Raw genomic sequence first — 63478 nt, forward strand, 5'->3', positions numbered from 1 at the left:
TTTTTGAGTAAACGACCTCAGAATCGGGATTAGAAGGTTCCAACAGGTTCGTATGATAATTTAGACTTAGACATATGTCCGGATAGGGTTTTGGATGACCCGGGAGCGTTTCAGCGCCTATTGTGAAAAGTTGGCATTTTGGAAGAATTTCATAGTTTTGGGTTGAAGTGCATTTCAATGTTATTGATGTCCGTTTGGGATTCCGAGTCTGGGAATAGCGTCGTTGGTATTGGGAGCGCGTCCGGAGGTAGATTTGGAGGTCCGTAGGTCATTTCTGAGTCATTTGGCGAAAGTCAGAAATTTAAAGTTTTTTGAGAAGTTTAACTGGGAGTGGGCTTTTTGATATCGAGGTCGGATTCCAATTTCAGAAGTTGAAGTAGGTCCGTAATGTCGAATGTAACTTGTATGCAAATTTTGAGGTCAATCGGACGTGATTTGATAGGTTTCGGCATCGAATATAAAAGTTTGAAGTTCTAAAGTTTATTAAGCTTGAATTGGGGTGTGATTCATGGTTTTTACATGGTTTGAGGTGATTTGAGGTCTCGAGCAGGTGTGTGTTATGTTATGGGACTGGTTTGTGTAATTGGACGGGGCCTCGGGTGTATTTCGGGGTGGTTTTGGACCAAATTGGAATGATTTGCTAATGTTGTTGCTGCTATCTAGTTTCCTTCTTCGTAAATGCGATGGGATTCATGCGTTCGCGAAGGAGACTTTTGGGGGCTGCTGGATTTGCCCATCGCGAACACGATGGGAGATATGCGAACGTAAAGCTGAGGTTGTGGAAGCCTATGTGAACGCGGGTAGGCGCACGCGAAGAGGAAATGAGTTGGGGGCATGCCAGGCATTAAGCCTTCGCGAACGCGGCTTGAGGCCCACGAACGCAAAGGGTAGGGAGTCACCAGGTTCGCGAACGCGGCCATTGGGCTGCGAACGCGTAGAGGAAAATGTGGAGGTAGTGTGTTTAGCCTTTGCGATCGCGACGGCATTCCCACGATCGTGAAGGCATTCCCGCGATCGCGAAGGCATTCCTGCGATCGCAAAGAAGGGCAAGCCTGGGCAAATTGATTTTAATGCGGGGTTTGGCTCATCCCCTCTCATTTTTCACTTGGGTGGGCGATTTTTGGAGCTTTTGAAGAGGAGACTTTCATCATTTATGTCAAGATAAGTGATTCCCACCTATTGCAAGTTAAATACTTGGATTATATATATAGATTTTTAAAGGGAAATTCATGGAAATTAGTGGAAAATTGGGATTTTGGTAGAAAATCTAGAAATTTATATTTTTGGATTTTGACCACGAATTTGGGCATGGAATTGAGAATAAATCATATAATTGAGTTCATGATGTTATGGGTAATGTTTATCTTCAAAAAATTTTGGAATCCGGGCACGTGAGCCCGGAGGTGAATTTTAGGAATTTGTCAATTTGGATTGGAAAATCACTTTAATAGTTAGGATGTGAACTCTTGAGCATGTATTGACTATATTATATAACATTTGACTAGCTTCGGATCGTTTGGCACCGAGTTGAGGATTTAAAGCACAATTTTGGACCGAAAAAGTAAGCTTTGAGACGAGTTAAGTCTCCTGTCTAACTCTGTGAGGGGGAAACTACCCTAGGTGATGTATTTAATATGTGCAACTTGATGCGGGGGCTACGTACGTACGAGGTGACGAGGGTCCGTACATAGCTAGATTCATGTTATTGTCCGGGTAGACTTAGGTTCACACCATGCTATACTTGCACTATAGAGATTATATTTGCTCGTTTAATTCTTTTATTTCGCATTATGACTTGAGACTAGACATGCGCAGAGTGATAGACTTTTTATTGTAGAGACTTCACGAGTTTCATGATTAGTCACGAAACAATTGGATTCCTCTTATGAAATTATCTCCGCGATATATATGTATGTTTCATTGAAAGGTTTTTTGTTAAAGAAATTATAACTCACATGTTTATTCGTGAGTGGGGTCAAGGACCCATTAAAGATTCTTATTCTAATGGGATCGGGCCGTTCGCCTTGGCAGGATTTAAGTACCACACTCTCATGGGAGCGGGCAGTTCTCCTCGGCAGGTTAATAGATGCAGCTATGGTTCGTGCCGTTCGACCCTCGGCAGTGCACAGATTATAATGGGATCGGGCCGTATGCCTTAAAATTTCTATAAAATATCCTCATGAAATCGTGCGTAACATTTGGCAAGAAGCCGGTGTATCTATGAGTTCTTCCTGATTTGAAGTATAACGACCCATTTTGGTGAGGTCCATTATATAATATATATATATATATATATATATATATATATATATATATATATATGCTCCGGTTGAGGAGGAAGTTTGCTAATTGAGAGCTTGAGCCTATTGTAAAAAGAAGAATTGTGCCATGTATTTATACTTGTTTATTTTATTTACTTACTCTGCCTCATATTTGTTCACCTCTTTACTGTACCTGATATTATTGGACCACTAGTGAGTGTCGATATTCGATCCCTCGTCACTACTCCTCCGGGGTTAGTCTAGATACTTAGTGGGTACACGTTGATTTACGTACTTATACTATACTTGCTGTACATTTTTGTGAAGGTACTTTTATGTCTAGTGGTCTTTTGGCGCGGAGGCGCGGATGATGCGGGGACTTACCACGAGCTGCATTTCATGTTACGATCCGCAGCCAACAGAGTCTCCTTCAGAGTTATTTATATTTTTCCTGTCTAATTTGTATTCCGGACATATGCTGTATTTTATTTTACTTTCTAGTTGATGCTCATGCACTTGTGACACCGGGTTTTGGGGGTACTTATGGGTTATTCATTAATGTAGTTGCGAAAAATATTTCCATTCACTGTGTAAATCCCAGTTTGTATTATGTAATTAAAGAAAATTATGATTTCAAATACTAATATGAGTAATTAGGATAATCATTTATTGTTGGCTTGCCTGACTGCGGTTTTAGGCGCCATCACGACCTTTAATGGATTTTAGTTCGTGACACTTATCTAATATCGTGGTTATACATTATCTCTCTCATTGTTGATTTATTTGGTGTTGAATTTGTGAAAGTCGTTAATATGTTGAGGCGAAATTATTTATTGTTGTAACGACCCAGCCGGTCGTTTTGAGTATTGTAGCCTCGTTCCCCCATTTATTGCTTATTCTATGTTCGTTTCTTGTTATGTGACTTACCAGGATGGTTAGTTTGGTTCCGGGGATATTTCAAAATGAATTGGGACACTTAGTCCCAAGGTTGGAAGTCTAGGTTGAAAGAGTTGACCGGATGTTGACTTATGTGTAAGTGACTCCGGAATAGAGTTTTGATGGTTCCGATAGCTCCGTATGATAATTTTAGACTTAGGCGTGTATCCAGATATTGATTTGGAGGTCCGTAGGTCGATTTGGCTTGAATTGGCAAAAGTTGGAAAATTTAAAGTTTAGAGAGTTGAGAAGTTTGACCGATAGTTGACTTTATTATTATCGGACTCGAATTTTGGTTCCGAAAGTTGGAATAGGTCTGTTGTATCATTTATGACTTGTTTGCAAAATTTTAGGTCAATCGGAGTTGGTTTGATAAGTTTCGGTATCTATTGTAGAAGTTGGAAATCCATTAGTTTCATTAGATTTGAATTGGGGTGCGATTCGTATTTTTGATGTTGTTTGGTGTGATTTGAGGCTTTGATTAAGTTTGTATCGTGTTTTAGGACTTGTTGGTAGGTTTGGATAGGGTCACGGGGGCCTCGGGTGAGATTCGGATTGAAAATGGAGCAGCTAATGTCTGGTGTCATCGCACCTGTGGAGGGAGTGCCCGCTGGAGCCGGTGAGACGTCGCAGGAGCGAGTTTTGGGGAGGAAGCCTGGGAGCGTAGGTGTGAGAAAGGTTCTGCACCTGCGAGGTCGCAGATGCGACGCTTTGGTCGCAGAAGCAGATTGGAGTGAAGGCGGGGAAGCTCGCAGAAGCGGGTGTATTTCCGCAGAAGCGATGGCGCTTCTGCGATGTGGAGATCCCAGGTGCGGAGTTTGGGATTTTGGTCTGGGCACGCAGATGCGGAAGCGAGACCTCATGCGCGATCTCGCAGGTGCGAGCTCTTAGCCGTAGAAGCGGTAGGTCGGGGGGTCTAGCGTTTTTCCGCAGGTGCAGACTTTTCACCACAAAAGCAGAACCACTAGCAAATTCATAAAGTCGAGGGTTAGAGTAATTTCTTAATTTTTGGACTTTTGGAGCTCGGATTGAGGCGATTTTTGAAAGGGTTTTCACTAGATTTCAAGAGGTAAGCAACTTTTGGTCAGTTCTATCTATTAATATTGAATACCCATTGAATTTTCCCCATAGATTTGGTGTTTTTGAAGTAAGATTTGGGCATTTTTGACCCATGTATTGGAGAGTAAGATTTGGGGATTTGAATAGTGATTTGAGGTCGGAATTGGGTGATTTTGATATTGTTGGACTCGTTATTAAATAGATGTTCGAATTTTGTAAATTTTGTTGGATTCCGAGATGTGGGCCCAGAGTTAACATTTTGGGTCGACTTTTTGACTTTTGTTAAAAAAACCTAGCTTTATCGTATGGAATTGATTCCTATAGCTTGTATTGATCGTATTAAGTTGTTTGTGGCTAGATTCGAGTCGTTCATAGGCCGATTCGCGAGGCAAAGGCTTGTTGGAGTAGGGATTTGCGCTATTTGAGGTAAGTAACACTTCTAAACTTGGTTCTAAGGGTATGAATCCCTGAAATACATGTTATGTGGCTCGTATTGAGGTGACGCACATGCTAGGTGACGGGCGTGTGGGCATGCACCGTGGTAACTGTGACTCGATTGTTTCCATGGTACCGTGTAGTTGTCAAACCTTATTGTTATTCATGTAGTCCCTACGTGTTAGAGTAATTGAGCTGCAATCCATGTTAGAAATCATGTTTAGGCTACATGCTTATTCTGTTGGGACCCATTGAGGTCATTTCTGCTGTTGAATTATTTGCTTAAACTATAATGTTATACTCAGTCACATTAATCATTTGCATATCATATCTCAGTCTAGGTTGTCATTTATTATTACATCATATTATCATTGTTTGGGCTGATTGGCATGAGATTTGTGAGCCCGAGAGACTGGAGAGATTGATGGTTGAGTTGGGGCCTGAGGGCCGGATTGTGAGTGATATTGATGGGATCGAGCTGCGTTCCGCGGTAGATTTTTATTGATTCATGATGGGATCGGGCTGCATGGCGTAATAGGTATTATTGATTCATGATAGGATCGGGTTGCACACCGCAACATATTTTTATTAGCGCTTGGGCAGGATCCGCTTCTCCGGAGTCTGACATGCCTGCAGTGAGCGCAAGTACCGTATAATGCTGAGTGATTGAGTGTGATGGGTGAGAGTTGAGACAGTTAATTGAGTACTCTGAGAGCGTGAGCACATGTGAGTATCATTGTGATGCATTGCATTTGACCTGTATATTTATTTATGTAGACATAGAGATATAACATCCCTCATGCTAGCTATACTTGGAACATCTTACTGGTATTGAGCTTAATTGTTTAATTTGAGAGCATGTCTATATTTTCGTATTGTGTATAAACTGATTATGAGATTTCTCTGAGTATTACTGTCATTTTCCTGTTATACATATACTTATTATCTGGATTTGGACTGTACCTTTCTGAGCTCGTCATTGCTTTCAGCCCAAAGTTAGTTTTGTTACTTAATGAGTACATTGGGTCAGTTATACTCATACTACACTCTGCACTTCGTGCGCAGATCCAGCTACATATGGACCCCGTAGTTGCTAGACTTGGAGCATTACCTGCCTGGAGACTTTTGAGGTAGCTGCTTTGGCGTTCGCAGACCTCGACTCTCCTTCTTTTCAGTTATTTAGTACTCTTCTATCTCTCCAGACAGTTGTATTAGAAGTTTTGACTGTGTTGACATTTAGTAGCTCATGTACTCAGTGACACCCAGATTTGGGAATTCTGTATTTGAGTTGTAGTAATTCTTATCGGTTTTTTATGAGATTTTCACTGTTAAACTTATTTCATTATGTTTCAGCTTAAAATGCGTAGTTATTTGTGGTTATCGACTTGCCTAATATTGTGATAGACACCATCACGACATGTTGAGTTTTGGGTCGTGACAATTGTAGAGACATCTTTCTTGTTGAGTATTTTACATTCATTTTTGTTGTTGATATTCTTGTACATGTTGTGGTGGAGCCATGGGCTATTGTTGTGGAAACATTAATATGGTTGATTGTTGGCTAGCTAAAATATGGGCGCTTGTGGTGCGAGTTGATATTGTGATGTGTTATTGACGCGCATGCGGCGGTATAAGGCTTGGGGTTAATGTGCATGCGGTGGTATAAGGTGGGACTTATATGCGTGTTTCTTGTAGGGGAACTACATGAAGCCATGCGGCGTCATAAGGTGGGTTAAAGTTCATGTAGCTATTTCGGAAAAACTGTTTTCAAAACCTATTTCAAATGTAAGGCTCACGCGGCGGTATAAAGAAATATTGTGATTGAAATTCTAAAATGCAAATACGAGGCGGTACCTCGGTTGTGATTTTCATTGTATATCCCATGTTGAAACAACTTGTTGATTTGAACGGTCATTATTCTTCCTTCAATCATTCATCCGTATTTTTGATTGTGTTTGGTTATTCATTGTTATCTTGGTATTGGAGTGATTGTGGTTTCTTGTATGAGTCATGCATTCTACGTGATTTATTGTGTTGCTTTAACATGACATTATGTGCCTCCATTATAACTTGGTGAATTTATTGTCAATATGAATTTAATTGCGTGGAGTCACTATATTATATTCTGTTGAGTTGTTGGTAACATAATGGTTTACATAAAAGAATTATTAACATGCTTTATTCTATGTGCCTATTAAGATAGAACTCGTTATCTCACTCGGTGCCTTATTATTCTAAATGGTTATCATACTTTCACTATAATTAGGTTCTCAAATTATACTCATCACCCTGTTATATGTTTATCTTACTTAAAATTGTTATTATATTTTTCCTTAACAAATTCTATATTTAATTCGTTAATTTAACTTATGTTTTGCCTTGTTTAAAAATGATACTTTTACTCAATTTATTGATTTCTAAACTAAACCCATATTATACTCTGTGTCATACTAATTGTATATTATTTTACTTTACTTGATTTCTAAAATAAACTCATTATTTCATTTGACACCTTACTTTATTCAAGATTGTTATTATATTTTATGGTGTTTAAATATATCTTTCATTCATCTAAATTAATATTTATCACGGTTGCAGAGTACATGGTAGCACGTGGGCTTTGCCGTGCGAAAGTGATTGTTATTGTGGACACGAGGTGCCATATGTGTAAGATTTGGAAATTGTTTTCCATGACTTGTGGTTTATGAGGTGTGGTGCCTCAGTGTAATTCTTGTGGTAAGTCCATGCGTTGGGAGCGATTTGATTATTTGAGTTGTCATCCGTTTTTCCTTATTTGAGTTCATTTACATCTCATCGGTGTTCTGGTAATGTTGTTTCTTTATTACTCGTTTACTACTTGGTTCCATTTATGTTTCTATTACTTCATTGTTGGTTGTAAATCAATAATTTTTCCGCCATTGGTCTTACATTGATGTTCTTTCCATTATTAGCTTATGTATATCTTGAACAAGTTTCTATGTCTAGTAGGTGTCTTGACCTGGCCTCGTCACTACTCTACCAAGGTTAGGCTTGATACTTACTGGGTATTGTTGTGGTGTACTCATGCTATGCTTCTGCACATTTTTGTGCAGATCCAGGTATTCTGATTGTGTTGTTGAGAGTTGCGTCTGCGCAGCGGGAGACTTCAAGGTATACATGCTTGACGTTCGCAGGCCTCAGAGTCACCATCTTACTTTATTATGATACTGTTAAATTGTAATTCAAAACAATATTGTGTTTAGAAACTCTAGTGTGTTTTAGTAGTGCTTATGACTCCGTACTACCAATTTTGGGAAATGTATAACTATTGGTCTCTTGCGACTATGTATGTCATTTAATGGTTTATGATAAATGATTAAATAGTCCAATTCTGTTATTAAATTAGTATGTGTTAGGCTTACCTAGTCTTAGAGACTAGGTGCCGTCACGACATCCTAAGGTGGGAAATTGGGGTCGTGACAAGTTGGTATCAGAGCTCTAGGTTCATAGGTGCAACGAGTCAAAAAAAAATTTAGTAGAGTCTTGCGGATCAGTACAGAGACGTTTGTACTTATCCTCAAGAGGCTACTGAACTATTAGGAAACAATCATTTTATTCCTTATCGTGCGATATTGATTCAACTTAAAGCATATATCTTATATTTCCACTCATATATAATGTTGCGCACTCGGTATCAGCTATGCTTCGACGGTTTGTAATGTTTCGAATGGGCTACGAGGGGCCCATAGATGCTCGATCATTGTCTCGAGGTATTGTCCAGACTAAGGACACGGAAGTGTTGGTAGATCTTCAGTTGTTCAAGTGTGGGATGCAACTGATTCATGTATTTGATTGGTGTTGTACGAGCTTATGAAGGTTGGTAATGTGGATCATCAGATGTTGTGCCCTATGACTCCGAGCCAAGTGGGGGAGTCACCTATCGATGATCAGATTGCATGAGCAATATCAACCACCTCGTCAAACCTAGCACTTGATTCATTCTCTCGAGTTATAACAAAACACAATCCATAGCTGAAGACATCAATGAACCTCCTAATCCTCTCCCTCTCTGTGGGAACCAACCAGATCGCGTGATGAGCCAACTCTAAAAATCTCATCTCGTACTGGGTCACGGACATACCCTCCTAGCATAACTGCTCAAACTGCCTACGCAACTCCTCCCCGCGGGTCGGTGGCACAAACTTCTCCAAGAAGAGAATAGAGAACTCGTGCCATGAAAGTGGTGCAGCACCGGCTGGCCTGCTCCGCTCATAGGCCTCCCACCATCTGAAGGCTGGCCCCATCAACTGAAAAGTAGTAAATGAGACCCCACTAGTCTCCAAAATACCCGTCGTGCGAAGAATCTACTGGCACCTATCCAAGAAGTCCTGAGCATCCTCTAAATGATGGAGGCTTGAGCCTCCCAAACCTCTCTAGTCTCTTTTACTCCTCATCACTCACAAGGGGACCCACCTGGCCTGAGCAACTGCAACCGGTTGGGCTGGTAGTACCCCTGGTATCTGAAGTCCCTACACCACCTGCTCTAAAGTACGGGTGGCGGGAGTCTAAGAACCTTTCCTGGCCTGAGAAGTGGCTGGAACTGAAATCGCCTGAGCAAGGCTAGTGCAAACAGTCAATATCTAGGCCAAAGCCTCCTGAAAGCCTGGAATCATAATGGGCACAACTGGTACCTGAGCTGGTCCCATCGGCTCAACCACATCTGGAATATGCTCCTGAGCTTGAGCAATTAGTGGGTCTATAAGTGCTGCTCTAGTGGGTCTCCAACAGATAAAGATCCAAAGCTAGCAGTCTCCGTACCCGGAAGTACCTGGATCTGCAAACGAAGTGTAGAGTGTAGTATGAGTACGACCGACCCAATGTACTCAATAAGTAACAAGCCTAACCTTGGGCTGAAAGCAGTGACGAGCTCAACAGGTACAGTCCAAATACAAAATTTAATAGTACAGAAATGTAGACATGCTCTCAAGTTTAACAGTTTAAGTTCAATACGGATAAAATATACCAAGTGTGACTGATATGAGGAATGATACATCACTCTATCTACATGTCAATTATGCATGCCAACTGTAATGCAACATAGTGATAAAGTCATAAGCATACTCTTGGAGTGTTAATTCACTCAGTTCTCACAGTCACTCAGTCCTCACAATCACTCAGTCCTCCCAGTCGCTCGGCACTCGCACTCGGCACTCGTACTCAGTAGGTACCTGCACTCACTACTGGCATGTCAGACTCCAGAGGGGCGGATCTTGCCCAAGCGCTAAAATAAGCCAACCATGACATGAATCAATAAAGCTTATTGCGGCATGCAGCCCGATCCCATAAACATCACTCACAATCAGGCCCTATCCCTCAGTCATCAATCTCTCGAGTCTCTCGGGCTCACAAATATCATGACCATCAGCCCAAACAATGATGATATGATATATCAATAAATGGCAACAGAGACTGAGATATGATATGCAAATGATAGATGTGACTGAGTACATAGTTGCAAATTAAGCAAGTAATTCAACAGCAATACGACCTTTGTGGATCCCAACAGTACAAGAATATAGCCTAAGCATGATTTCTAACATGAATCACAGCTCAATTTCTCTAACGCATGGAGAATACGTGGAAAATAACAAGATTATATGACTACACAGTTCCACGGAATCGACCGAGTCACAATTTATACGGTGCATGCCTGTCACCTAGCATGTGTGTCACCTCAACACCAACCACATAACACGTAATTCAGGGATTCATACCCTCAGAACCAAGTTTAGAAGTGTTACTTACTTCAAACCGTGCAAATCTCTACTCCAACAAGCCCTTGCCTCGCGAATCGGCCTCCGAACGACTCGAATCTAGCCACAAACAACTCAATACAATCAATACAAGCTTCCATATGATAAAGTTGAGTTCTTAAATAAAAGTAAAAAAGTCAACTTAAAAAGTCAATCTCGGGCCTACGCCTCGGAATCCAACAAAAGTTATAATATTCGAACACACATTCAACCACGAGTCCAACCATACCAAAATTACCAAATTCCGACACCAAATCATCACTCAAATCCCCAAATCTTACTCTACAATCCCTAGACCAAAAATCCCAAAATTCCACCTTAAAAACACATAAACTAGGTGGAAAACTCAATGGGTATTCAATATTAATGAATAAAAATGATCAAAAGTGACTTACCTCTTGAAATCTAGTGAAATCCCCTTCAACAATCGCTTTAACCCGAGCTCCCAAAATACAAAAATGAATAAAATCTCAGAACCCTTCAAATATACTGCCCAGGCATTTCGCACTTGCGAAGCCAGAGGTTGCACCTGCGATCCCACTTTTGCGGAGAAAACGTCGTTTCTGCAAAGCCCACTAAACACCGGACCTCGCACACCTGCGGTCCCCCTTTCGCACCTGCGGGACCGTATCTGCGGACAACCTATCGCTTCTGCGATCCAAGCCACACTGCCCAGCTCCGCTTCTGCGGGACACTTTGCGCAGGAGTGCGTTCGCTTATGTGGATATTCGTCCGCACCTGCGCTTCCCAGCAGCCTTCTCCCTTTTCGCACCGACGCACTCCTAGCCGCTTCTGCGGCTCTGCACCTGCGGCCAATCCCTCTGCAGGTGCCGATGATACCAGACCTGAAGCACTTCAGCATATCACCTAAGCCAAATTCGATCCGTTAACCATCCGAAATCCACATGAGCCCCCCGGAACCTCAATCAAACATACTAACAAGTCCTAAAACATGATACAAACTTAGGCGAGGCCTCAAATCACATCAAACAACATCAAAAACGCAAATCGCACCCCAATTCAAGCCTATTGAAACTAATGAATTTTTAACTTCTACAATCGATGTCGAAACTTATCAAATTAACTTTGATTGACCTCAAATTTTGCACACAAGTCATAAATGACACAACAGACCTATTCCAACTTCCAAAACCAAAACCCGAGCTCAGTAACCACAAAGTCAACTCTCGGTCAAACTTCTCAACTCTCCAAACTTCTATTTTTCCAACTTTTGCCAATTCAAGCCAAAATCATCTACGGACCTCCAAATCAACATCCAGACACACTCTTAAGTCCAAAATCAGCATACGGAGCTATTGGAACCATCAAAACTCTATTCGAGCATCATTTACACATAAGTCAACATCCGGTCAACTCTTTCGACTTAGGCTTCCAACCTTGGAACTAAGTATCCCAATTCATTCCGAAATCGAACTAACTACCCCGGTAAGTCACACAACAACAAATGAGCATGGAATAAGAAAAAAAGGGGGAACATGGCTATAATAATTATAACGACCTGTCGGGTTGTTACATAGGTGCCATATGTGTAAGATTTGGAAATTATGGTCCATGACTTATGGTCTATGAGGTGTGGTTCCTCAGGCTAATTTTTATTGTAAGTCCATGAGTTGGGAGCGATTTAATTATTTTGAGTTGTCATCCGTTTTTCCTTATTTGCGTTCATTTACATCTAATTGATATTCTGATTATGTTGTTTCTTTATTACTCTTTTACTATTTGCTGCCATTTATGTTTCTATTACTTCATTGTTTGGTTGTAAATCAATAATATTTTCGCCATTGGTCTTACATTGATGTTCTTTCCATTGTTAGCTTATGTATATCTTGAACAGGTTTTATGTCTAGTAGGTGTCTTGACCTGGCCTCGTCACTACTTTACTGAGGTTAGGCTTGATACTTACTAGGTATCGTAGTGGTGTACTATTGCTATGCTTCTGCACATTTTTGTGCAGATCCAGGTATTCTGATTGTGTTGTTAAGAGTTGCATCTGCGCGGCGGGAGACTTCAAGGTATACATGCTTGACGTTCGCAGGCCTCAGAGTCACCATCTTACTTCATTATGCTACTGTTAAATTGTAATTCAAAACAGTATTGTGTTTAAAAACTCTAGTGTGTTTTAGTAGTGTTTATGACTCCATAGTATCGATTTTGGGAAATGTATAACTATTGGCCGCTTGCGGCTATGTATGTCATTTAATGGTTTATGATAAATAATTAAATAGTTCAATTCTGTTATTAAATCAGCATGTGTTAGGCTTACCTAGTCTTAGAGACTAGGTGCCATCACGACATCCTAAAGTGGGAAATTGGGGTCGTGACAGGATAACTAATGGGTTTAACTTTTACATTTATGAAGACTCAAATTGGAGGCTTCTCAAGTTTGAAAGACTAGGAATTCTCCCAAAAGTGATCGCATTCAAGAAGACATGGATAATATGGATATTCATATTATCCGCTGGTTAACTCATTTTCTATCCGTGTTGGGATAGATAATTTATTCATTTTTGCATTATCCATTTTTGACCGCCCAGATCCGACCCGACTCGCCTATTTATCACCCATAATTAACAAATAGTGGCTAATCCCTTTGTTCTAAAAGATTTTTAAAGTGCCCCAACTTTTTATTTCTTTTAATTATTTTGGTGAATCTAGTGGATAAGCTACAGGTTTATTTGAGCAGTGCGTTTAGTTTAGACCCTACAAAAATTATTAAATAAGTATAATTTATTAAAAATTTTAGCTCAAAGTAATAGTATAAAATAAGAAAATAGACAAGAATGTAGAGAGCAAGAGATGAGAGATTCTTATTTCTTCCATGTATTCAAGTGTGCACAATATGATACCCAAACCCTCTATGTATAGGATGACATTAAGGTAATACAAAGAGATGTCATGAACATGGTATTAACTATTGAGATCATGGGAAAGATCATGGAAGTGGTTATGGAGACGTGGGAGTTACAACCATAATGATAAGAAGTAGTGGGAGGTTAATAGAGAAGAGTAGTGGGAGTAACTTCTTTAGGAGTTATAGATATCCATTATATAATATAATATAATATTTCATAACACTCCCCCGTGAATGTCTATAGATACTGTGCCTCGTTAAAACCTTACTAAGAAAAAACCATGTGGAAAAAAAACTTAGTGAAGGAAAAAGAGTATACATATCTTGTAATACGCATTGTTATGATGCCTCATTAAAAACCTTGCCTGAAAAACTCAGTGGGATAAAACCTTAGCTAAGGAAAAAAGAGTACAACGCGTATCTTACTCCCCCTAATGAAAATATCACTTTACTTTTCGGAAATGATATAGCCCAATCCCGTATACTAGCATCTCAAATGTTGATGTTGGTAATGCTTCATTGAACAGATCCACCAAATTATCAATCAAATAAATTTGTTGAATATCTATATCACCAATTTGTCGAAGAACATGTCTGAAAAGAACTTTGATAAAATGTGCTTTATTTTGTCGCCTTCAATATATCCTTCTTCCAATTGAGATAAGTAAGCAACATTGTCTTCAATATTATTGAAATCTTCTTTTTCAAAGAAAAATCACACATTTATTGTATATTGAGTCACTTGCTTTATAAGTTGCTAATATCTTGTTATGACTTAAATCAATAATTGACAGCCTTCGTAGAATATCATAATATAATAATACCCTCACATGCAAATAGACTGCTTGAAGAACGAACTCCTGCATTTGCATAATCAACAAAACCTTGGCAATATTTATTAGAATAAATAAATCTATATCAAGGATTCCTTTTGCAATATAAAATTAATCGTATTCCAATATCTCCACATAGCAGTAAAACTATATCTCGCTAGCATATTGTTATACTCATGGTTCCGGCAAGATATATTAGTGCACAAATTGCACTAGACACAAAAATAAATCATGCACGCCATGATTTCTCTAATCCACATAAGGATTTGCTGGAGCTTTATTTAGTAAATTTCTTGGGAACCTTAATCCTTCAATGATTTTTATATACACGCATATCAAGTTTTTCAGGTATTGCCAGACTAAAATCTGAAAGCAACTGCATCCACCACAAGAGAATATGTTTTCATATATTTATAAATCTTCTTGTGCCACAAGTCATCTTTATGTTTATCGACTTGATTTTATTTAACTTTTCGCACAAAAACACATTTATACCTCCACTGAATTTATACTTTCAGGTGTTGGGACTATCCGTCCAACTTCATATTTTTCAGGTAAAGTTAATTTTTATTGCGTATTTTTTATTTGGCAAATTATTTATTTATCCAAATTTCATGACAGATTTGAGCTCAACATCCTCGTCAATATTAATAATATTGAGCGCTACATTATATCAATAATATCATCGACGATCATTTTATATATGTTTCATCGTTACCCAATAAAGACATAACTTATTGAGATCTTTTTATCTCATTATTTTCAGGTACTTGTGCCTCTCCCATGAAGTCTTATAATGTGTTATGTCGTGATACTATTCTAGAGCACTTGCCTCCTTATTATGACTATCTTGAATATTTGCTCACCTTCTTCTTCAAGGAGTTTTATCTTTGGAATCGATTAGTCTATTATGCTTCATGCGTGCCATAGACTCTATCCATCATGAACGTTATTCTATTTGGAGCATAGCAGCTGAAATATAACATTTAGCTTTGGGTCAGCACATGCCCCTGGCAATATTTTATAAATGAATTATCACTTGAACTTCAAGTTCACATTTTCTTGTACGAGGATCTAGATGTACTCATAATAATTCACTCTACGTATCACTTTTTTAGCTGTCCATTTTCTCCCTCTAATGTTGGGATCACCAACACATATCCCAACCTTCTTTGGGAATCCATCGTTGTGCATTGTGGAGGGATAATTAAATCATATAGCACATCAATATTTTTAGATGAAAATTATTTGGTTCCTAACCCTAAACCAATTGTGATAGAGAGAATATATCATAACTTGGCTAGATGTGTACAACTGCTGCTGTATATTAAATAATATATCTCATACCAAATTTTGTTTTGGGGGTTTTTGTTCTCATAACCAATAGTTTAGCTATAATTGGAGGCATATAAATTTTGCTAAATCAACTTGGATTTAAACCAGCATTATCAAGATAAATCATCATAATTTGCATTCTGGAACTATTCTCTAATAATTTGAGCAAGCAACCTTGCAAAAGCAAAACTGCAAGTTGATAACAAACGCACATGTGACCATACAATAGATGCATCTATTAAAATCATATAATAGTAAACGATCCACATGGCAGGTGACTGGGCCCATATATATCACCTTTTATTCGTTTCAGAAATCAAGAGATTCAATCCCAACCTTAACTGGTATATCATGAGAATAAGCGGCATAAGAGAATTCTTGAAGAATCTTCTATTTCTTCAATATATGCCAATGTAAATTCAAAATTAATTCTTCGCATCATACTTGAACCGGAATGGCCATCTAGTCATGTCAACTAGTACTTGTTTTAGTAAACCTCTAGTTTACTTGTAGCATGTGATTCCATCATCATACTTATACTTGTGTGGTACAAATAGAAGAAAAGTCAGGTAATATTTTATATTTACCCGGTATGATTATAGTAACATGAAGATATTAAATATTCCTTTCATTTATAGTCTCAATATGCCAATCACTTTCGCTAATATATTTGAAACTCAAAAGGTTTTTTTAGACTTACTACAATATCAATATCATGCACAATTTCATTCATCCGGGTAGTAACAAATTAATTCTTCGGAAGCTCTTAATTGATTTTGTAATACAAGATTTTTTGTCATACCATTCATATGGTGAATGTCTCCTTCACGGAGAAAATCATATCATAATAATTATCACGGTCAAATTCCTCATAAGCAAAATCATTTTTTGCTTTAATTTTGTCTTTAATAACTTTTTATAAGGCATGACAAAATATTTTTGGCGTACCACTTGTACGTGACCAATGACATATTCATGTAACCACACAATAATGTTCATTATTTTTCTTTCTCTCAAACCTCACATAGAGGTGAGTTGTAATATTTATTCAATCATGCATAAGCACATTCTTATGCATAATTTATATCATACATATATTTTCACATTCACTTTTAGGAATGAGTCTGAATTTATAATGCTTATCACAAGTCACATTTTCAAGGAATGGACTATAATCATGTGAACGTGTCACGTATTAACAGACCACATTTATACATATTTTCTTCACCTTTTAAGGATTATTTTGAGAACACTTATTGTTCTCCTTTTTACGATCACCATAATGATGACTATTATTATGTCACTTGTATTCATTTAGATTTATTATGCACCGCTACCACATTCTTTTCATAGAATGGAGCAAATCAAGTGGGATGAGTTTCATGATTCTTTCATCAAAAGCATATTATTTTGCATCAGTCATCATTATATTATCAATATGGTGCATTGAGACTTGAACTCAATGCCTTATCCATACAAAAGCACGTTAGGGTTAATGTGTTGGGACTTGAACCCAATATCATGACCTTATCATCATGGTGCACCAAGGCTCAAATCCGATGTCTTATCCTCAACCAATGCCATAATAGGCTAAAACTTGCTGAGGCTCACCCTCGAGCATTTAAAAATATTAATGATCACACCATTGTTCATATATTTATTATAATTCAGTAAGCAATATTTGCTTATGAGATGTACATGTACCAGATATATTCAAAGCATAATAGTGTATCAAGGTAAGACTATTTGGTGATTTTGATAAAAATTTCATTTCTGAATACAGGGAGTTATACATAGTACCTACTAAACATTATTGCTATACCTTTTAAAATAACAACTAACAGTTAGGTGAAAGTCTCTAGATGTGAATCTATACCTCTGAATCCCATTCAAATTCATCAAATTTGAGACTAGAAAAGAATTACTTCCCAAAAGAATTATATGCAACAATGGTCACTTTTGCACGGAGTACGTGAAACTTAAAAATTAATTAAGTTATTCCATTAAGAGGGAATAACTCCTCATAGGCTTTATAAAACAAAATTATCTTGGATATACAAAGGCTATTAAGAAGGAATATATAATCAGCCTTTTAATTCTCAAATTTTGACTTACGTGCAGAATAACTTGCGTACCAATAATGTCTAACTTTAGATTACACTACTTTAGAAACTAAAAAGAGTACGTATGAACTGATTTTGTATATGCGAATCAAAATAGTTTAGTTTGAAAATTGGTTGAAACTTATTTTCAAATCATAAATAAATCCCAGCAGAAGCATACCTAATTATATACCTTTTTTTCTTGGTTCCATCAGTTATTTTTTTTTCGATTCTCGTAATGAGGTGAATTTAAAACATGCGCTGAAGAAGAATCAAACTCAGTTTGAAATCACCGCACCAAACTAATATAACTCCTCGGATTGCACTATGAATTCACAATGTTACTTATTTTTGTGGCTAGATAAAGAAAGACCATACGAATATTCTGGTGCAGCGTTTCTAACTTGTATGCCGAATTTTGTAGCTTACTTTGAAGTTGATGAAAGACCAAAACATTATTGGAAAATATAACGTGACTAAAATTGACAACATAAGCAAACCGATCAACATGGCATATGAAATGCCAAAAGTATATAATGGCTCAACAATCAGCCTATATCAATAATTTTGGATAGTCCATTTTTCGTAGTTCCACCGTAAACTTAGTTATCTCTACTCCTTTAGGTGATGATATAAATAAAAAATTAGAGATTCGCGTTGATAACCTGTTAAGAAACTTAGCTCAAAGTAATAACATAAAACAAGAAAATAGAAAAGATTCTTGTTTCTTTATGTATTCAAGGGTGTACAATGTGATGCCCAAACCCTCTATTTATAGGATGACATTAAGGTAATACAAACGGATGTCATGAAAATCGTATTAACTATTGAGATCATGGGGGAAGATCATGGAGGAGGTTATGGAGTTGTGGGAGTTACAACCATAATTATAAAGAATAGTGGGGAGGTTACTTACATAAGAGTAGCGGGAGTAACTTTTTTAGAAGCGATAGACATCCACTATATAAAATAATATTTCATAACATAATTAAGTAATCGGCGCCTATGATAATTTTTCATAGCACTAGATGAAGATTGCCCGTGCTCAAGCCCAAGCTTTATATATCAATTGCCTCAACTGCATCTGGAATTCGCACTTATCGTTATTTAGTCTAGTTCTTACTCAGATACTAATACTTTTCCTTGTACCCGAAAAAATAATGAACTACTGTGAAAAAGTATGAGAACATGACCTTTCAAGCAGGGAGTATAAGATCAAGTAGGTCTAGGCTGGTCCCTGCATCTGCCTAAGAATATTGACCACACCATATTGGAAACGATAAAAAATCAACATAGTTAAGAAAATTAAGTTGATCAATGTTTTATTTTCATCTTGCACCTGCATTTACCCTGTCCTACACCCTTGTTATGGTAGTCTTAATAATTCCTTATCAGTACATAGACAGCCAAAAGAAGAGTATAGCTTACTTCCTCTGAAAATACCACATGCTCCAATAGTCTCATCATGTTCCAATCTGCAAATACAAAATAAGCACCAATTATAATTGTAGAACTATCAAAGTACACAGCCCAAACAGGAAAAATTAAGACTACCATAACAAGGGTGTAGGACAGGGTAAATGCAGGTGCAAGATGAAAATAAAACATTGATCAACTTAATTTTCTTAAATACCTCCACATGCATACAAAAATGGTTCAATGACATATACCATAATCATGACAAGAGATAAGCTAAAGTGGCCACAATAACTCATATTCACGAACCGCATAATGACTATGATAACACAATGGTTTGAAGGAGAAATTGTAGGAGGAAGTGTTAAATTTATGACTATATAGCTATTGCATACTCACGTAGCTTTATTGGTACTTGATAAATATCACTTTCTTTAGAGATTTCTCCAGCAAGAGAAATCATCAAGATTAAGAGACCATCCACATTATATATTTCAATTACTCTTTTCAAATTCAATTTAAAGTGTTGCAGAAAAACTCATATGCACAATGTGCAATATCATTAATAAATAATAATAGGAATCTAACGCAAAAGTACATAAAAAGCAGGAATAACCAACAAAATAACCACAAAGTTCTACATTTGAAACGTCTAATCACTATATGACTCACCATACATCAGCTGACTTCTTAAAACTCTACATTGTTCTAGTAAAATCGAACATCAATAAATAGTTCAAGTTAGCCACCCATGCATTAGTTGATTCCCAATCTTATATCATGGAATTGATTTTCAATCTCAGATCATAAAATAGAACCTCACTCATTAAACTATCATCTCTCTCATTGCACCAAAATTATTTATCTTTCTATACATCAACACTCAATCAAACTCTTCCTCCTCCCTCAATAACTTCATAAGAAGTAGGTTAGACCAGCCAAATGGTCAATGGGAGTCAAATGTTAATGTCTACTTTTCTATCTAGGTTTTAGAGGTACCGAGGATAATAACTCATGTCTTTGAGAATATGATGATAACTGAGTAAGAATATTTTGTACAGTTATCACCCAACCTATCTCCACATAACAAAGAAAAGATCAGTGCTCTCGACACCTTGAAGAACACTAAGAAATTTATCGTGATCAAGACAGTGAACGTAATCAAGAATTCTACGAAAATACCCAACTTATGAAGTGTAAAACATGCAAGCTCTATGATAAGTTTATTTTACATTCGAGATTTAACAAAAAAAAATGTCTATACAATTACTAAAAAGATTGAATCTTTCTCGAACAGAAAGAGAGGGAAAGAGAGAGCACAAAATAACCCGTAAGTTTATAGTGATTCGTTAATACAGAATATTGACAATTGAGCCAACCAAATACCAAAGTCTCGTGAAAGGCGACGACTGTTTTCTATGCAAGGAAAATAATCCATTAATAGATAATGAACATTTATGATTATTAAGAAAGCAAGAGCAAGAAGAATAAACAAGAATTTGAATAGAAGAGGATTTGCATTATGCAATAGATGCTTACTATGTTTCGCAAAAACTAAAAATGGAGTTAATTTCTCAAAAGATCACTCAACTAATTGAAATTGTGTAACACAGGTATTTTTTTTTAATCCCCAAAATGTCACTTATCTATAGCATTTATTCACTTATTTTTCAAATAATTGAGTAACCTTTTGGGAGATGAAATAAAAAAAAATGTGACTACTTGAGTGACCATTTGAGGAATCAACTCCTAGAGTGTAAACTACCTACTTTTGCATTTTTCGGTAATATGAGTGCGTGCAATATGTTCTTGTGCCTTATTTGGAGTGATTTGGTGATACTCTATAGTCTCAAAGAAGCTTTTGACGCCGGGAGAAGGCGAAGAAGTGATAAATCCATCAGAAATATATGGCTAATGATACTTGCCAGTATTATTTGGACTAATAGGATTGCTTTGATGGATCTCAACTCCAAACCTCATTTTGAGAGCCAAATGTTATACTAACCTTTTTGCTTGGTGTAACTGAAGACAAAATAATTCTAATATTTTTTGAATATTCTAAGCTCTTGAAGTTTTTTCTAGGAGAAATGTGATCTTATACGGGAGCTAAGTCCTTTCTTGTAATTATTTTTGTATTTTATGGTTGCCACATGTCTTTACATGATTAAAATAAACCAAGAAAATGCAAACTCAATGATAAAATGAGCTAAAAATAACTGTAAAAATGAAGAACTTCAAACTGAATAAATGAGATAGGGTAATTTTAACTTCAAGGATGAAAAATGCTAACTCAATAAGAATTACTTATCACCATAACAAAGCTTACTTATTTAATAATCTAAACAAGAAGATAAAAAGGTAAAAGCACAATAGAGTTTAATTAACAAATTGTCTCACCTTTACTACAAATTAAATGGGACATCTAAGACCTATAGAAAGATATACTTAGAAGTGAATGAATAAGTTTTCATTGACTATATATGGTATCAATCCCTAAAAATGAAATTGTAGTAGTGACAATTAATCTTGGAGACGGAAAATTTATACTTTCAGCATAAACATTAATAGATAAAAGCATCACAGAACTTGGAACTTCTCACCGGAAAAAATGTCAATAAGATAATTTAGGCAGCAAACACTCCTTAAAACAGAATCATCTATCTTACTATTAGATAATTAGGCCAAAAAACAGCCTTATCTATTTTACTACTGGCTCTGTCATCCGAATCAAAACCGTAAATGAAGATTTGAACTTAGAAAGACTCACTGATCAGAAGCAATAAAATAACCTAAATCCCCAAGCAAGAGTGGCGGCAAAGAATCTGCAAGAACACCAAGTACCAAGAGAAACTATATTGCCATAGGGAGAGAAGCATGTTTCTACATAAAGGACAATATAAAATAACATGAAATGTGGAAAAAAACACTTGAATATTTGAATCTCATATATATAAAGGACAATATAAAATAGCATGAAAGCTGAAAAAAAATACTTAAATATTTGAATCTTCATACCTTCCAGAGAACACCACTCAATGACCCACAATAGGTGACTTAGGTTTGCAATACAATAAGGAGAATAAAAAGATGGCGGAGAAAGAGAGAGATCCAACTAAAACCCAGACAAGGTCGAAGATCGAGAAAGTTGTAGACGATATTAGAGCAGAGTTCAGAACCTAAATGTGGTCTTTTTACACTCAAATTACCGAAATGAGTGAAAAGAATAATGTGACCAAACTATTTATAGCACCCTTTATCCTTGATTAGACTGGCAAGTATAGCGCCTTTATATACGACGCTATATATATTTTGTGGGCCCACCAATAACTCTTATGCGCTTAACTGACATAACAACAATTCAAATGGGTATAGCGCCCTTTAAAAGGGCATTATACCTCAAAAAATTCGACCTCCCGGATTGGGTATTGCCTTATTTAAAGGCGTTAAGGATTTTGCAAAAATTCATTCAGAAATATTCTAAACTCCTGTTTAATTTTTCTTCTTGTTAAATTCTCAAGCATTTTGTCATAATGTCTGAAAAGCGAAAAGTAAGGGTTTTATTATATTGGGTATTTCCTTATCTTGGATAGAGTTCTCTTCAAGTAAGGAGTCCTGCTCCTTATCAAATATGCAACACTTTCGTTCACGGATTATCAGAAATAACCATTTATACTTATCCTTTTGTGTAACAAAATGAGTGTGAGCAAATATTCGGTGAACCTTAAAGTAACCGGAAGATATTCGTATTATGTCACTCCGCAAGGGGTTGCTTGTTACACTGAGTTTAACATCGAGGATGATGAAACTTTGAGTGATTTTTTGAGGACTCCGTATGAATACCGGAAATTTCTTTTGATAAAAATATTAAAAATGTACGTGAAGGTTGAAGACGTTCGCAATAGTGAGGTGGCGCAAAGCAGGGATAACCCTCAGTCATCGGGTGGTTATTCTAGAGCAGTTTTTGCCGAACAAGTTCCGGCTGAAAGAGTTTGTCCTGATTTAAACTTATCTCCACGGGTGAATGAGGAGCAAGGAAATAATTTCTCTCCTACTTTACATAATCCACAAGACGAGTGGTAAACTTCAATTTATCTTTGTGTTACGATATTTATTTTTGTTGTATTGAATTTGTATTAACACTCATATATTTCATAGGGGGTACCGGCCTGATATGAATTTTACAAGTTACGAACCCATGCCCAGTTGGAATATGCGTAGTTCTGGTGTGTTGGATCATGGTGGTCCATCCGGGAATCATCACCAATAGGATAATGTCCATCATGGGATGTCAATACATTACGACTTGTAAATGAAGTGATATAGCTATATGAAAAGTGTTTGACAATTTGAGTAGCTCATTATTTTGTTGTTTGTGCAGTGAAAACGAGCAAGTTGAACCTCCTGTCCTGACTCAATTGCCCAAAGATGACATATTTAATCGGGATCTGGCAGATGCACAGAGTCAAGAAGAGAACAGTGATTATGACAACAATGTCGACGAGTCCTGAGATGACACACCCTTCCCTGATGAGGGTGGTGATGAGGAGGAAGAGAATGCTGGACTTGATTTGGCAAGGGAGCATGCTCCATCCCCGTTAGACCAAGAGTGTACGAGTCCCAAGTGTCGTTTCATTCAAGGGAGATTCCCTACCTTGATCATTTGCCAAGTATGACGGATGTGGATGCCCTCACAAGGGATACTGACAAAATTCGGACAGCAATGTGGGATGAGTCTAGACCAACGGTGCTGGCAAAGGGCATGCTTTTTCCTGATAAAACGCGCCTAAGCAGGGCGGCAAAAATGTGCAGCGTAAAAGAGTGTTGTGAGATGACGGTATGGGAGTCAACTCTGGATATATATACGGTTGTTTGTCGTATATGGTTTACGGATTGTCATTGGATGTTGTGTGCGAGCAAGAAGAAAACATGTATGTGTAAAGTGGGTAAATACATTGGCACCCACACCTGTGAGTCACATTCAGTGGGAATTACTTCAACTTGGATGATGACTTGATTTTTCTTGTCTTGATTCCACACATTGAATCGTCCATAAGGTACAAGATCAAATAGTGCATTACATCAGTCCACTAGGAATATGGCTATACCATTACCAAAAGAAAGGCATTTCTCGGGCGCAAACGTGCGTTTGAAGTTATTTATGGTAACTGGGATAAGTCATTTGCAGCTCTACCCAAGTACATGGCCGCATTGCAACACTTTAACCCTGGGACCATTATTGAATGGAAACTTAAGCGGAGTCCGGGAATACCAAAATATATATTCAAATACGTATTCCGGGCATTTAAACTAGCAATTGATGGTTTTTTGCATTGCCGGTCGGTAATATCCATATACGGTACTCATGTCTATGGAAAGTATGATATTCATCTGTTGATCGTCGTTGCAGTAGATGCTAATGGAAGTATATTTCCTTTAACTTTTTCAATTTGTGCCAATGAAAGCCAAGAGACATGGACACTGTTTTTGAACCACTTGAAAGATCACATCGTCAAATAGTGTTCAGGTATTTGTCTAATATCTGATCGGTATGGTGGTATTATAAGTTCTATAGAGAATTTGCCTGCATGGCAAGAACTGTATGCCTACCACCGTTATTGTGTGATGCACCTAAAGGCCAATTTCTAGAAGGCGCATCCCAACAAGGATTTGCATGATTTAATGTGGATGGCTGCAACAGATCACCAAGAGCATAAATTCTGGAGGCACATGGAATCTATCAGGCAGGAAGACGAGGCAGCATATCGTTGGTTGATGCGACATAAGCCTGAAAAGTGGACTTTGCATGTGGATGGTGCAGAAAATGGGGAATTCTGACTACAAATATGCCAGAGTCTTTCAACGGGTTATTGAAGTCTGCACAAGGATTGCCTATCACTGCCATAGTGCGAATGTCATTCAAGCATATGGCGGAGAGGTTTGTTGAAAGGGCTGCAACATTATTGATGGAAAGGGGTGTTGAATTTATGCCACAACCAATGAAAAGATTTGAGAAATACAGGCGGCGAGCACATTGGCATTCATTTTTACAGTATGATCACGGCCGAAATATTTTTGAAGTTCGCACCATTATCCATCAAAATCGGGGGAATAGTGTACACACCATAAATGAATCTAGAAGGTTATGCTCTTGTGGAAAATGGTCCATCTACCACATTCCGTGCTCATATGCCATCAAGTGCTTTCAACATATATGTTTAGGGCCAACCAACTACGTTGATAAATAATTTAGTGTTGCTGCATACTTAAAAACCTATAGTGGGCAGTTCCAGCCAGTGGGTGCTGAGCATTATTGGCCGCCGGAACCATTTAAAATGGTGTGTAACAAGGAGTTTTTGCGTCAGCGACGAGTGCAAAAAAGAATGCGTATACGGAACCAAATGAATGTTAGTGATACCGTTTATGCGCACAAATGTGGCATATGCTAGCAAACAGGATACAACCGTCGTAAATGTCCTTCAGCTGGTTTGGGTGGCGGTGGTAATCCAACTCCTGGTGGAAGTTCATCTAATGTGCCCAACTATCAAGGATACACGTAGTGTTTTGTTTCCGTAATGTGGTTGTAATAAGTGTATGTACTTGTTTATGTTGCAAAATGTATCAAATAAAATTATGTTTCCATTGTTGTTAAATCTTATTGATATTTAACATTATCAGTGGAGTAAATTAATGAATTTCTCCCTCCCGTTCATGTTATCAAAAATAGTATTGGATTAAAAAACCAAACTTATTACGTTGACTTTCGAATTTCAATCTAAAATTATTAGAAAACTACACTGTCGGAGGAGATTATGTGAATATATATATATAAAACTAGTCCTAGTCCCGTATGTAATAGGATAGCGCGGTTAAATACTACGTTATGTGTGTTGTCTTGTCGACCTGAAAAGTTGCCCGCCTGCAAAAGCTATATTGTACCCAAAAGAATCTCTAACACACGAAGCATAGCGCGGTTAAATACTACGTTATGTGTGTTGTCTTGTCAACCTGAAAAGCTGCCCGCCTGCAAAAGCTGTACTGTACCCGAAAGAATCTTTAACACGCGAAGCATAGCGCGGTTAAATACTATGTTATGTGTGTTGCCTTGCCTATAAATAACTAGCAGATTTTTGTTATTATCTGCGCTTAACCAAAACAAATAGCAAAACTTTCCATAAAAGCAAGGTTTTTTTTTGCATTAACAAATGTCTGGACGCAATTATGTACCAATGTGCTATTGTGGCAAACGATGTATGGTGAAGGATTGTTGGTCCGATGGTCATGTTGGACGCAGATACTAGATGTGTATAAACAGGTTTGGAGGCAATGACGGAAATTATTGCAATTTTGAGGTATAGCTTGATGAACCCATTAAGCAGGAATGCTACAAACAATCTTTGTAGTATATTTGGGATATGAACTGTGAATACCAACACCGTGAGTCTGAAATGAAACGAGGAATTGCGGCATTACAGGAGAAACTAAAAGAGGCAAAAGAAGAAAAAATAGATTGGAAGATAAATTAAAGTGGTTGGGGCAGAGAATACTAGGCGGTAGTGACTAAACAATGACATGTATGTGTTGAGTGTAGTATTTTATCTTTATGCTTTTCGTGTCATGTATTTTTATTAGTTGTACTGAATTTAAATTATATTAAGTTGCTATGTTTGTGTTTGTGTTGTAGTATTAAAATAACGAAAAACCGGGAAAATAAAAATATAATGCGCATATAATGTAAACAATAAAAATTGTTGCTATTATTTACATAAAATACAAAAAAAAAATCAATGTGTCCCACAGCCTGTGTGCTTCAATGCAGTCGCTGCCCTGAGGCGCATCCTATCCCGCCCGGCTACGCTATCAGGATCATCCTCATCACGTCGCCTCTTTATCGCAGGATGCGCTGCAGCATGATCGTCAGTAGTGCTGGCAGGCTCGGTAGAAGGGGTCGTCGGTCCAGCAGTAACCTACAGAAGAATAAGCTAGCTTAGTATATAAAAATATATATTAGTAATGTACGTGTTAAGTCATAAAAATTTAAATTGTCTTACCATGGTCTCGTCGGGCTCCTGAATATAATCATCCGTCGCAGCCAGGTCAGCATCGCACAAAGTGGCCTCCGTGACGGGCGAGGATGAAGCCTTAATAAGAAAAACATAAAGATATTTATGGCTAATCAATGAGATAAAAACAAATTTAAATTTAATACCAATACAAACATACTTGCGCCTATGAAAGATCCCCCCGCACCCCTCGATGAGGAGCCATAACTCAGCTGGAACCCACTATCCACATCTTGGGTTGACTGATCATCAGCAGCGGTCGATGGGCATAGAAAGTACTGATCCCAATCCTCTCGTGTAATGCCCGTGCCCGTGATCAACAATGGATCTGACGGGGTCACCTGCGAAGATCCTGGAGTGAGCTGAAGCTGAAGGATGTATGACGGCATGCTGCTATGATAGTAGTCTGGCTCATGGAGGTCACCCGGCTAATCAGCTCCAACATCCTCAACAGGTGCCTTAACGCCCCCTTGCTGGGGACCACCTTCTCGCCGCCCCCCACGACCCCATGGGACAGCCCTACCTCGATGGTACTGCTCTGGCGCCACATAAGCAGGGTCGTGTCCTAAGCGCTCATCCTCTCGGGCTCGCCGCAGTGTCCAAGAAGCCAGCTCTGTAACCTGCCGGCCATACTCGTGCAAAGTGGACGCTCTCTCGCCGGCATGCTGCTGCATCTGCAGTCCCAACTGGTGGAACAAATATAGGACAATAGCCTGCACAACATGTAAAATATAAATGATGAAACGATAGGTTACAGTTATAAGTAAGAATACCAACTAACATACCAGTGCCTCGTGCCTCCCGGCGTATGGAACGTACCGACCGCCAGTGCGATGAATGGGATTCCTGACGAAAAGTCAGGTAACGCCGCAGTACCAGCCCATATAATCATGCTCAGTATCCGTCCGGCGCGGTGAAGGGGGGCGGAATCAGGTCAAGTCGCCGGTCCCAAGTATCGATTTGCGCCTCTAGCCATGCCACATATGCCTGGTCCACCCTACAACGATCATCCCGCTGGAAATGTGTGGTCTGCCAGGTGGGCGGTGGCGGTACAAGCTGCGGACGGCAAAACTGGCGAAGTACTCGCTCGGTGGCATGATGCTCCACAATATCAAGGCACATCAACGGGATGGAAGAGCTCCAAATAAGTCGGTCGGCCGAGCAATAATCGGGCAAGCCAGCTATCAGCGCGTTGCTGTATGGCGTCCAGATGAACTATTAAGTAACAACAGAAAACGTGAGTATACACAACACATGTGAAGCCAGGCCAAGTAAACTTAGGTATACATTTACATGTGCGCTGTCACGACCCAAAATCCAATTAAAGACCGTAATGGCGCTGGACACCACTGTCAGACAAGCCAACCATAATCAATTAACCTAATTACCCATTTAGTATTTTTGAGATAAAAATAACTTCAATGAAATTGTAAAGATAAAACTCATATAGTAAATGATAAATATTTTTAGCAACTAAATTTCTAAACAATTCACAACCGTTCGCAAAATCCGGTGTCACAAGTGCATGAGCATTTACTAGGGAATTAAAAATAAACTACAGCATATGTCCAGAATATAAATTAGACAGGAAAATATAATAACTCTGAAGGAGACTCTGTTAGCTGCGGATCGTAATATAGAATGTAGTTCACCTATGTCCCCACAATTATTAACCACACCTCTGCGCCCACAAGGCCGCTATACATATATGTACCTGCACAATAAAATGTGCAGCAAGTGCAGTATGAGTACGAAAATAACGTGTACCCAGTAAGTATCAAGCCTAATCTCGATATGGTAGAGACGATATAGCCGACTTTGACACTCACTATGGGTCAATAATAATAATTGGAATAAATTATAATTATTCAAATCAGCATGGTTCACAGAGTTAACAATAATTTTATTCATTTAGCATAAATAATAACAATCCTTCAAATGCAACAATTTTTTCCAATTTATTTATTTTAAATCATGCAATTTCAATAAAACTTTCAATTTATCAAATAGCTTTACAAGCTGCAATTCAATTTCAATAAATTTTCAACTTATCAATTAAATCTCATTTACAAGAATAATAATTAATTCCTTACCAAGCAAGAATAATAATTCATTAAATTCTAAGGATTTTTTAATTTATCAATTAGCTTCGCAAGCTGAAATACATTATTAAAGTGTTGTGTAATTATTATTATTAAGCACGATTTCTGCCGAGGACGTACGGCTCGATCCAGAGTATTATGTACACTGCAGAGGGACGTGCGGCGCTATCCATAGATGCATCTATCCTGCCGAGGCATTCGGCCCACTCTACAAGAAAGGAGGACATTTTTTATGTACCTCTGGAAGGAGAGTATATTTATTACGAGATAAATTCGGGAGGAAGAATAATTTTTTTTAACAATTAATTAATTTAAACAGAAAATCAAACATATAAATTTTCCATCCTTTCATATTTTTTCCTAACAATTCACAATTTATATATATATATATATATATATATATATATATATATATATATATATATATATATATATATATCAAATAATATTAATTAAACAAGGAATATAATTTTCACAAGTAATTCATGCTTTGAGTCCTAAACTACCTGGACTTTAGGATTAATAGTAGCTACGCACGGACTCTCGTCACCTCGTGCGTATGTAGCACCCGCAATTATCAATAATTATTCAATTTAATCCCTATGGGGTAATTTTTCCCTCACAAGATTAGACAAGAGACTTACCTAGTCTCAAAGTCCACTTTTCGATTATCACTTCCCGATTACTACGTCGCGTTGAATTCTCGATTCGACACTGAAAAATCCGAAACTATCCAAATATTATACAAAATAATTAATATATGCTAAATGATTCGAAATTTATCCATTAAATAAATTATCTTATACAAAATGGTAAAATTCCTAAAATTCTCCCCGGGCCCACGTGCTCGGATTCTGGAAATTTTTAGATGAAAACGTTACCCATAATCTTAAGAACTTGAATATATAATTTCTACCCGATTCCATAACTATTTTCGTGGTCAAAATCTCATTTTTATAAAAATCTAGGTTTTTCATCTAACTCTTTGATTTCTAAGATTTACTAGTTATAATCTACTTATAATCTATGTATTTAACTCAAAGGGTGTAGAATTAACTTACCTCCAAGTTGATAGTTGAAACTCCTCACAAAGAGCTCTGAAATCGCCCAACAATGGATGAAAAATAGAAAGAAATAGACTAAGTTTTCGTCCGTTTTAAGGTTCTACCCAGACAGGTTTTTCGCACCTGCGGAAGGAGTATCGCACATGCGGCTTTCGCACCTGCGGAAATTCCTCGCAGGTGCGCATTTTTCTTCTTTTCCTGGTTCCGCACCTGCGGAATAAATGCTCGCTTCTGCGCAAGCGCAGGTGCACCCATCCCTTCGCACCTGCGCATTATTCCGCTTTTGCGTACAAGGCCATCGCACATGCGCGTTCGCAAGTGTGCCAAATGCTTCGCATTTGCGATGGCTAGGCAGGTTTCTCTCGTTCTCACATGCGATTAGTGGCTCGCACCTGCGGCTGTCCAATGCGCAGGTGCGATTATGACAGTAGCTGGGAGCTTAAGTCCTTGCTCAATTTCCCAAAATTGGTCCGAGCCTCGTCCGGTTAACACTTGGGACCCCCGGGGCCCCGTTCGAACATACCAGCAGGTTTGAAATCATAAAACGGACTCGCTCGAACTCTCGAAATGCATAAAACAATATCAAATCTAAGAATCATACCCAAAACCAAATTGATTCAAACTTAGGAATTTCAAGTTCTTCAGTTTACTTCCAATGCAAATATACTTAAACTTCTCGGAATGACACGAAAATTTACGTGCAAGTCTTAAATCACTATACGGAACTATTCCCAAACTCGAAATTCCAAACGGACTTCAATTACTCAAAAACCTACTCCAAACCAATTTTTAAAGAACTTTAAACCTTCAAATAGTTGATTTTCACTATTAAGCGCCAAAATGCTCCCGGATTATCCAAAACCCGATTCGAACATACGCCCAAGTCCGAAATTATCATACGAACCTACTGGAACCGTCAAATCCTGATTTCGAGGTCATTTTCTCAAAATGTTAACCGAAGTCAAACTTGTCCTTTTAAGGTTAACTTAAGGAACCAAGTGTTCCGATTTCAACCCAAACACATCCAAATCCCGAACCAACTATCCCCGCAAGTCATAAATCACACATTCAGAGGATTTTATTTAAGGGAACGGGGTTCTTAAAGTCGAAACGACCGGTTGGGTCATTACATTCTCTCCCACTTAAATATGCGTTCGTCCTCGAACGTGCTAAGGAGTGTTCCGGAGTTATCCAAAATTACTATTTAACACCTCGTGCACCTACCTGTGCTACCACACCCAGTTGAGCACATTAACTTGAGCCAATATGAAAATTCTCCCCTTTATTTAGGCAAATAAGCCTTAGAGCCCAATTCTAACATCCAGAATTCTCTACCATTCATGTTTCCAACCTATGAATGTCGTATCAAGCACTACACGATGCACCAATACAGGGTTGCATACAGGTTTTTCGCACCTGCAGAAGGAGTACCGCACATGCGGCTTTCGCACCTACGTAAATTCCTCGCAGGTGCGCATTTTTCTTCTTTTCCTGGTTACGCACATGCAGAAGAAATGCTCGCTTCTGCGCAAGCGCAGGTATGCCCATCCCTTCGCACCTGCGCATTATTCTGCTTCTACGTACAAGGCCATCGCACCTGCGCGTTCGCAGGTGCGACAAATGCTTCGCATTTGCGATGGCTAGGCAGGTTTCTCTCGTTCTCACCTGCGATTGGTGGCTCGCACCTGCGGTTGTCCAATGCGCATGTGCGATTATGACAGTAGCTGGGAGCTTCAGTCCTTGCTCAATTTCCCAAAATTGGTCCGAGCCTCGTCCGGTTAACACTCGGGACCCCCGGGGCCCCGTCCGAACATACCAACAGGTTTGAAATCATAAAACGGACTCGCTCAAACTCTCGGAACGCATAAAACAACATCAAATCTAAGAATCATACCCTAAACCAAATTGATTAAAACTTAGGAATTTCAAGTTCTTCAGTTTACTTCCAATGCGCCGAAATATACTTAAACTGCTCGAAATGACATGAAAATTTGTATGCAAGTCTTAAATCACTATACGAAACTATTCCCAAACTCGAAATTCCAAACGGACTTCAATTACTCAAAAACCTACTCCAAACCAATTTTTAAAGAACTTTAAACCTTCAAATAGTTGATTTTTACTATTAAGCGCCAAAACGCTCCCGGATTATCCAAAACCCGATTCGAACATACACCCAAGTCCGAAATCATCATACGAACCTACTGGAACCATCAAATCCCGATTCTGAGGTCATTTTCTCAAAATGTTAACCGAAGTCAAACTTGACCTTTTAAGGTTAACTTAAGGAACCAAGTGTTCCGATTTCAATCCAAACACATCTAAATCCGAACCAACCATCCCCGCAAGTCATAAATCATTAAAAACACATTCGGGGAGTTTTGTTTAAGGGAACAGGGTTCTTAAAGTCGAAACGACCAGTTGGGTCGTTACATTCTCTCCCACTTAAATATGCGTTCGTCCTCGAATGTGCTAAGGAGTGTTCCAGAGTTATCCAAAATTACTATTTAACACCTCGTGCACCTACCTGTGCTACCACACCTAGTTGAGTACATTAACTCGAGCCAATATGAAAATTCTCCCTTTTATTTAGGCAAATAAGCCTTAGAGCCCAATTCTAACATCCAGAATTCTCCACCATGCATGTTTTTCAACCTATGAATGTCGTATCAATCACTACACGATGCACCAATACAGGGTTGCATATAGGTTTTTTGCACCTGCGGAAGGAGTATCGCACATGCGACTTTCGTACCTACGTAAATTCCTCGCAGGTGCGCATTTTCCTTCTTTTCCTGGTTCCGCACCTGCGGAAGAAATGCTCGCTTCTGCACAAGCGCAGGTATGCCCATCCCTTCGCACCTGCGCATTATTCCGCTTCTGCGTACAAGGCCATCGTGCCTGCGCGTTCGCAGGTGCGCCAAATGCTTCGCATTTGCGATGGCTGGGCAGGTTTCTCTCGTTTTCACCTGCGATTGGTGGCTCGCACCTGCGGCTGTCCAATGCACATGTGCGATTATGACAGTATCTGGGAGCTTCAGTCCTTGCTCAATTTCCCAAAATTGGTCCGAGCCTCGTCCGGTTAACACTCGGGACCCCCGGGGCCCCGTCCAAACATACCAATAGGTTTGAAATCATAAAACGGACTCGCTCGAACTCTTGGAACGCATAAAACAACATCAAATCTAAGAATCATACCCTAAACGAAATTGATTAAAACTTAGGAATTTCAAGTTCTTCAGTTTACTTCCAATGCGCCGAAATATACTTAAACTGCTCGAAATGACACGAAAATTTGTGTGCAAGTATTAAATCACTATACGGAACTATTCCCAAACTCGGAATTCCAAACAGACTTCAATTACTCAAAAACCTACTCCAAACCAATTTTTAAAGAACTTTAAACCTTCAAATAGTTGATTTTTACTATTAAGCGCCAAAATGCTCCCGGGTTATTCAAAATTCGATTCGAACATACACCCAAGTCCAAAATCATCATACGAACCTACTGAAATCGTCAAATCCCGATTCCGAGGTCGTTTTCTTAAAATATTAACCGAAGTCAAACTTGACCTTTTAAGGTTAACTTAAGGAACCAAGTGTTCCGATTTCAACCCAAACACATCCAAATTCCGAACCAACCATCCCCGCAAGTCATAAATTATTAAAAACACATTCGGGGAGTTTTATTTAAGGGAATGGGGTTCTGAAAGTCGAAACGACCGGTTGGGTCATTACATGCGCCCTCCAGCAAATCCAACAAATCCCTGCACAAGGGGAGATTATGTCGAGCCTCGTACTCTCGTCCATATCCCCGCCGGAGAACCCACATCCTAGCTAGAGGGAGAAATGGAGGTGGTACACCCGGAGTTAAATGGTGATAGAGTTGGTTGCAACTTCATAAACAGCTCCCAGGCCCAAACCTAACATACAAAGTGGACGTAAAATTTAAAATATATTTTTACTGGTTATGTTATAATGAATAGAGCATTCGAATATGCTTTCACATGTAGCAGCAGCAAAAATCCAGCAACGTTACACTGGGTGCCCATGGTCGCCCGACAGATCTTCCTGTACAAGTAGGCGAGAACAACATCACCCCACCTGTATTAGGGTAAATGATCTAGCCGCTCAAGATGATGAAGAAATCTCAAGCTTACTAGGTTCCCCGAAGTGTTCGTGAACAAGACCCCTCCAAACATAAGGAGCAACAACAACCTCGTGTACCGGTGAATATGCAACTCCGGTGTATCGCCTGTGATGTCAGGGTGCAATACCTTAAAATGGTCTCGGATAGTCGTCAGCTGCAGACGACTGGCCCCAGCCAGTGCAGTATCCTCCTGTGGCCGGAAACAGTGAGCTGCTGCAGCATGTCCAGGTACTACCCACCTGTTAGCTCTCTCATGGCCTACGGCAGAGCAACAGGGTGTCCATCAACGGGCAGCCCATATATAACCTCCACGTCCTGCAGTGTGATGGTGGCCTCGTCAATGGGCAAGTGGAATGTGTGCGTCTCCGGTCGCCACCGCTCTATTAGGGCCGTGATCAAAGACCAATCGAGCTGCAGCCGCCCAATCTCCAAAATCCTATAGAAGCCTATATCCTACAGGCGTCTGACTACACGGGGATGGAGAACTTTGTCCTTCAAAAAGTCCCACATGCCGTCCACTCTCCTGACGCGGAGAGTCTGGGCCAGTAACTCTCCCTCCCATATGTGGGAGGACCTATAATCGCCCTGTAACGACAGTAGCTCATCGCTAGAAGGTCCGGATGCATAGGTGAAACCTCTATGTCGTCTACTGTAAATTAAACAACATTAATTACATGTTAGTTTTATAATTTTATATGTTTGTTTGTAAATTAAATAATTAAGTTTTATAATTATACAAGATTTAATTATTAAGTATTCACATATGGGTTCCAGGCTCGATATTTGAGGCCCAGTAGCACCAATATATCCTGCATTCTTGTATGTGTTAGTTTTATTATTTTACATATTAGTTTTATAATTTTATATGTTTGTTTGTAAATTAAATAATTAATTTTTATAATTATACAAGATTTAATTATTAAGTATTCACATATGGGTTCCATGCTCGATATTTGAGGCCCAGTAGCACCAAGATATCATGAATTCTTGTATGTATTAGTTTTATTATTTTACATATTAGTTTTATAATTTTATATATTTGTTTGTAAATTAAATAATTAATTTTTATAATTATACAAGATTTAATTATTAATTATTCACATATGGGTTCCAGGCTCGATATTTGAGGCCCAGTAGCACCAAGATATCCTGAATTTTTGTATGTGTTAGTTTTATTATTTTACATATTAATTTTATAATTTTATATGTTTGTTTGTAAATTAAATAATTAATTTTTATAATTATACAAGATTTAATTATTAAGTATTAACATATGGGTTTCATGCTCGATATTTGAGGCCCAGTAGCACCAAGATATCCGAAAAATATTGTTGTTTTCTCATTTATTTTCTTACGATTGTTGACTAGAATTGGACAGAGTTTGTGTTTGATCTATCAGCTATTTTGACGTATTTTTGGGTATAAGATATACTTAAATGATTAATTTCAATAACTACATGGATACTACGCTAAAAGGCACTACATTTTACTACGCTAGAAGGGCACTATATTACTAGTCTTTAAGCAAATAAATAATCTAAATCAGATAAAAATGACAAATATATTTAATCACAAAACATTCATGAAAATACATATACAACAGTAAAAAGTAACTTATTAACGTTTTTTTTGAACAAATAATAATGATATCTCAATTTTTACATATTTTTTTTGCACACTAATATCTTAGTCCGGATAAAAATAACATACCAGTTTAATCGCATAAAAAATACAAAATAACATAGAACACATTTAAAACAACTAATATGTATTTTTTTATACGAGTTTCGATAAAAATTAAATGGGAATACCTCGATTTATATTTTTTTGGAAAGTTAAAGATTTGAAACCGAAACGAGCAACTCACAACGAGAGAAGGCTTAGCTAGGAGGTGAGACCAATAATCTTTACTTTCCAAAAAAATATAAATCGAGGTATTCCCATTTAATTTTTATCGAAACTCGTATAATTGTTTTGATTCTGTAACGGGGGAAAGGGAAGGGACGGATATTTGAAGGGGTATAACGCAGTTTATTAAGGCGCTATACATATAGCGCCTTAATAAACTGCGCTATACATATAACGCCTTAATAAACTGCGCTATACCTGCTAGTCTAGTCAAGGATATGTATAACGCTCTTTAAAAGGGCGCTATACCTTAACGTCCAAAACAAACGTTAAGGTATAACGCCCACACTATATATAGTTTGATCACATTATTTTTTTCCCACTCATTTCAATCATTTGAATCTAAAAAGACCACATTTAAATTCCGAATTCTATTAGAAGAGGGCTACATGTCAATTCCTTTTAAGTTTAAAAGAGATATTTATAAAATGTATGGAATTTCTAATATGCCCTTGGTCGACCATGTTCTCATATCTATATTTGATGATGATGACGACGAGGAGAAGAAAAAAGAAAATATATCATCAAGACTCAAGTAATATAGGAACACATACTCTTGCAATAGAAAATAACAAAAAAAAGGAAATGAAAGAAAAAAGAGAAAAGAACTAATGGTTAGAAGTGTAGCAACCCGGTAGGAAAACGGAGAAGGGTAGTGACCCGGCAAAGAAACAACGGTTAGTTGGTGTTTGGGGTAGACGGCAACCATAAATCAGGAAAATTGATTTCCCCAAAATTTCCCTTCCCGTTTCTTCATTTTCCTTGGAAAATCAAATTGTGGAGGAACAGAAAAAAATGACATCAGGTAAGCTATGAATTGCTCCAAAACGTTACCTTTTTCTCAGTTTCATAATTATTCTCCTCTATTGTGTTCTAGAATTGGTGCTCATCATCTGGGTATTTGTAAATTCAAATTATTTGGTTGGATTTTTCTATGTTTTTGGTTATGTAAAGGGCTGTGTGTGTAATTGGGAAACTCAGTTGTATGTTAGTAAAGTTCAAAATATTTTGTTGGAGTTTTCTGGGGTTTCAAGTTATTCAAAAAGGGTGTTAATTGCTGGGAAGAGGAATTTTTTTAAAGTATTTCTATTAATATTTGTTTTTCCTACGTGGGTGTTGCTTGTTTTCATATTCGTTTTCAGCTTCTATTGTATTGTGTCATATGGGATTATGTTGTGTTTAGTGGAGCTGAAATAGACCATGGAGTGCAGGGGTCAAATTCCCCAAAACACTAGGTGATTAGTAGGTACCTGGTGGATTAGTTGAGGTACAAACTGATACGAACTGAGCTAAACAACAGAAAACAAAAAGAGAAAATGGAAAAGAAGCAATAATTAAACAGTAAAAGCAGGAAAGAAAAAGGACTGAAAGATAACTAGGGCAACAAAAATAAAGGTTCTGTATATTGATAATGATGAAAGAGATAGCTAATACAATATATAGAAATGCAAAGCTAGATTCCTTAGCTGGCAGCGTACAAATCTGACATATTCTAACAAACTGATCTGGACCTATTGTGTATAAGATAAAGGAAATCGTGGGGTTAATGTGTAATTACTACTAATTATAACTTAAAAGTAAAAGGGACTAAACTACTATCTTGAAAACTTATTTTTAGCCTTGTCCCCAACTAACTTAACAACCAAGTACACCTGCGCAAGCACCAGGTACCAATACTGTAGCTCTTTCCATTTAAGATTCGTATCCGATCCCCCTTGTCAAAATCTTCCTTGCCCTCAAGGAAAGAATGAAGGAAACCTGATTTTGAGGGATTAATCCTCCCACGTGGATTGATCTGGAGTTGTTTTATCCCATTGAACTAGCGCCTGTGTGATGGCCTTGTTTCCCTTTTGTATCATTCTTCTGTCTAGAATTTTCTGGGGTTGAGGACAATAGGGACCGGATATATCAATTACTGGAGGGTGGGAAGTTATGTCGGGTAGTTAATAGGAAGGTTTCAGCGGGGATACATGGAATGTATGGTGTAGCAGAAGCTGAGGAGACAGTGACAACTTATAGGCTACATTACCAACCTTTTGCAAAATCTGATAGGGTCCATAGTATTTTGCTGAAAGTTTGGAGAAGTGAGCTCCAGACATTGTCACATGTCTGTAAGGCTGTATCTTGAGGTAGACCCAATCCCCCTCTTTAAATTGTCTATCAATTCTATGTTTGTTGGCTTGATCAGTCATTCTCTGTTGTGCTCTTTGCAAGTGATACTGCAATAGCCGGTATTTGAATTCTCTTGTCAACAAGCTCCTGTCAACTTTCCATAGCTGAATCACCTACCATGTAAGGTAAGTGAAGTGGTGGAGGCTGACCATAAAGAGCCTCATAGGGGGTGGTTTGAATTGAGGAATGAAATGTGGTGTTATACCACCATTCAGCTGCTGCCAAGTAAGAGTACCAATCTTTCTGAGAATCAGAACAGAAACACCTAAGGTAGGTCTCCAAACATCTGTTAACAACCTCTGTCTGTCCATCAGACTGGGGATGGTAGGCTGTCGAAGTGCTAAGTGCGACACCACTCATAGAGAACAGCTCTCGCCAGAGTTTGCTAGTGAATATAAGATCCCTGTCACTCACTATGTCCTCTGGCATGCCATGTAACTTGAACACATGCTCCATAAACAACATGGCAATGTCATTAGCGGAATAAGGGTGAGCTACTCCTATGAAATGGGCATACTTAGTTAGTCTGTCCACCACTACCCATATTACTGTCTTCCCCTTAGCTTTTGGCAGCCCTGAAATCCATGCTTATACTGCTCCAAGCTAGTGATGGTAGCTTAAGTGGTTGCAGCAATCCTGGGTAGGGTACATTGTACAACAAGAACAACAACCCAGTAAAATCCACAGGTGAGGGGTCTGGGGAGGGTAGTGTGAACGCAGACCTTACCCCTACCCGATGGAGTAGAAAGGCTGTTTCCGATAGACTCTCGGGCCTCGGCTCAAGAAGACAAATTCCTGGGTAGGGTACTGTTTCATATTTATGTCTCTGACAAATGTCGCACTCTTTGACATGTGTTTGGACACCTTCCTTCATCCCCTTCCAGTAGAAGAGAGCAACCAACCTTCTATAGGTGTGAGCTATTCCAGAATGTCCTCCAATTGGTGAGTCATGGCACAACTGCATAATATCTTTCCTCAATTGCTCATCTGGTCCTACCACTAACCTCCCATTTTTTCTTAACTGGTTATGCGCCAAAGAGTACCCATTAGATTCTACTCCTTCCTTCTTAAGATCTTCAATGAGGGCAGTAAGTTCAGCATCCAACTCCGACTCCCAGCTCTTCATAATTTGGCTTAACAGGTCAGTCTTGATGGTGGAGAGTGTTAAAGCTTCCAACTCTACTAATGGCAATCTAGACAAGGCATCTGCCACCTTATTTTCCTTCCTTCTTGTATTCAATGATAAAGTCATACTGCATAAGCTTGGTTATCCACTTCAACTGAGACCTTGTGTGCAGTTTTTGCTCAAGAAGGAATTTCAATGCCTTTTGGTCTGTTTTCACTGTGAATGGTCTCCCAGCCAAGTATTGTGACCACTTGTTTACTGCCATTACCAATGCTAGCAATTCCTTGTCATAGGCTGACAGTGTTTGGTGCTGTGGAGATAAGTCCTTGCTCAGGTAAGCTATTGGTTGACCCCTCTGCATCAATACAACCCCTATTCCCACACTGCAAGCATCTGTTTCCACCACAAAGGGTATGGAGAAGTCAGGTAGGACCAAAACGGGTGCAGAAGTTAAAGCCTCCTTCAATTTGTTAAAGGCTTCAGTGGCCTTAGAGGACCACTTAAAGTTATCCTTCCTCAACAAGTCAGTAAGAGGCTTGCTAAGAATCTCATACCCCCTGATGAACTTCCTGTAGTACCCTGCTAGCCCTAGGAACCCTCTTAGCTGTTTGAGGTTAGCTGGTTCTGGCCATAACTGGATAGCTTCTATCTTCTTAGGGTCTGTAGCCACTCCCTCTGCAGAGATATAATGCACCAGGTACTCAATCCTGGTGGCTGCAAATACACACTTGCTTTCTTTAGCAAAGAGCTGGTGTTGAATCAACAGTTCAAAAGTGACCCTGAGGTGTTGAACATGCTCCTGCAGATCTTTGCTAAACACCAAGATGTCATAAAAAAATACCAGGATGAACTTCCTGAGGTGTGCTTGAAATATGTGATTCATCAGACCTTGAAAACTGGAGGGTGCATTGGTAAGGCCAAAGGGCATTACCAAATACTCATAGTGCCCTGAATGAGTCTTGAAAGCTGTCTTTTGAATATCTGAGGGTGCCGTCCTGATTTGGTGGTAGCCAACTCTCAGGTCTATTTTGGAATAGATTTTTGAACCCCCTAGTTCATCTAGCAGTTCTTCAATAATAGGTATGGGAAACTTGTTCTTCACAGTTAGCTTGTTTAGGGTGCTATAGTCCACACATAGCCTCCAATAACCATCCTTCTTCCCTACCAGAACCATAGGAGAAGCATATGAGCTAGCACTGTGCTGAATTATCCCTTGCTTCAGCATTTCTGACACTATTTTTTCTATCACATCTTTCTGAAGGGGAGAGTATCTATAGGGTCTTGAGTTCACAGGGAGGCTATCCTCCTTCTGTGGGATATGGTGATCAAATGCCCCTCTTGAGTGGTAGCTGTTTTGGTTCCTTAAATAATTCTTGGTATTCATCTAGTAGTAACTGCACCTCAGCTGGTTTTTCCTCCTGGATGGCATCCTGTTCTCATTCAGTGGATAGTCCTGTGCATACCTTGATCATAAAGATCTGAACATCATTGACAGAAATCTTGTTGAGGGCCTTGGCATCCACAGTCTTAAAAGGAGGCTGGATGCCTTGCAATGCCTTCCTTGATACACAAACTGCATGTACAACTTTTCAAAGTTGATTTGGATATCCCCAAGCTTACACAACCACTGAATGCCTAGCACTACATCACAACTTCCTATAGGAAGCACCAAGAAATCATCCTGAAACATGACTCCTTGCATCAGCCACTTAAACCCCTTGCTTCCCTTTACTAATTGAATAACCCTTCCATCTGCCACTGACACAGAGGATTTATTTGATAGATTTTGCATCCAATCCTCTGAGCTGCTTTTTCATTAATGAAATTATGTGTGGATCCACTATCAATGAGGATGTTGATTGGTTTGTGCTCAGTGAACCCCTGGACCTGGACCTATAAGGTCTTGTACCCTCTGGAACCATGTAAGGGTTCTAAGGAGATCTCACAACTCTCTATGACCTCCTCTTCCTGCCTTTGATCTTCATTGTCCCCCTCAAGTTCTAGCTCTTCAGTGATAGCCACACTTTCATCCTCAATTTCCAAGGAGTATATCTGTCTTTTGGCCTTACATTTATGCCCAGGCACAAACTTTTCATCACAGAAAAAACACATGCCTTGGGCTCTTTTCTCTTCCATCTCAGCTGAGAACTCCATTAAATCCTAATCCTGATGATCCTTTAAAAACTGATGGTGTTGAAGAGAGCCCCGTGATGGCCTTGCTTTGTGCAGCAAAGCTTGCCTCTTGCAGTCTAGCTAGGTAATAAGCTTGAGGCAGACTGCAAGGATTTCCTACTCTAACAGCATCCCTGAGCTCAGGTTTTAAGCTGTTCAGGAAGATACTAATAGCATGCTCAGTGGCTAGATCTGATTCTAGTTATAACACTGACAAATGCTCTTTGATAATCCTTCACTGAGCCTGTGTGTTTGACATTCATTAGCTCAGTCATGGGGTCACAGTATTCAGCCCCAAAGCTATCACAAAGGTCCCATAGGTACTCTTCCCAAGTAGGAAGAGGCATTTGCTCCCTACTTTTCATGTAGCCTAAATGCCATTGCAGGAGCATCCCCTTCAACGTGCATGGATACTAACTTCATTCGCTGCTGAATAGTTACCTCCTCATCAGCAAAGAATTGCTCCACCTTATACAACCAAGTCCTCAGATCCTCACCATTAAACTTAGGGAATTCTACCTTATGATACTTAGCAAAATGGATATTGGGCAATGGAACAGTGGTATTATAGTGAATGTTTTGTTGGTGGCTAGTGGTAGGTGTAGGCTGATAGGGGTGAGGTGTAGGGATGTATGGAACTTGGTGATACAAAGGACGGGATATGTGAGTGGTTTGTGTGCAATAAGCAGGTGGGAATTGAGTGTGTTGTCTGTAATGGTTATAGAGTGGGGGTATAACCATAGGAGCCCCTTGAGTCTGAAACTGAGCAGGTTGGTAGCTCCTACTTGAGTTGCTTGGGTTATAAGGGGGTTGACGTGGTGTCAAGGTTGCTCTGGGAGGTGAAATTGGATGAGTGGGGAAATTATATGTTTGAAATGGATCAGGTTGCATAGGAGTGATTCGTGCAGGCAGATTTTGCATTGAGGAAGCTAGGGCTTGAGTGATCTGTGAAGTCAGTGACATTGCAACAGAGGTGACTCTAATTGGAGCAGCAGATAGAGGTGGAAACAACAGCAGGGCTATTGACCCCTTGTGAGCTAGGCGAAGCTAAGTCTCCAAAATCAAAAGGTTTGTCGTTGGGAGAGTAAGCTCACCTCCACTGTAAGCCACTGATTTATCCCTCTCAGGTCTCTCCATATCATGTATAACTTCATTGAGTACCTCCCTGAGCTCACTCAGTGCTTGTTCTTGATTTCTGCAGGTCTGTTCTTGAATGGCCTCAAGTTGGTCTTGTCTAGCAGTGAAAGTCGACACCTCTGTAGAGATCTTTTTAAGTGCCTCTGTAACTTCACTCATATTAGTAGCCATTGTTCCCACAGAGTCAAGATTTGCACTGATACGAACTGAGCTAAACAACAAAAATCCAAAAGAGAAAATGGAAAAGAAGCAATAAAACAGTAAAAGCAGGAAAGAAAAAGGAGCGAAAGATAACTAGGGCAACAAAAATAAAGGTTCTGTATATTGATAATGATGAAAGAGATAGCTAATACAATATATAGAAATGCAAAGGTAGATTACTTAACTGGCAGCGTACAACTCTGCCATATTCTAACAACCTGATCTGGACCTATTGTGTCTAAGACAAAGGAAATCGTGGGGTCAATGTCTAATTACTACTAATTATAACTTAAAAGCAAAAGGGACTAAACGACTATCTTGGAAACTTGTTCTTAGCCTTGTCCCCAACTAACTTAACGACCAAGTACACCTGCGCAAGCACCAGGTACCACTGCTCTAGCTTTTTCCATTTTAGATTCGTATCACATACAAATAGGCCAGGTCACTACTGTTTATAAGGAAAAAGAAAAAAAGAATTGTGTTCTGTATGATACAGACTCATGTATATTTTCTGCTCGTCTGCAGCTTGATGAAATAGTCATGTTAGCACTTTTACTTATGTCCTATGCTTTTAAAGGAGTTGTTTTATACATCAGTAGAAAATATAAAGAACTCCAGTACTTTTTATTTCTATTTTTATTATGTATAATTTTGGGCTTAGATGAGTTTATATGGAGTAACATGGTCACTGAGGATTCATATAACTGATCCCAAATCGTTTGGGACTGAGGCTTAGTTGTTGTTGCAATTTGTTGAATCTTTCGCTCTCTACTTATTGCTTAGTTGAAAAGTTGATACTGCTGATCCTTCCTAAGAGTAATATATATGACTGACCCAATCTTGCAATAATTTTCATTTACTGTAGATCTGTTTGCCTGATCTTAGTGATTTGTTTAATTCTTTCGAGTAATGTAAGTATTTGTTTCCAACTTATGCTGAGAATGTATAACTTTTTCGTCAATATCTATGCTTTAGTCTTGTTACCTGGGTTTTTATGAGCTTTTGGAAATTTGTTGCGCCAATTTCTTGAGTTGATTACAGAACTAGAAATTTTTCCTCTTTGGTGTTGTATTCTGTAATTTTGGTTATCAATCACTGAAAATGGCTCATATCTTGCAGATTACACGGTTAAACTCGCAGTGGAACTTGAAACTGCCGCACGGTTGAGGGCTTCTCAGTTCATTGTACCTCAAAGGCCATGGCTTGGTATTCTCCTTGCCCTTTGTCATTGTTTACGTTAATTACCTTGCTCCTAGCAATTTCTAGCTGCATAAAATATTCATTGTGTCTTGGGTTGTTTTTGCTGACATTTGGTTTTGATGACGAATTTGTGTAGAATAAACTATTTTCGACTCACCTGGCTTTTCCTTTCAGATTTGTACGGGATTAATGTTAAACCTGTCGCTCCTTTTGGAAGCGCTAGCAGTAAGCTTTTTGTTGATCCTGCACTGATACACCGGGTACTACCTGATGAACTTCTTTTTGAGGTATACTTTCCTGGATTTCAATTAATTTTTCCTCTGTAATTTTTGTGTCAACATGTAAATATATGGCAAGTGCTTGAAATGCTTTATGACACTAGGAAGCTGAACAATATTGATAAGACCAGATGGTCTGCGCTAAGTCAATTTTTAGGTATCGGAACTCTAAATGATATATTTTTTTTATAAATATCAAAAGAAAACAATTAATCAGAAAGAGGTTTTTGTGGCTGTTCTGGTTTACTCATACATTTATAGTGAGGTATATCTAGTTAGCCCCCTGTGAACAACTATGGCTGTTCTGGTTTACTCTTACATTTACAGTGAGGTGATATCTAGTTAGCCCCCTATGAACAACTTTTTCTTTCTTGCCACACAATAGATTAGTGGATTCTATGTGGAGACCAGCATTATTACTTTAACATCTGCTTTAAGCCTTTTTTCCTCTTCGATTCTTCATCTTTAGAAGAAAGGTTGGACCCTATCTCTTCTTCATTGGAGATTGGGCATGCTGGACTCTATGATCTCATTATAGTACTCAAGTCAAGCTTTACAGCCAAGCATAACAGTGACCTTTTTCTTTGATTCTTTCTCTGGCTGGTTAGCTAGTTATCGAAGAAATTTTATCTAATTACCCTTCAGCCGACCCATCTTTCTCTCTCTCTCTCTCTCTCTCTCCAAGTTTCTTGTTGTTTCCCCTCCTGGGGGTGGAGGTGGGGTTTCAAATTTAGAGCATTGAAGGCAATTAAGAAATTCTGTATGCGGTGGTCTCCATTACATATGATTTTGTATCACCACTTGACTTACCTTTTTAAGAAGTATTAACATAATAATATATGATTGCCAAATTGCTGTGTCAATCAGATATACTTGAGAAAGATTATGCTGTTTGTAGATTGAAATATTAGATGTTCGTCCTTCCTGTCTCTCTATAGTTAAGGTGAGGAAGTCGGACACTTATCATAATTTATGATTGATATTGTGTAGATCTTCTCAAGAATGACTCCATACACCATGGGTAGGGCAGCTTGTGTTTGTCGAAAGTGGAGGTATACAATTCGGAACCCTGTATTTTGGCGCAATGCATGTCTAAAGACTTGGCAGGTACCGTGGGTACTGGTTCTGGTAGTTCTATTACCACTAGTAAGCTTGGCTATTGACCTTTAGAAATTGTGCCTCTTTCTTTGAAGGTTGCTGGAGTGGTAGAAAACTATAAGGCCCTTCAGTTGAAGTATGATGGTTCATGGAGAAAAATGTGGCTTTTAAGACCAAGGGTTCGTACAGATGGTAAGATATAGTTGCACAATTGCTTCGAAGTATACTATAGTTACATTAAGTTGCTGTGGTTATTCTTTTAACACATGATATTCACACCTGTTTCTATGACAAGAAGTTCCTTATTAATTAAAATACTGTAGGGAAATCATTATTTTTGGAGGGAGAGCAGATTGAGAACATGTGTGGGGATGGTTTGCTATACTGTTCCTTTCGCGGGATTTTGGAATGTTATGTATTCTGATTATTGATTTTGGTGAAATGAAATAGATGCTTTTTCCAAGACACTAGAATGCCAGTATTTAACTTCTATTTGTTACTTTTTGACTAGATAGGTGACTTCTTTCTGTACAATTCTCAGATTATTCATTATTACACCGCTGCATATTTAATTATCCTCAAAGCCAATCTGTTATTTGGTCATTGGTCGCTGCAATAATACAGCACTCTAATCCTGTTTCCGGGAAGAGCCTTTAAGTTCTGCAAAACATTATTTGTTGATGTTCATTTCTACATACTAAAGATAGTGGTAAGAGTTGCTGATTTTGGTAGAAATTTTGGTTACTCCTTGTAGCATCAATAGAATTATGCTATAGAGCATCCAATATTTGGTAAAAGCTGGAATTATAAAGTTTTCCAGGAAGTGTCTTAAAGCTGGGTATAGTGTATTTGACAGGAATGCAGCGATTCTATTTTCCAAAATAAATCTCTCTGTAGATGGTATACGACATAAGGTGGTGTACCACATATCACCGTATTCATCTAAATTTACTTCTCATCTCATCTGAGCAAGTGAATTTCCCTATCAGGATGTTTCTGTCATAGGCTGTAAAAATTTGGTTGATTTGTGTCAATGACTCTAATTTCAAGTTTTCACATTTTTATCCTACAGGTATTTATGTCAGTCGAAACACATATATTCGTGCAGGAGTTGCTGAGTGGAAAATTACAAATCCAGTTCATATTGTATGTTTATTCTTGTTTTCTATTTAGTTAAAATTTTCTCATACAGTTCTTGAATTGCATGTTGTGAGATGAGCTAGAGCTGGTGAATACTGGACGATACTTTTAAGAGAAGGCAAATTTTGCAATACGCTAATTCATCTTTTGCCTTGTAAATTTTATGAAGGAAGAAAGTTCAGAAAATTTGACGCATTAGACAAATGGAACTTCCTCTTTTCACTAGGATACAGAGGTCGCTAGTTCATCATAGCTAGAAGCATAGTAAATTATTGTGTCCTTATTTCTCGTGAAGATTTATGATCAGTTGAGTCATTGCTACCCCACCCTCTGGAGGAAAAGAGAAAACATGAAATATGCTTTTGGCAGTGTTGTCAAAGGCGAAAATCATTAAAAAGTGCTCCAAGTCTATTGGGGCTTTAAGCGAAAAGTGCAATTTAACTGTGGGCTTCAGTTAAAAAAGGTGCAATGAAGAAAAAAAATAAGAATATATATGTAATGCAAGAAATAAGTAACAATTTCATTCATAATAACTTTCTTAACAAATAATATATTCTTTTGCCAATCATATTTATTGTTTTGTATTGGTCTATTTAAGATAGAACTTATGGGGAATGAGGCGCACACCTTAGTGCTTTGCCTACACCGGAGCGCAACTTAAGTGAGGCGAAGTGCATACCCTGAGTTTTTTTGAGCTTCAGGTCTTAAACGCGCCTCAAATGAGCCTTTGATAACACTGGCTTTTGGTATTGTTTGTATGTGTACCTGGGAGATGTTATCTTTGAGGGAATCAATTCTGATCAGTGTTTGTTGTAAACGATTGAAGTTGTTTTTTATCAAAAAAAATATTTTACACCAAATGGAAAAAAGAACATGCATCTTTTAATGGCGCAGATCATTTTCCTCTACAACTATCTTTTTTTTTTAAACTTGAATTTTCGGTTTTTTATTTTTTATTTTTTTTGGGGGGGGGGGGGGGGATGAGGTAAAAAAATGCTGCTTATGGGGTTTGAAGATTTCACCTAGATGTTGGAAGACGCTGGTGCTCACCAAGTGAAGCTTCACATATACAATGGAAGGTGAAGGTATATATATGAATGGTACGGGTGCTCTTCAAATATCTCATGTTCACTTCAACCGTTTCTCCTACCAGCATCTTGCTAACATATGTCAAACTTTACTATGCGGAACATCTAGCAAATGCGAGTCCCTTGCTCCATCTCCCATTTTCCTGCTAATATTTCGTGCCACTACCCTTTTTATCCGACCAAAACCAACACAAAAGGAAATATATTCTATCATAAGGCTTTTTCCACGAGAAAGTTACAGTGAATACTTTATATGTCAATTGAAAACATTCGAAGAATATTAGACTTGTATATTTTTTTAATAATCGTGGTGTTCGGGCCAGCTTGCGCGCATCTCGACTAATTCTGTAGGGTGTTTACTACCTTCCACCAGCACAGGTACCGGGTAACCCTGTCCATCAATGCTTGGACAAATGGAAGAAGTCACCTACTGTTTTTGCCTCTGTTGGGATTCTAACTTGAGACCTCATGGTTCTCACTCCACTTCATTGACTAGGCCACACCGTCGGGTGCGACCTGTACCTTTTTTTTCCAATATGAATGTTTTGTACTAGAGAAGCTTGTCAACCTGATGTCTCCTAAAAATTTTTATTTATTTTTCGGAGGGGCTTGTGTTTCTTGGGGGAGGACGTAGTAATTGAATTTTCATTGTGTTATGCATCATCGATCTCTATCAACTTTTCCTTGAAGAAGAATTTATTCAGTTCTCTGATTTGGACATTGCTCCTTAATAAGTCAGTTGTTGAGCTTAAATTATTTATTCTTTTTGTTTTAATTGGTTAGCATTGACATTCTATCAATTCTAGATCTGTGTTTGAATTTTTCATTAGTGATGCATTTTCCTCCCATTGCTTCTTTTTCTTCACTTTGCATTCTATAGCAGTTAGTCCTCCATGGCATTTCATAACACCACAAATGTTCCTTTGATTGTAGGTATGTTACTATCGCTATATGAGATTTTATCCTTCGGGCAGATTCCTTTATAAGGTAGTCATCGTTGGTTGCTTAGCTCTTGTGACATACTAAAAGATCTTTACATGTTGTTCTTGCTATAACTGGTTTATAACTGCTGTGAATTGCTTAACTAGAATTCAGCACAAAAAGTCAAGGATGTCACAAAATGCCTGAACTTCCGTGCCTCAAGGGCTGACTGTGTTTTTAGGGGGAATTACACTCTATCAGAGGATAAAGTAAGTTCAAATCTACTTTTACGTACAACTCAATTTGTTTTCAACAGCAATATTGGTCATATATGGTGAAACCTATATCATGGTTCATTCCTCCTTGGTTAAGTGGGTATTGCCTTGGGTATTTAGTTGAGTTATGTGAAGCAAAGTTTGAACCTGCAGCTTGCTGCTTTCTTTTTTGCAGGTTGAAGCTGCTCTTTTGTACCCTGGAACGCGTCCAACTGTGTTAAGATTCCGTTTAAGGTACTTGATCACGGACATTCTATTTTTGTAATTTTCTTATGCTGAGCTCCTGTGAACTTAAATCATTATTGAAGGTTGGGTACTTTTCCCCTGTCCCTTTAAGCCACCGTATAAGTTCTTAAACTTTTCTCTAAGAGAAACTAGCTTTTAAGCAAAAGAATAATTAAACTGACCATCTGTAAGAGTGCAAACTCAAATTATATGTTGATGCCAAGTGAGATTGAGGATTTTTTAAACTCAGATTTGAAAGCAGCAGGCTATCTTTTTCAGATCCTGGTAACTCTTGTAAAAAGTTTAGTGGTGTGCTTCCAATAAATGTCAACACTCATTACAGTTCCCACCTTATCCTTTAGTGCAAGCAGTGCTAACAAATTTCTGCATCCTTAAGATGTTTAAATAGGTTTCTATATGTGGTGTGGATTTCGTGGTAGCTAGTCTCTCTTGGGCTTTCTCTTGTAGAAGTAATCGGTTAATACTTGCGTAATTCCATGCAGTTCTTAAGAAGTTTCGAAAAATTTCTCTTGTATTAGAAAAATCAAATTCTGACTCTTAGTGCACATTCTCTGCTATTTTCCACTTGCAGATGGCATGTTCTTTTCATTTATATCACTTGTGATGCTTTGTTGTCACTCAATCGCTACATTGACTGCAATTGATAAACCTGAAGTTTGTACTGTAGAGTGGAAAGTATATAGAATCTTCACGAACATGTAATGCTGGTTTCTCTAATTGGTGTAATTTCTACTTGGTGCCTCTTACAAATTTATATGACACATCACATTTCCATTAGGTTGAGGGGTACAACTCAAGGTGCTAATAACAGAATGGATCTACTTGCACTTCTTACGAGTGGTGTGAGTGATAGTGAGGTTGATGGCCCTGACGAAGACATTCTTGGGGTTGTTGAGAGGTGGCAAGAGGATGAAACACATAACCCAGATGTTCCAGCAATTTCACACAAGAGGGGTCTAACACCTTTTGTCTTTGTTCCATTTGAGGAGGTGAGTTTGTCATTCACATTTTAGCTAAGGAGTCCCTCCTCAAATCATGCAAAAAGGAAGATGGTTTATCCTAAAAATTAAACTGTCTTCCTTTTTAAATCTGATAATGAGTATAGCTAAGGAGCCAATTCTTATAGGTGGCGGATGCTTCTTATGATTGAATGTGGTGTAGTGTCTTCTGATTTACTAAGACATAAAATGAATTAGCGTCTTCTAATTTGAAGCTTGCTCAATATTTATGTACAATCTTGAACCAGTCGATATAGGTCTATACAAAATAAATAAAAGAAAAATTGGCTGTCACTTTGCATAGTAATATTATCAGAAGCTAGAAGAATATGTGGTTTCTCCATAATTCATACACCCAAATTAGCTGCTGCATATACATGCATCAAGTCGCCACTGAATGTCCTATCTACTTTAGATATCCCCTCATTTGCTTACAGTTTTTTGCGATTGTCATCATCGCGGTCCCTTCGCTTACAGTTTTGATGATTTTAGCCCTATTTGATGCTATGATTCCGATCCAACGATACTTCATTTTCCAATCACTAGAATCAGTTTAATTGTTTTAGCCTGATAAAGGTTTTCCTATATCTAACGTCACGTGAAATTACAGCGGAATAAAGTTTTAATTTGTTCTGTTCGATAACAATTTCAGATATTTGACATTTTCTATCACATGCATATATGATTGAACACTATTAACACTTTGCTTTTTTTATTTTATCCTTTTCCGGGTTATAGGTGGAAACTTCAGTTCTGAATCTCCCTGTGGAAAGAATGGACTTTTACGTTCCTGGTTAGGAACTGGATCAGATAGACAATCTATTGGCTGTAAATATCAAATATTGTTTTTTTGCAAGTCTTTTATTTTGGCATCTGTAATTGGAAAGTTATCAATTTGTTGTGACACAAGTTCCTATCGAGAATGAAAGACTGTAATATGATATCTTTGTTTGTAATATATGGCAGTTTGAATATGTTCAAGTTGTTATCTGTGTGACAACTACCTTCTTTTAATAGAATACTTAAGGGTTAGGGGAGAGGGGAAATTGAGAATTGAATAGTATTACCTTCTTTTAATATGAACCTCAACCTACACAAGTGGATTTGTTAGCGTGATAACTCGTTAGCAGACTAGTATGCAGGGATTATAGTACGGTTGTAACATAGAGATTAATAATTACTGATTTATCGATGTATAATTGTAAACATATGTTTGATTTTGAAATGGATAATATGTTGTGTTCAATTATAACTTTGGCCTTTTTAATAGCTTTGTTGGTAGGCACTCTTGAATTCTTCACTCGCTGTATCCTTTTTTCCTTGTGAACTGAGAGTTGTTTATTTGGGGCGAGAGTTTCGCTTTTCAACTCTCGTCTGCACGCCAAAAATCAACTTGATTGAACTGGTTTAGTTTGTTTAAATGTATCTGTAATTGTAAACATATGTTTGATTTTTTTTGCTTTTAGTGAGCTTGAGCCTTGAACTCATCTCCATAGTTGAAGTTGAAGTATGTATTACATTTACTTTTAGCTCGTGAGACGAATAAAAAATAAAGAGCAGTCCAGTGCATTAAACTCCCGCTATGCGCGGGGTCCGGGGAAGGGCAGAACTATAAAGGTCTATTGTACGCAACCTTATCCTACATTTTTACAAGAGGTTATATGGCAGCAACTTTACCAGTTATGTCAAGACGAAAACATACCTTAAAACCTAGCGTGGAAGGTGTAATATTGAAGAGGAGATGAAAATTAACTCAAAGAATATGCAAAGTTTCTGCATTGATTTTGTCAAATATTTCCCTCTATGATTTGTTTCAAGAATATTATATAAGCATATATCATTAACAACAAGACTGCACTAAATAATAGAGTAGCATAAAGCACTGACTAAAAGTAATGAATTTGTTGCAGGCACATCTAAACCCAATCAATCGAACGCACTACTGTGGCCAGCTCTTGTGATATTGATTTTTCACTTCTTATATATGATCACCAATAAACAGAAAAATAGGGAAAATAAAATAGAGTAGTACATATGTCTTATTCTACAAATATCAATCCACAGAGCTGCTTCAAATGTAAATCACAAGTTAGAATTTCTACAGATAATGTTGAGATCAAAATAACAAAGACGTCAAACAAAAGCGAACAAAGTAAATCTCGGTGACGATAAATCAGTGGACAGAGAATTATATTAAAAGAGACATATTATATTTAATATGATTTGGTCAATTAACCTACATATCATTTACTAAAAAAAGAGAAAATAAAATTTCGAGAGAATAGTTTTTCCCCCTAAATAAAACTCTTTTAAGGACTACATTATGGATGTTATTATGTATGAAGGAGTGATCCTCAATTCATAAAGGTCACAACCTTTTTCCTCCAAAAAATGAATCTATCAAATGTGAAAGTGATCTATATTTTTCTTTTAGAAAAAGTAAATCAATTATAGTAAATATTTTATACTTCTTTAAAACGACATGTAAATCCAAATATGAAAAGAAAATTAGGGTAAACATAAACAATTCTCCCTTGTGGCTAAACTTTCTTGACAAAGTTTAATCCGCCTTCTTCACATAATTTTCATCATTGCTGCTTGTCACGATTAAAAGTAAGTATTGATTGAAAGTTGGAGTCATGTGTGTTAAAAGTGAGCACATGTTAAAAATATTGGAGCTTTGCATTAAAAGTGAGCAGAGCTAAAAGTAGAGCCATATATCAAAAGTGAGCAGGGATAAAAGCGAAGTACGTGCGTTAAAAGTAGGCATAAGTTGAAAATTATTTTTAGGCAAAATAACTTAAATGTCATTTATACTTAAGCCACTTTGTCATGCCGGTCCCCAAACTTAGAAGTTTACCAATTAAATACTTACACTCATTCAAATCGTGAATAATAAATGCTTATCCTACGTGGCTGATCCTATATGTCATATTTGGCTTTAGTGCGTGATTCACACGCCTGTAAGGGGCGTAAAGGCAGTTTAAAAAGCCCTAACGGTAATAATGTGGCCTATTTAACAGTCATCTTCTTCTTTCTACCTTATTCTCCATTGTTGAACATTGTAGAAGCTGATTTGTATCCAAATCTGATGTCTTCTTCTTTCTTTGTTAGCTTCAACAGTGCAAAATAATTTTTTTTTGCTAGGATTCTTTATTGCCCATCAATTTTTGCCATCTCCTTTTCTTTTGAAATTCAATTTTTTTCTTCTTCTCCGGCAAGAAATAAGCTATTACCGCGTCTTCTCCTTTAGCAATGAAGAAGGAACCTTTATGTTATTGTGGACTGCTGCAGATCTTAAAATGTCACGAACACCCACTAATCCTGGAAGAAGGTCTCTAGGTTGCCGAAGATATGAGATTGGTGAAGGTTGTGGCTTTTTTTCGATGGGTTGATCCTGCGATTGAGGAAAAATACTACAAGACTCTTCTTGCAGGGTCTTATTTAAAAGAATGATCGATGCCATTATTAGAGAAGACAAGGAAGGTCGAAGTTCAGAGTTGCTGCTATTATAATTGCGGTTGTAGTTATTCTAATATTAGCTCGTATGTTATGTGTTTAGGATTGATAGTGTACTTTCTTATTTCCTGGGTTTAGGCTACATATTTTGTGTTGATGTAAACTTTTGTTCATGGAATATATTGACAAAGGTTCCATTACAACAACAAGTACAGGAACTACTAATATCATTGCATATTATAGGCAGTTAATAAAATATCCAAAATAAGAAAGTTGCTTTACAAAATATTGTCTACGATAGGCAGTCAACAAAACATACATAATGAAGTAGCTTTACAAAATATTATCTACCACAAGCGGTCAACAAAAATATCCATGATTAAGTCTTCAAAATATTAGTTGAGCACTTCAATTAATGTCTGTTGTGGCTTGGTTGCCTGGTGTGGATTGTGTCATTGGTGTGGCTTGAGTGGTTGTAACAGAGTTTGCCCTTCTATAACTCTGTTCTTGCAGCTGCCTTTGTGTAACTGCAGATCAACCCTTTCACTTTAGCCCAGGGGGTTTGAACCTAAGTTCAATATTGGTAGGGGCAGAACTTATGAGTGTAGAAGGATTGTGTACTACTCTATCAGTAGTTCTAGACTGCACAAAGACAAAAGGTTGTAAGTGAGGGATTATCTAGTAAAATATATATGTTGATTGTGTAATTAAGTGGAAATATTTACCCTCTCTATCACAGTGCCACTTGAATCAAATAACACACCATATTCTGCTGCCTTTGGTCTCTTAGACCCTACATTTTCACCACCTCTTCTAGGCTCATTGGTCTTCCTTTTTGGACCTCCAGCAACATTAGTTGATTGTTGTGTGCTTGGATCAGTGATTGGTTGAGTGAAGGTGCCACTTTCCATAGTTGAAGTTATTACTGCTGCTGATGCACTTCCACTAGTTCCATCCCTTCCACCTGATGCTGTTGATGAAGCATTTTCAGCAGTTTCACCTCCAACTGAACTAGTTCCAGCCCTTCCCCCTTGGTTTCTCTGCATACACATAACAAAACAAAGACTAGTAATTGAATTCATCTGATAATGACCACAAAGAACATTAATACTTACTGCTGATGGACATCCTTTCTTGTTATGTCCAAGAGTTTTGTACAAAGAACATCTCATTTGTCTCCGTATCCTTGTACCCTTCCCAAACTTCTTCTTTGGTTCATCAGCAACTTTTCTCCCTTTTTTTCTTTGGCCTTCCTGGCATTGCAGTTATAACATGTGGCTCAATAGCTGGCAGTGTGCTTTTGGCCACAAATTCATACTAGTTAAAGATTGAATGAATCTGTTGTATGCCTTAAGGTAGGTGTCCTTCCTATACCAATGGTCAACATATGGCTCAACCTCATAGTTCTTATAATGCATTGCTATAATTGCATGTGCACATAAAATTCCTTTGAGTTGCCATAATCTACAAGTACAGGAAGACCTCCTAAAGTCAACAACATGTTTATATGGCCCATCCTGGATCTCATACCATGTTTCACCATTAAATTTGACTTCATATTTGGCTGCCCTTTGAGCATTCTCTCCAAGTATTTCCATAGCCATGGGTGATATATCACCTACCCATTTTCCAGAAAACTCTTTCATGCTATTCATCCTCTCCATACACTTGATTCTAATTTCCTCTAACATAGTAATAATAGATTTGTGCCTAGCTCCCAATATCCAACTATTGAATGTCTCACACATATTGTTTTCCACTACATCACACTTACTATGTTCTTTGAAGTATGACCTACACCATATCTCCTTGTTATATTTCAGTAAGTCTTGAACAATATATCCCCCCAGCTGGTCCATTTCATCCAACTAAAGTAAACTTCAAATGTAGCTCTTGCACACTGCCAGAAGTGTTTTCTTCTTTCCTCATCAAGCCAAGTTTGCTTCCAATTAGTCCAGATATGTCTAGCACACCACCTCATCTCAATATTTGGCAATAACTGAGTTATGGCTAAATGAAGACCCTACAATCAACAACATTATATTGTTATAAATTAAACATAAATGAAAACAATTACACTTTAAAGACAAAGTGTTAGAAACCATACCTTCTGCATATCAGACATGTCTGTCAGCCCTTCTCCTTCAGTTTCTGTCAAGTTCAGATCATGCTTGAGACATCTGATAAACCAAGACCATCTATCCTTTAAATCCTTTTCAACTACTGCCCAAGCCACATGGTACATTTAATTATTTTTATACTTGGAAATGCAGGAAAACAGTTCACCTTTGCATGTCTCCTTTAGGAATGTACCATTAAAGCCAATTATGTTTCTGCAGCCTTCTAACCATCCAGTTTTTAATGCTTCAAGACAGACATAAATGCCTATAAACACAACCTTGCCAGGTTCTGCATTCTTAGATGTCCTTATCACTACAATAGTGCCAGGATTAGTAGACTTTAGCATTTCTGCATAATCATGAAGTCTAGCAAATTCTTTCTTGTAATCACCCATATTCTCCTTCATAACTATCATTTTTGCTCTTATGCGGGAAGTTTTACTCACATATAGACCATATGCTTTCCTAATTAAGGCTTGAATTTGATGAAGCTTAATTTGAGGCTCACTAATTATTCTGTCTTTGAAGTTCTTTGCAATCCATGGTGGGTTACACATCTTGTTCCTTGTCTTCTTGTAGCATTTGTGGACAGGGTAATATGTAATCACCCTAAAATTCCCGGTGCTACCTTCTATGCTGCCAAGAATATGCCATGGACAACCTTTCTTTGTGCAATTTGCCCTAACCCTTTCCCTCTCATTAGGTTTCAACTTAAGGTTCACATGTTTTTGAATAAAATAGGTCTGCAATGCCTTCCTAAACTGTACAACATTCTCAAATATCATATACAGTTCAAATAATATTTTTAACTTGTGTCAAAGTAGAGAATTTTTTTCAACAATAATTGCCTTCAAAAAAGAAATGCATAAACCAATTGCGTACTCTTATCTACGATGCAAAATTTAAGGCGGGTGAAGAAACTCCGATGGCGATGGCGTGGGTTTCTTTTCCTGGACTGCTGCCTACCTTTTTTGTAATTGAAACTCTATTTTCTTTGGCTACAGCTATTGGAAGGCCAGTGTGTCTTGACGCGACAACTACAAATAAAACTAGGCCGAGTTGCGCAAGAGTAAAAGTTCTTGTCGATTTGTTGGCCGAACTACCTAAAAAGGTGCGATTGGATATTGATGATGAAGCTTCTGGTGGTGTTCGAACAGAATGGGTGAGAATTCAGTATGACATGCTACCAAAATATTGTAAGGAGTGTAAACTACAAGGACATGATGAAATTGAATGTTGGCATTTGCACCCGGAACTTATTGAGAATCGAAGCAGCAAGAAAAGGAATGATCTTGCTGAGTTGAACAACTGGAATTCTGTTGCTGATGAACAAGGAAAAACCAAAAATCACATTACCCCTTTAATGATTCCAACGAGTGGAAAAGTAGTTGGGAACGTAGGTGCACAGTGGAAGGAAGTTCGGGATAATCGGGGAACCAACAAAAATAACAAAACCCAGGTACAAGAGCAAACCGGCAATACAATTATGCCAGTGAATGCTGGTGTACAGCAGGTGCACAATAACTTTGCACTGATGGAGGTCGAAGAAGATCAGACAAACAAGGTTCAAACAAGGAATAAATTTGTAGTATTAGAGGAGAAACAAAGTGATATAAACGAGAACAACCAACTGGTTTTGGTGGGGGGAAAACCAGTCTTCAGTTCTAAAGATGGTCCTACTCCTTCTGGGATTCAGTCCATAATCGACTGGATTCATAGAAGGTTTGGGACTAGCAAAGAGGAGCTAAAACAACTCAATGTGACCACAAGCCAATCTTGTCATGCGATTACATCTCAAACTTTTAAAGATTCTGGGCGGATGGAGGATCATGATGAGGTAAACTCTACAAAGGTCTTATGGAGCGATGCAGTTGAGGTTAAGAATGATCAGCTGGGCAAAACAAAGATAATAGAAGACAAGGTGAAGAAGGACAATAATCCAAGCTCACCCGGCGATAGGCTGGCGACGCCAGGCCTAAAGCCAGGCTCACCCGGCGATAGGCTGGCGACGCCAGGCCTAAAACCAGGTTCACCTGATGAGGAAGCTACAGTAAACCCCAACCTTCGAGCCACTGGAGAAATTTTGGCCTATGTAGATGGTGTTCTGGCATATGTCCATGAGCTATATTTCAAAGAGTATGAACAGGCTGATGAGCGGGCAATTATTCCAAGAGCATCCGGGGAAATAGAGGAAGTGCCTATGGAATCTGGCACTGATCAAACCATGCAACTACATCTTAATGTTCTAACTAAGACTCCTATACAACATTTACATGATTTAGTTACACACAATGTGACACCAATTGATGAAGACTTATTGAGACAAAATCCAATGGAAGATGAAGGAGATGATGAATTAACTACCGAAAACTTCAAACAAGTGGCTAGGGAAGGGGATTTATCACCCACAACTAGTGCTAAAGGAGGTAAAAAAACTAAGAAGAATCAGAGTAAAGATCCACCACAACCTTCAAGAATAATGCCCAGGAGGGCAGCTTCTCTATCTAGATGATGATCAAAACATTAATATGGAACATAAGGTCTGTGAATACACAACATGCCTTTCCTAGGGTGATCAATATGAATAGGGAGCATAATTTTTGTATAGTTGCATTGATGGAGCCTTTTCAAAAGAAGGGACTCATTGAGAGATATAAAAGGAGGTTGAATATGGAGACTGCTTATACAAATATTAATGGGCAAATATGGTTGTTCTTCGATGTAGTTGTGGAATGGGAATTAGTGGAGGATACTGAGCAACAGGTGACTGTGAGAGTGTTTCACCATGACCTGGGGCAACACATGATGATGATATTTGTTTATGCAAAATGTTCAGCAATTAAGAGGTTGGAGTTGTGGGATCACTTGTATTATTTAGCAAGTGATATGGAATTACCATGGTTGGTAGGAGGGGATTTCAATGTGTTATTGCATGAAGATGAGAAAATAGGGGGACTTCCAGTACACCCTCCTGAATATGAGGATTTTGCATTTTGTGTAAACTCTTGTGGTTTGTTTGAGCAAGGCTACAAAGGAAGTCCATTCACATGGTGGAATGGGAGGTCCAATGCTGAGTGTATATTCAAGAGATTGGATAGGATCTTTGTGAATTTGCCATTTCAGAACATGTTACCAACTATTGAAGTTGAGCATCTAATCAGAACTGGATCAGATCATGCACCATTGCTAATGACATGTGGGGTGCAGACAACCAAGTTTGTCAAGCCTTTCAGATTCTTGAACTTTTGGACAAAGCATGCTACATTTATGGATGTGGTGAGGCAGAATTGGGAAGCTGATTTCATAGGGGATCCGTTTCTGATGTTCAAGCAGAAAATCAAGAGGGTGAAGGCAACACTCTCAAAATGGAATAGAGAAACATTTGGTGATATCTTCAAGCAACTGGCTATTTTGGAGGACATTGTTAGGGTGAAGGAGATGTTGTTTGAAGAAGAGCCTACAACTGAAAATAGGATTGTGCTTCAAAAGGCTCAATCTGAATTGAAGAAACACTTGAATATTGAGGAGCAATATTGGAAGCAAAAAGCTGGGATGAATTGGTTTGCTGAAGGAGATAGGAATACAAGTTTCTTTCACAACCATGTCAATGGCAAAAGAAAGAAATTGCAACTGAAGAGGATCAAAAGTGGCAGTGGGGTATGGATTGAAGACCAGGAGCAATTGGCTACAGCTGCAGTGGACTTCTATCAAAGAAAGTTCACAAATGAAGGTGTTGCTTTCGAATTTTCCTTGCTCAATAATGTACCTTCAATGGTCACTATGGATCAGAATTTGGAACTTAGCAGATTGCCAACAATTGAAGAAGTAAGGGCAGTAGTTTTTGAGCTTAGTGGGGAGAGTGCTAGTGGCCCTGATGGATTCACTGGCTTGTTTTATCAAACATGCTGGGATGTTATTGGTGCTGATATACACAACATGGTGCTACACTTCTATGGAGGAGCTGCATTGCCTAAATCCATCACTCACACCAATCTAGTGTTGCTGCCCAAGAAACCTAGAGTCGAGACCTTCTCTGACTTAAGACCTATTAGTTTGAGCAACTTCATTAACAAGGTTTTGTCTAGGGTGTTACATGACAGATTGGAGATTTTTTTGCCATCTCTAATAGCTCCTAATCAATCCGGATTTGTAAAGGGTAGGAGTATATTTGAGAACATATTATTGACTCAAGAAATTATCACTAACATAAGGTTAAGGGGAAAGCCAGCTAATGTGGTGATCAAGCTTGATATGGCTAAGGCCTATGATAGGGTCTCATGGAAGTACTTATTGCATGTGCTAAGGAAGATGGAATTTTCTGAACACTTCATTAACATGGTGTGGAACTTGATATCAAATAACTGGTATTTAGTATTGGTGAATGGGCAGTCCTCAGGGTTCTTTAAGTCGACAAGGGGTGTGAAACAAGGGAATCCCCTATCTCCAGCATTGTTCATTCTGTCAGCTGAGGTACTTTCCAGGTCTTTGAATAAGCTTTTTGAAGACAAGTCATTTGTGGGATTTGGAATGCCTAAGTGGTCTGATTCTTTAAACCATTTGGCGTATGCTGATGATACGATAATCTTTGCATTTGCTCATCCTCCCTCTTTGAGCAAGATTATGGCAGTGTTGGGGAACTATGAGAAGATATCAGGTCAGATGATCAACAAAGATAAGAGTTCATACTACATGTATTCAAAGGTTGCTAATGGATTGTTTCAGGCAGTTGGAGCTATTACAGGATTTGCAAGAGGTAAATTCCCCTTCACATATCTAGGGTGTCCTATTTTTTACACTAGAAGGAGGAAGGAATATTATGAGGAGCTTATCAAGAAGGTGAAGGCTAACTTGCATTCATGGAAAGGAAAACTGATGTCATTTGGAGGAAAGACAACACTCATCTCTAGTGTGTTGCAAAGTATGCCAGTTCACATGTTATCAGTCCTTGATCCACCAAACAGCATCCTGGGGCATCTACATAAGACTTTTGCTAGGTTCTTTTGGAGCACAAAGGAAGAAGGGAGAAGCAGACACTGGGCTTCATGGAAAAATCTTTGCCTTCCTAAAGAGGAAGGGGGGATAGGTTTTAAGTCCTTAAATGATGTCTCAAGGGCACTGTTTGCTAAACCATGGTAGAGGTTTAGGACCACAAAATCTTTGTGGTCTAATTTCATGTGGAATAAGTATTGCAAAAAGGAGCCACCAACTGTGGTGCGTTTTAGGGGAGGGTCTCATATTTGGAGACAAATGCTGAATGCTAGGGAAGAAGTAGAACATGAGATCGTATGGGACTTGAAGAGTGGAACAACTAATATTTGGCATGAAAATTGGACTGGATTGGGTGCACTTTATCATGTATTGCCTGAAGACTTTCCAATCAATGAAGGTCTTCAGGAGGTGGAAGAACTGCGGCAAGGGGAAACATGGGATGATCAGCTGCTAGATCAAACTTTCAATGAGGAAATTGTAGAACATATAAGGCTAAATGTGCACTATGAAGGCAGTGAGGGATATTGGGATAAGCCATACTGGATGCCAACTCCTTCAGGCAAGTTCAGTGTTAGCAGTGCTTGTCAAATACTAAGGCATAGGGCAGATCCTAATAAGGAATTCAAGTTAATATGGATTAAAGGTTTGCCATTCAAGATATCCTTCTTCTTCTGGAGATTGTGGAGGCAGAAAATAGCCACCGATGACATGTGGAGGAGGCAAGGGCAAATGGTGATGTCTAGGTGTTGGTGTTGTCAGCAGCCCCAAGAGGAATCCATTGAGCATATTCTACTGCCTCTAAGGTATGGAAATTGTTCATGGGGGCTGCTGGAATTTCTGTGCAATTGATTCAATTGAAGCAGATTATAAGGCATTGGTGGTATGCTTAGTGTTATCCGAAATTAAAGCCATTATTTCAAGCAGTACCAGTTATCATCACTTGGGAGCTGTGGAAGAGAAGAAATGCAGGTAAACATGGTGGTTCAGTGTCCACAAATAGGGTGATTCATGAGATAAATAGGACATTGCATCAACTGGGAAGGGTGAGGTATGCTTGGATCCCTAATATTCCATTGTTATGGCCAGACATGATTCAATAATTTGAAGGATATAAACCTATTGATCACTATAAGAGTAACATGGTAGCTTCCTTGTCATGGTTGGTACAAATGTAATACTGATGGAGCTTCAAAGGGCAATCCTGGACCTAGCTCCCTAGGCTTTTGTGTGAGGGATGATGAAGGTGATGTGGTGTATGCTAGGGCAGTAGACCTGGGAGTTACAACTAATGTGGTGGCTGAAGCTAAGGCTATTCTTTAAGGGTTGGAATATTATGTGGATCATGATTTTCACCCTTTCATACTGGAGACTGATTCATTGGTGATGAAGAAGGCGATATAAGGGGAATGGGATCCTCTTTGGGTAATTGCACAGGATGTGAAGAAAATTATAGAGATGAAGGACAACTTCAATGTGATCTTTCAACATGTGTTCAGAGAAGGCAACTCACTGGCAGATTTTATAGCTAACATTGTGTTCTCTTTTGCAGGTACATCTGAGTTTCATTCATTCTCTGAACTGCCTAGTGCAGGGAGGAGGTTGATCAATCTAGACAAATCTCAATCACCCAACCTTAGGATTAGGATAGCAAAGAGAAGAACCCCAGACTGATGGCTTCACAATATTGGACTCTGAAACTGATATGTCCAAATGCTAAGGAAGATGCTGAACCCATCATATGGTATTTTTGGAGATTATTGAATCATTTCTCAGTGGTATTAGCATGCTTTCAAGCTTAATCTGAGGATGGTTTAGCAATGTTTTGAATGATGTCTACATTAAAGGTTCTAGTAGGGAAGGATCTGTGCTTACAAGATCACAAAAAGGCACAGGCTGGCCTTTGCCTTGCAAAGTCTTCTTAAAGCCAGATCATTCCTGGCTTTTGCCTTGTAAAGCCAGCCTAAAGCCAGCTCATGCCTGACTTTTGCCTTGTAAAGCCTGGCTAAAGCCAGCTCATGCCTGGCTTTTGCCTTGTAAAGCCTGGCTAAAGCCAGCTCACGCCTGGCCTTTGCCTTGTAAAGCCTGCCTAAAGCCAGCTCACGCCTGGCCTTTGGCCTGCAAAGCCTGACTAAAGCCAGCTCATGCCTGGCTTTTGCCTTGCAAAGCCTGCCTAAAGCCAGCGCATGCCTGGCCTTTGCCTTGTAAAGCCTGCTTAAAGCCATCTCAAGCCTGGCTTTTGCCTTGCAAAGCCTGCTAAAGCCAGGCTCCTCTTCTACACATTAATCTTGATGAGTGAGCACATGATTAATACTTGAACAAAATCAATCCACTGCATATGGAGATCATATAGTAGCGACACTTGGAGGATGATGCAGACTTCAACTTTGCGGTGGAGATGTTTGGAATTCATTTTAGACTATGGACAATATACCCTGGCGCCTGGTGAGAGCTTGATAGGTATTGCTTGGTATTTGCCAATGACAATTGGATTCACATACACTAATAGGAGAAGGAAGCATTCAACTTATCTTGT

At 38.4% G+C, this 63478-nt stretch overlaps 2 protein-coding genes across 2 annotated transcripts; one reads left to right on the forward strand and one right to left on the reverse strand.

Moving 5' to 3' along the window:
* The first annotated feature begins 36830 nt into the window (after positions 1–36830).
* LOC107799114 (F-box protein 7) lies at positions 36831–51351 on the forward strand. Its single transcript, XM_016622191.2, has 11 exons — positions 36831–37130; positions 44253–44339; positions 44508–44620; positions 45602–45718; positions 45805–45901; positions 46782–46855; positions 48871–48924; positions 49026–49127; positions 49309–49367; positions 50158–50368; positions 51116–51351. Exons 1-11 carry the CDS (start codon positions 37121–37123, stop codon positions 51173–51175), a joined length of 984 nt encoding a protein of 327 aa, XP_016477677.1. The 5' UTR covers positions 36831–37120; the 3' UTR covers positions 51176–51351.
* A 2258-nt stretch (positions 51352–53609) lies between these two features.
* On the reverse strand, positions 53610–56741 carry LOC142167203 (uncharacterized). Its single transcript, XM_075227362.1, has 7 exons — positions 56098–56741; positions 55944–56016; positions 55738–55859; positions 55186–55630; positions 54952–55089; positions 54562–54876; positions 53610–53774 (listed from the first exon to the last, which is right to left on the reverse strand). The coding sequence occupies exons 1-7, from the start codon at positions 56739–56741 to the stop codon at positions 53610–53612; spliced, it is 1902 nt and encodes a 633-aa protein (XP_075083463.1).
* Positions 56742–63478: the final 6737 nt, after the last annotated feature.

The sequence above is a fragment of the Nicotiana tabacum genome, chromosome 12 (assembly GCF_000715075.1).
Source record: "Nicotiana tabacum cultivar K326 chromosome 12, ASM71507v2, whole genome shotgun sequence".
NCBI classification, from domain to species: Eukaryota; Viridiplantae; Streptophyta; class Magnoliopsida; order Solanales; family Solanaceae; genus Nicotiana; species Nicotiana tabacum.

Excerpts from the sequence above, each read along its gene's own strand:
- LOC142167203 (XM_075227362.1), bottom strand. The coding sequence starts at position 56,741 with ATGATATTTGAGAATGTTGTACAGTTTAGGAAGGCATTGCAGACCTAT. Across the intron at positions 55,631-55,737 it reads AGAAGAAAACACTTCTGGCA|GTCATACTTCAAAGAACATA; the intron begins GTGTGCAAGAGC and ends GATATGGTGTAG. Across the intron at positions 54,877-54,951 it reads AGAAAGGATGTCCATCAGCA|AGAAACCAAGGGGGAAGGGC; the intron begins GTAAGTATTAAT and ends ATGTGTATGCAG.
- LOC107799114 (XM_016622191.2), top strand. Across the intron at positions 44,340-44,507 it reads ACCTCAAAGGCCATGGCTTG|ATTTGTACGGGATTAATGTT; the intron begins GTATTCTCCTTG and ends TTTTCCTTTCAG. Across the intron at positions 48,925-49,025 it reads CGGGCAGATTCCTTTATAAG|AATTCAGCACAAAAAGTCAA; the intron begins GTAGTCATCGTT and ends TTGCTTAACTAG.